This window comes from Brienomyrus brachyistius, unplaced genomic scaffold (genome assembly GCF_023856365.1).
Source record: "Brienomyrus brachyistius isolate T26 unplaced genomic scaffold, BBRACH_0.4 scaffold59, whole genome shotgun sequence".
NCBI lineage: Eukaryota > Metazoa > Chordata > Actinopteri > Osteoglossiformes > Mormyridae > Brienomyrus > Brienomyrus brachyistius.
In genome coordinates this window covers 380173-451379 of record NW_026042334.1, presented here as the reverse complement: position 1 = coordinate 451379, position 71207 = coordinate 380173, and the positions used below count along the sequence as shown (strand labels likewise).

Sequence of the window (71207 nt, the reverse complement as noted above, 5' to 3'; positions counted from 1 at the left end):
TTCAGAAGACAGATGTGTCCCCCGTCCAATGACACTTGCTTTGTCACCTCTGTTTATTTTTTGAAAGCACGTTCATCTCAGCTGAACGGAGAAACTACTTCAGAAACCCTGATCTTCAGATGATTTCATTGTGGAGAGAAGCTGGAGTGAAGACAGTCAATTCATGTAAACAACACGCACACATTTATGCCAGGAAATAAGCAGAAGAATGATTTCCGTTTTTTTTTTCATTTCTGGAAGAATGTCTGCCTTTACATATATATGCATTTGAAAATTGGCTTCCAAAGCCACTTCTCTGGTATAGGGTCATGGTGAGTCTGGAACCAGCAGTCCAGTATATGAGCAGTGTAGAAATAAATATCATAAATTCATCTTATTAATATGTAAATTATGTATCTGAAATTGCATCCGCGTTTGGAAGAATCAGCAAGCCTGCATAGGGACCTCTGAGTGATGTTGAAGGGGTTCATTAGTGCATGTCTGGCAGGTCCTTGGGCTGGGAAGCTCATTGGATCGTGTCTTGTGGGGCAAGTCTGTGCATGATGTTAGCTGAGCTCGATGGAGAAAGGTACCCACAGTGGGGTGACGTGACGTGAGGAGAGGGATGAAGCTTGGGAGAAGTGAGAAGAGGGATTGTGCTCCTTCAGACTGAAGCCTGCAGAGTCTCATAGCTCATCTTCAACCATGCTGCCCTTCTCTACCCCATCATCTACTGTTCCTTTTAGAGGCATCTGCAGAGTTTGAGCCCAGCAACATTCATTTTCGGAAAAAAAAATCAGTTCTCCTGAGCAAGTCGTGCCCTACAAACATTTAATAACAACATGGATGGGATTTTTGCTACTAGCCAATTGAACTAGTTCAGTAAAAAATGTAGTCCAGCCAGTGTACTAGCCAGTGGGCTTATGCTGAGTTTTCTGTACTTGCCCTTTGTCTAAATTGTTCAGCCCAGGAAAGCAGTAGCATGTGGTAGCATCATTTTCAGCCTTCTCTATAATTCTTTGTGTGTCTGTGCCTATTGGTACAGAATTCGGGGAGGATGACACCCTTTTGGACCATTAGTGTGACTGTGCCGCTTCGCCGCACGATTCATCCAAAGGACGTAGCCACTTGTGCGGCGCTGCACGATGCTTCCTGCCAGAAATGTCATTTCTATACACTGTGATGTCGTCATGTAATCGGTGGCACGCTGGCCCTTTAACATTTTGTTCTCCGCCTGCAGATAAATCGATCAGTTTGAACATATTTCGTGCTACATTATCACAGAGCACTAGCTCTGGCTCCCCACTGTAATACAACTTGCCTTTGTTTCTGCGTGCTAAATTTAAATTTATGATTTATTAATAGTCTGCTGTGGTACAGTTCGGCTTGTGTTTGAATTCCATAGTTAACGCTGAATGGGGCAACAAAGTATCTAGAAATAAGAGCTTTTAAATAGTGTAATGCTGTCCTGGGAGTTTAGGTATGGTCATAAATGATGGATGTAGCCTGTTTATCTAATGAAGTACATTTTATTATTATAAATGCAGTTTTGGTTCACATGTAGTGTGTGCGTTTTTTTCTCTCTCGTTTTCGCCAACTCAATGGGATTCCGTCTGATTTATTTTTAATCTCCTCTCCTCAATCTGTTGTGGATGCTCGCAGCCCTCACCGAAGTCTGCAAGGCAGCTGAGCCTTCCGCTCTGATATCGGGAGGCATTAATAAAAATAGATTAACCGAAATTGGCAGCAAAAGTGTCAAAATTTAGTTGCAGTGATGGGAGAAAAGAGGGCGACAAAGCAAGGCCCAGATGCAGATGCAAAACGGTGCTTGTGAATTGCTGTCTGACCCAGTCCTTCCAGAACCTTCCCCTCGGGACCCCTTCTGGTTTTCTGAAGCCCAGGGTCTGGTCCGTTCGATCATAATCATCGCTTACCCTGTAGCCCCGCCCCCATTGCCTTATTGCCAGTACAAATGCTGTTGATAAGAAAATGGGAATACAGTCTTTAACAGTTTATGAATTAACAGATTAGGCATACATCAGGATGTAAGCCGAAAGATTCTGGCTGCGGTTTTGTGATTTTAGTTGGGGCCACAGGGTGGGGATCAGCACTGGAGGAGAGCCGGCCTGTTCCAGGTGTCTTTCACCTTTCCGGAACTTTCCTGGGGGAAGGACTGTTACCCGTGTGCCGGATGGTCAGTGGAGTGTGGCGCACAGCTGCAGGAGTCCTGCCGTTCTGGAGTACAGTCAGGAAATTTACCTACCAGCATATGCTGACCTTCTTTTTCTCATCTGTAGGTGTGAAACATGCTTATCAATGTTTACTTATTGCTTTTGTGAGCCAGAATTGTCTGGCTAAGAGGGGCAGGCAAGAGGTGCCTTTGTCTCCACTGGTCTCATAAAATCGCCCATCTCCGTATTCCGAGTTCAGTTCTTTTTTGGCTACCAAAGAGAGTTAGGGTTAGTGATGACCTGGGGTGAAATACATGCTTACATAATGAAAAAGGCGTACTGAGTCTTTTCCTACATAACACTGAAAGTCAATCATAATAGTCTATTTTTTTAAATAGCTAGTTAGGTGAGCTCAGGCATTGCAGAAAGTCTTTTCATAGGTCAACAATGACCTGCGACAATGTCCAGATGAGTGGCAGATGTGCCGTTACCCTAGTAAACACTTAACCAGTAAGAATAGGGGAGACGTGCTCTGTGCTTTTCGCTGTCTGCAGACAGCAGCATTGGTGGCCTTGAGGCACTTTAGAAACATTGTTAAAAAAAGAGAAGTGTGGCGGGGGGGAGGGGGGGGGGAGACGGCTGGGACGGTGTTTTAATTATGGCGTCCTAAACCAGCACCATTCACAGAAAACATCGGCGTGCATGAGCATGATGACAAAAGGAGCATCAGTGACGAAATGGCAACGAAAGTAATGGGGACAGGCTGTCGTGTTTGGGAAATGCTGTAGGACTGTGTTAGTGAAATTCTTAGCATATAATTGCACCCATATCTGAGGGACAAAAATATTTTTAAGAAGCAGAAGCTATTAACTATAGAGAATTCCAGGCCTGGGGCTTCGGACCAATCCAGAACCAAGGGAACATTCCAGAAAGAAAAAACGAAACGGTCCAAAGCGTGTCTTTTACAGAGTCCGGCCAAGCGAGGTAATTTCTTTGACAAGCCCAGCAGAGGAAGATTGACTACATAAAAAATTCAACAGGAAGTAACGAGATCTTTGACCCCAGAAAGCACAACAGCACATGTACCGAGGGCAAGCAGAGATGCATCCCGGGGCACGCGACCACGTCCATTTGGTGCTCTTCTCCACAGCCCCTCAGCTCCAAGATCCTTGTTGCTTCCTCTGTTTCCTTTTGAAAGCCAAGATTCCGGTATCTGGTTCATGGACAGGGCACAAAACCCTCTGAACGGTCACCGGGAATTCATCCTAGTGTGAGTTGTTAATGATCATAAAATTTGGCAGTCTGCAAAAGGACAGATATATAAAGGGTGAACATCAAAAGGCATAAACGGCTTGGCTGTTTGCTGTTATTCAACCTCAGACACCCGTCCAGCCTTTTAACAAGGCTCAAGGAGTCAGGGAAAAAGAAATCAATCACTTTATAATTCGTAAACGAGCTGACTTCTGCGGTGGCTTCCCAGTACATCGGCAGCAGTAGGCGGGAAGTTTCAGGAAGGCTGAGCTCTGAAATCGATGGCAGGAGTAGGCTTAGCTGTTTCACAGTTATTGGTTAAGTTTGGCAGAGGCCTTAGCTGCCAGGGCTGTGGGTTTGATTCCTGAGACCAGATTGTGTGTGTGGATTGGATTTATATTACATTGTGGGGACCAAGTGTCCCCCACAATATGATAAACACCTGTTATTTTGACATTGTGGGGACCATTTTTCAGGTAACCACAAAAAGATCTATGAATGCAATCAAAAAACTAAAAATGCCTAAAGTCTCAGTTTAGTTTGGTTACTTTTGGTTACGGTTAGGACTGGGTAGGGGTTAAGGTCGTCATGTTGGGATTAGAATTTTTCCCATAGAAATGAATGGAGAGTCCCCACGAAGAAGTGGGTCCAAATACATGTAGTTTGGTGAATTTCCCATTCTGTGTCTGTGGGGGGCAGTGTGAGGCTCAGCAGGTTAGGATGCTGTTCTAACCCCAGTGTCAGCCCAACACTTTCACCATCAGGCCCCTGTGCAAGTCTCTGCCATTGTCAGACCCTACCTTCTCCAACCAACACATAAGTGGCATTCCACCCTGGCTGTCTACTGCCTTCTGCTCTCTTTCCAGATATAGGCTCCAAACTCAATGCAACCCTCACTGCCGGTGCCAGGAATTTGTTATTAATGTTACATGCATATCAATACACTGGATTTTTCCTCTGACTGTTTACCTGTCAGTAAGAGTCCTAGATAACTCCTAGAGGCTTATAGTCTGCAGTAAAGGACACAAATCACTTTGTATCTGTGCACCGGCCATTTCAGTTGGGCTTGGGGTTCATTTATCATCCGCCTATAAATAGAAACCTCTATGGATTTTTGTGATGGAACAGCAAACGTTTAGCACATTGCATTAATTGAGTCCAGAATGGAGTGTAAATCACATAGGTGCAATCTATGGGAAAACATCACTTTAAATTCAGTCTATTTTTTCCTTTTCTCATGTGAGGCAATTTTATCCAACGGGGTCTTTGCTTGTGCAGTCTTTGTTTTTATGAAGCTATACTGCTGGCGTCCTGTCGCCTGTACTACAAAGTGGGGTTACTGATTTATCCGGGTAACTTGTCGGATTTAAGGTAGTCTGGGCAAAATGCAAGTGAACGAATATATAGTCCATTTAAACTGTGGTACCTTAAATCTGACAAGTTACCCCGATATGGCAGTAACCCCGTTTCATAGTACTGGGATGCTAATGAAAGCCAGGCTGTTCCTTAGCAGATGGTCATATCGGCTTGAGGCACGCGCCTTCCGTTTGTATGTGTAATGCAGTGTGTGGCTCTCTAGTGTGGGATGTTGTGCTTTTGAACAGAAGGTCGCCGGTTCAAATCCCCGGGCTGGCAGAGAGATGTTACCATTGGGCCCTTGAGCGAGACCCTTAACCCCTAAGCGCTCCAGGGACTGTGTGACCCTGCCTTCCCCAAAAAAAAAAGTAAGTCACTTTGTATAAAAGCATCTGCTAAGAAAATGTAAAGCACCGTTAACAAGAGAAAGCAGAGAGGCCTCTTGAGGGGCGCTGTGTGGGTGAGGTTACTGTGCCTGTGACCACACAGTTGCCAGTTCAAATCCCAGGCTCAGTAGAGTGATTTCAGCATTGGGCCCGTGAATGAGGCCCTTCACCTCCTGTTGCTTTCCGCAAAAAGTTTGGATAAAAGTGTCTAAAGAAATGTAATGGATCTGGCAATAATGATTCGGACCTTCCACAGTGCAGGGGAACCAGACCTGAAGTTCCGTAGGGTGTCTGACATCCAGGCTATGTCCTCCAGGGCACAGATGGTCGAATTACAACGTCAGACGTGTTTCACACATGGTGTTCTGTTGGTTTCCATTGTAAAGAAGCTTCTATACTCTACTGGTATAAGGAGACACACCAGGAGTGAAGCAGACCTGGTTAGTGGCAGTAAAACTGAAAATAAGTCCTACTGATATCGAGAAAAACACATTTTATATTGTATATTTTTTGGTATATCATAAACCCTGGCTATAATGAATGCAAAGTTTATATTTATGTTGTAATATAATACACATAATATATTCATCTGGGTTTAAATAAATCCATTGCTGATAAACAACTAGACTCCCCAGTAGGAATTATAAAAAAAAAATCCATTAGCATTTCTGTGTAATATTCAGCTTCTTCAAAATGGGTTGCAAATAGTGAAATAGCAGCCATCTATTGGTTACCTACTAATAAGTAACACAGACCAGTTTACATTGGGTTAGGACCAGCTGCTAAGATTGATGGATGTCATGAGAAGTTTTGCTGTAAATCCTGTTAAGTTGCCTTCGTTGCGGATGCTTTCACTTACATAACATTCTGGACGCCTGCTAAACCCCAAACGTTTCATCTGTCAATCCAGACTAAGATTTAAACTTAAGGGTGTCCCATTGGAAAACTGCATGGTTTCATTTTAAGCTTTTGAGAGTTGAAACTTCGCGCACTGCGTTATATAATCTTGTTTGTTTTTGTTACTGCGGTGGGGGGGGGGCGCCATCTGTCCCAGGAGGTCAGTCGGGTGACTGTGCAGGGTCGTGTCCCAGAGTCGGCGGTGTGCCGGTTCGCGTCCCTGTGTTTCCTAAGTACCTTCTTAGCCTCAGCCCATATGGAATCAGTCCTATCTGCCTTCACGGTTTTCCTGTTTGTTTTGATATACCTTTAATTTGCCCAGTTTTATTTTTTTATCAGGGGCAATTATAACATTTATTAATATGAGGGGGGGCATACTGTAATTCATACAAAGGTGCCAGCCTTCATTAGCCAATGATATCCGATGAATGAATGAGTGACAGCAGAGGGGGGCATTTCAGGGACCAATCAGCATTCTAAGACCAGTGCCCATGTAGCCCCACCCCTGCACATGACCCTGTTTGCTACAAAATTAGGACTCCTCATTGGCCATCAAATAGAACAGGGTCTGTAATGAAGACCATACTGACGTACCCTTTGTCTGTCCTTGCATAAAGCCAGATTTCCCAGACATGCCCATTTCTTTGCCAGTTTATTATTAGTGGTAATCATATTTATGAGCAAACAATACTCTTTGAATCCTGAATATCAGCAACCCAGTCGCAACTGTAAGGTTCTCTGGAACCGGCCTTTCATTTCTATATTTTTTTGGAAGATCATAAACTTCATTTGATCTCGCAGGTTTTACCCTGCTGACTTCATCCCCTCCAAGATCTCACCCCCTTCTCCAGCTTGTACTCATGGCAGCATGCGGCTGATAGTTCCCACTTACCTTCATCTTCACTTCATCCCAAAGGAGAAGCCACAGATGTGATCCCCACTTGCAGACCTCACCACAGACACGTTTCTCCTTGGTGAAAGTGAAAGACGTGTCGCGAAAGCACTTTGCTAAAAGGTACAAAGACACACAATATAGCTGAAACCAGCAAGGACCTTGAGAAACATGCTGGATGCTACCCTTCGCTATGCTAACCTTGTATACTCATTGAAACGGTTTGACATCTAGTGTAGGGTTTCCTTAGATACTAGCATTGTGACTGCGAGCCTCATTTTCTGCCTTTGATTAATGTCACTATTCAAAAAAAAAACAACAACTTCATTTCTGTTCTTTTTCACACAGGCTTTAGGTCCCTCTGTAACATTCTTCGGAGACAGAAACCCAAATAAATCTCCTTACCAAACTGCATTTTATAAAGACCCCTATTCGACACCCACTTCATCAGCCGGAATAAGAACCATAACATTTCCCAACTTTCTTCCCCATCTTTCCACATCTCCAACAACCGCAACCGAAGCATCTTACATACCGACATTCAGCCCTGATGCATGGGGTTCCTGTGTATATTAATATGCTTCTTAAGTTACCCACAATGCTATTAAAGCGATTCCTCATTACCACCAGCATCAATAAGCCCATTGTTTTCCAGACAACCCCACCAGAAGCCAACTCCAACCACCGCCCTCATATCCAGACATGGTTTCCTCTCCTAACCCACCCCCATCCGAACAAACATTGCTTAACTCTTTCCACCAACGGCTCACCCAGGCCAGACATGCTCTCCGCTCCAGAACTCCCTTCCCCTAGACATCGTGGTCATAGCCTGATGCACTCCAGTGAAGCTGCAGAGTCAGTGTGGCCCTTCCTTCATAAAACGCCAGAAAACCTTCAGAGAAGAACTCTCTTCAACCTCCATTTGTCACTTAAATCCACTGTCTTTCTGAAGGTTTGTGACATATTAGGTAATGTCGACATCATGGGTGATGCCAGTCGTACTGAAGCATCAATCACTTCAATGCGTATGAAAATTACTAGAAAATACACCCAATCTATACAAATTTTTTTGTTATTTTTTAAAATTAAAACGGGGGATGTAATCGCAGTTTTCTCACTCGATAGTTATCATTCAATAGTTAAACCATGAGCAGGAATACTGAAAAAAGACTTTTTCAAACGGTTATTTTCTCATTAACAGTTAAAGAATGTATTTCAGACGTGGTTTATAAATCTGTCTGACATCATGTGTTTGTGTCCTGTTGTGTTTTGATGTGTACAACATGATAGGATATTAAGTCTAAATATGGTTAAAATGTCAGCATATAATCAAAACGTCACTGTAACCTTATATTTCATATCACACGAGGAAAATAATTAGATCAGCAAGTAAAGTGTTTAACCTGTGAGATTTTTAATCATTCAAGTTAGATCATTTCTAATAAGTCGGTGCAAAAGACATGTGGATGTTGTGTCGTTGTGGTCGGGAATAACATACAGTATCGTGTCAAAAGTCTGGACACGCCATGTCGCCTACAGAGGAGAGTGATGGTGTCGCATCACATGACCTGACCACCTGAACTAGATACAGCAGAGATGTTTTTTGGTGGAGTTTCACCAGACGGTGAAGGAAAAGCAGCCAATGAGAGCTCAGCATATGTGGGACCTCCTGCAGGACAGCTGGAAAAGCCCCCCAGGAGGCCCCCTCATGACTTTAGCATAGAGGTGACAGTAGGGTCTGCCAGACCCTGGAGTGATAAGCGATAAGCGAAAATGTAGAAAACAACACAAAATGAACCTTTCTACGGGCAGGTGTGTCCAAACTTTTGAATAGCACCTTTCGTGATTTTCTATGTGTGTTGTCTCCTTACGCGAGCTGTGGAGTGCATTAGACAATCTGTACTTACCGTGGGATTTATCATGCCGCAGGTATTCGATTCATGACTCATCTGCCACCGAGTGATTTGCGGGCCTACGGCAGGATCCACAGGGCACGGTGCCAGTGTTGCAGTGCTTTCCCCCCCCCCATCACTGAAAGACACAAAGGATTCTAGGCTAGGGACAGCCACTCCACTGACTCTGGGGGGCAGCAGTGATGCCACCGAAGCCGCTGCCACGGGAGATTGTCGGCTGCTTATTTTGATCACTTGGAGATGCTGATGCCGGGGGTGGGGGGGGGGGGGTCAACCGATGTGCTGCCGATACGGTTTGCCGCCCGCACTGTGCCTGGCATACCCACGTGCCGCTCTGATTCATCTTCGGTGTCTTAATTGGGGACCTGAGGACATCGCCGGAAACAAGCTCTCCACAAAACTGGGATGAAGATAAAGCAAATCGAGGTGCTGGAAAAAATAGGGGGGGGGGGGGGGGGGGGGGACCTTACAGCTGTTGTCTTCAGCAGGCTCACATTCCTGCACGTGGTAACCTTGACAACACAGCTACCTTCAGTTCGGGCGGCATCCAGAGAAATAACCTTCCTGACCTCAGAGAGCAGAAAAAAAACGATGATGGGGGCCATATGGCGCCGTTACCGAAATACTGATGGCAGAAAATGACGTGCCGGGCGGCCAGGCGCCTACCGGAGATCGGCTGACGGCCGGGACCCCGCGTGACGTCGCCGTGCGGCATCTCGAGACCTTGTTGCCCCCCTGGGCCGTAGGCTGTGCTTCTGTCCCCCCGGCTGGAAACACGGTGGCCATGCGGACCCCCCACCCACAGCCGAGATCTACCCCACCCTGGGCACTCTTATCCCCCCCCCCCCAGCCACCCCCCCTGCCACCTCATTGTTCTCTGTGTGAGGGAAAGGTAGAGTGAAAGAGAGAGTCTATGGTCTGGGGAGCGGGAAGGTGCGAGGGGGGGGGGCGGGAGGAGCAGGTGGGGAGGGGCTGAGAACTGGCTGACACCTCCACGTTGACTACTGCAGGGAGGGAAGGGATTCTGCACTTAACTGACCAGTGAGATACGGAGGGAGATGGAGCGTCCTCACACCCCCCCCCCTCGCCTCTTTGAATGTGAGAATGTGAAATTTATCTATATGCACGGCAGTGCCAGCCAGAGAAAGCCCCCTTAAGTAAGCAAAATGACACTGCGGGGGGGGATGTGGCTCCATTTGGGAATAAACGGAGTGGACTTAGGCGGCAAACCTGCCCTCCCAGGTGTCGCTGGGAGAGGGACGGGCACCCCCCCCCTCCCATTCATGCTGCAATGTTGGTGAAGGAGGATATATCAGTGGCTGGTACGGTGCAGGAAGATTACTGCAGGTCCCCCACAAGGACCTGTTTAAAAGGCAGCGCGAAGGCTTCTTTTTACAGCTTACCGCTCAGCGGAATTAAAACCAATAAAATAAATCACAGGGAGGGCAGAAGAAAATGCCTTAAAATAGCCCGCCCCCCCACATGAAGCAGATCCACATGCCCCATGGTTTCTTCCTATCCTACCTTTATGCGGTTATTCCGTCTCCGGGTTTTTACACATGTGGGGAACTGACGCTGTGTCGCCCCGGCAACCGGGGCCAGATGCGGTTCCGAGACAGGGGCTGTGTTTCAGAATACCATGGAGATGTCACATCCTTGGACAGCGGGTGACAGGACGGGGGCATGGGGAGGTGCACCTCAAGGAAGAGAGTGCACAAAGTCCAGTAGGTAAAAATAGCTCCTCCCCCCACGCCTACTCCAAAGTCCCCCCACACCTGATTTTTTTTCTTTACATCGCAGCTCTTTTTTCCTTTGCTAAAAATAGCACACATGTGCCACGGGGGAGGTGGAAAAACAGAAATGGCAGTTGTGTTCGCGAGGCTCCTCGTGGATGTGGATGATGTCACGGGGCTACAGGTTCAGTAACACTGGTGAGGAGATGCTGGGGCTTGAGGTAACGCTGTTTACAGGATCTGTTAGGACAGGCATGGGACTGCCACACTGTGGAAAGCGAGCCGGTAGCCAATATTCAGCTTGATACCAAATATCATGGAGTCAATCCTCTTGAGCTCATTAATTTTTCTCCTGGACAAGGTTCACTGGTGCTGTAACCTGGTATTTGAAGAGAAAATTCATGCAAAGTCAGGAAAAAGGCCAAGTGAAAAATTCTGTGCTTTTCTGAGGAAATGTTCCAAGCTCCTGGCTGTGAGTACAGTACCAAAGTGAAGCCGCAACTGCAGCCATCGCGCAGGAGCACGCCGCTGACGAATAGAGGCTACCTTGCCCACCCCTTTCCGTTTACTAACCAAGGCACAAAATGTCCTGTGCTGCCAATCTGAAATTCAAATAAACTAACGACAACAAATAAACACAGAACGGAAAGCTCAGAGCAAATCTCTCCCCGTTATCCAGTGTGATTTTTTTCTTTTGATATAGACAGGAAATGTCAAACATGAATACCAATGCAAAGTGTCTCCTTCCTCAGACATATCTCCCATTGGCTAAATAATTAAGCTAAATCTGAGTGTCCAGACTACTGTACACCGAATATAATACGAATATATTTCTCCATTTGACACATTTCTGCAGAAAACAAAAGCGTGGGAATGCAAAGTCTGTGTGATCAAACTGTCCTTGCACTGTATTCCGCACAGCAGAGGCGTTGCCCTTAGTCGTGAGACACAGCAGCTTGAGTAATGAGATGCAGTCATGGAGCATATGTAGCAAATTCAAACAATGACTGTTGGCGAGCTTCAAGGCTAACTGCATGCAGCATGATGCCAGTGTCTGCAGTGGGGCGTAGTGGCAGACATGGAAGGTGGGAGGGATGGTGGCGACAGTCCCTGTTAAGAGGACTGTGCCGCTGTGGTCGTCTTAAGCTAAGGCCACCGAATCCGCCAAAACACAGAGGTGCCACAGTTAGGCTAATGTGGTAACGCAGTGCTAACTGTATCACCAAGATGTGAACTGCTACGTGTTTTTTTTGCCCGATTCTGATTGATTACCGCTTTTAAAGACTTGCATTGGCAAGTCCAACAAAGTCATGTGACATGGGGACGGGAGCAAGGAACGGGAGGGGGAGACCGGTTTAATGTAACACTGGAGAGGAAGCACATAAATGCTAATGTCTGTTAATAAGGCGCTGTGCTACACTGTAAATACTAATATTAATTACCTTCACAGTTTTTTTTTTTTTTGTTATTTTTCTGCATAAAAATGCGAGAAAAAGATTTAAACAAAACAACATAAAATGCTCAGTTGCCTTCAGCATTATCAAATTTGATTGGCTTTGCCTGGTTTCCAAATAACCGCGATGCTTCTTTAACAGTGTAAATGGTACAATATTAAAATCCCAGAAGTCATCATGTAATACAACAGATTTGATAATTGGATTTGCGGAAAGAGATTGCTGGCGATGGCTGACTTCTTATGAGCGCTCTGTCGAATGTGGTAATGAAAAGGACTCGCAAAAGACATAATTTGGCAGAAAAATGAACTTGGAGATGGTTGTAGTGCGAGCGTCTGCGGCAGGGTACATTTCAGCCAAGCCGCCCGTGCAGTCATGTGACAGCCGGACGTGAAAGAGAGGCATTTCAAGGAACCTGGCAATCAACGACGCCTCGGGCGGTAATGGGGGCTCGCTGAAATCACCCCCCATTATTCCGGGGACAATGGGAGATTCCCAGCAAGGAGAATGAAGGACGATTTCAGCTGTACCATGACTGCGCTGCTGAGGACGAGGCCAGGCGAGCTGCATGCATCGCGTGCGTGTTCGCATTTTTCAGCTTGTAAATGCAGATGTCATGTATTATTATCGGGGTGGGGGGGCAAATCAAGATGGGGCGGGGGTTACGTCAAATTTCCTTGCATTTCCAGGCATTGCGGATGAACAGAAGCTTGGTTTAAACCAGTGTGGCTCGCAGACACTGGCTAAAGAGGCCAGTACTTAAAAATAACACATAACAAGTCTTGACCCAAATTTGTGGTAATAAATAACCGCATGCAAACAACCAATTTTAACTGCTTGGGAATCCGACAAGATTTTGGCAGAGGAAGGTAGAATCTCACCATGGATGTGACCAGTACCTTGAATTCTGTAAAACAAAAGCGAATTATAGCTAGAATGTTGTTTATTATATCTATTACTCCTCCTATTACCCACCCCCCACCATTATCAAAATTTAATATGGGTCCTTTGAAATCTATGAATATTCCGGATAAAATAGCTACTAGGTTCTAAAGCTACTAGGTTCTAAAAAGGTATCGTATAAACAGACATCAGTATAAACAGCTGGAGGAAATGGAAAACATTCAGAGAGAAAGAAGTCGAATGAAGATCTCTGCCACCTTCGTGAGTTTCAGATCTTCACACCACCCTTTCTTGCTGTTCAAATACACGGTATCATCAAAGTATTTATAAATTGGTTGCCATGACAGCTGATATGCTGGGGGGCACTTCGCTTTAATTAGAGAGCGAACCGCAGCCCGAATACCAGCTTCCTCCCTGCATATTTTAAACACATCAATGGGACGTGGGACGCAAGTGGCGCAGTCATCATTTTGCCGCTGTTGCCGACAGCCGGTAACGTGACAAACCGAAAGGCGCTGGGAGCTAAGCCTCCACGCACGGTCAGTGGGCAGCGTTTTCCAAAAGACCGACTTCTGATGGAAGCAGATAGGGGGTGGGCAAATCACGTCTGCTATCGAACCCGGGGCACGATTCCCACCCAATCTGTTTGTGAGATGGGGGGTGGAAATTCATGTCTTCTCACAATCCTCTCATAAACCTCTCACAGAAAATGCATCCCCCCACCCAACCAAAAACTGGGGAATTATAATAATAATAATTTTTAAAAAATCAGTCCAGTTGCCAAAATTCTCATAAAAGCATCCAAAATGCACCAGAAGTCTCTGTGACAACTTCTATTGAGAAAGATAGACTCTTGCTGCATGTCCTGCTAACTTCTGCCTCAGAACAGAAAATAAACAATGCAAAGGGAACCACACACACATGTTGGTGTGCCTATCTAAATTCATGTCTAAGAATGACAACCTTAACCCCACCCAGTCTCATGCCCTGCATCCCTTCCCCCTCGTTCCCTCTTTCGTTGCTTGTTTAATCTTATATCTCGTTACAGTCCTCATGTGGATCACCCCAGGTGCCTCTCGTCTGCTCCCTCGTCAGTGATAAATAATAAAATAAGGTGCCTCCCTGTCTCAAGTTCCCCAGTCCATCGTCGATGTTGCTGCCTGCATGTGCTCCCCAGTGTACCCTGTGTCCAGTCTTCTTGCCTGATCCTTCCTACTCCGTTTTGACCCCTCGTGGTCTGTTTCCTTTGCCCTGTCTGTAGTATAGTTTCCTATAATAAAGCCCCTTTTGGTTTGCCTTCGCTTCCGTCCTTGCTCTCGACATGACACCCAGCCCTAACTTTAACCACCAGTAACCAAACAAAATACAAGACTTTTGGCAGTTTTACTTTTTTGATTGCATTCACAGAATTCTTTATAAAATTGAGGTTATGGCAACCTGAAAAATGTCCCCAAAAGGAAGAACGTTTCAGGTTTTACTGCACTTCTGGTCCCCAAATGCCCCCCCCCCCCCCACCACACACACACACACACACACACACACACAAGATTCGCCTGAGAATTCTACAGTTGGGATCTCAGGTCTGAAGTTCTGGCTCCCATCTGAATTCCCTTCAGTACTGGGATCGGTCACTGGATCGGAATCTGTGTCCCCTTCCAGTTTTTGGTGTTAATACGCCACAAGATACTTGAATCAAAATCTGAATGACAGCTCAGCCATTGTGCCCGTTCTAATCTTGATTGTTTCACATGCTCTTGGCTCTTTCTTGTAATGACCGGGAGAACATTACATAAACACCGCTGGAATCACAGATAGATCTCCTTTATGGGGGGGGGGGGGGGCTCTGATTTTCTGTAGCTCTGAGCACAGCGTTATCCCCCGTCATCCCACTTTTAATAGAGGGAGGAGGTGACCTAGATAATAAATCTCACAGAATCCCTGTTCCCCTCGCCTCGACCGGCAGGAACGGATTGGACTCCCCGCATCTGACCCCACGAGGGGACGGACGGCCTGTTCCCGGTCCCCCCCCCCCGTTGAGGACTTGCTTGCTCCCCCCACCCCCCCCCGCACCCCCAAGCCTTGTTTACACTCGGCTGTGTCCGTGTCACCTCCCTACAGCCCCTCGCCAGGTAGGGCTGGCCTTCTCTGCTACCCGTCGTTAGAAATGCTAAAAATAAAGCCGCCGTCACAGAAACGCCGCGACTCGCGAACTGCGCGGAGAAAAAGCCGAACTCCTCACCGCCGTCGGAGGAGGAGGCACCCTCGGGCCTGCGTCTCCCTCGCAGGAGGCCATTTTACAAATGCTCCTCCAAGCTCCCTTACTGAGGCAATGGGATCCGAATGAGCAAATAGTTAAAATGTCAAATAAAAAAAAGAAAGAAAATGTAGGCACTTTCCCGTGTCAAATGAAAGTATCTTTTATCGTCAACTAAGGATACATGCTGTTTGGGGGTCACACAAATATCATTCTCACTGGTCACAGTGGAAATGAGAAGATATTAAATAGAACATAAATACAGAGGCATATAACAATGTTAACATGACTTTTTAGAATGTATGAAAATATGCAGTACAAACAGTCAGAGACAAGCGGTCTGCTCTGTTGAACGTGTCACAAGCTACGAGACTAAGGACTCGAAAGCAGGTATTTGGCGAACAAAAAGGGGTTTATTTAACTGAATGGGAGCAGGGAAACAAATATAACCACCAGGGGTCAAAGCAAGAAGGCGAGTTCAGGGCAGACAGGAGGAGTGACGTCAATGACCAGACTGGGGCTGAGGAGACAATCGGATTCTTAAATACAAGTAACAGGCTCATCTGGGCCACATCGGGGAGGAGGCAGGAGGCTCAGGCGGACGTGGCGGGCAGGACTTTACAGAATTGCGATGTCATGAGCTAAATGCAGCCACGGGATGACAAAGAATCGAAGCAGCACAACTTAATGTTATAAATGTAATAAATGTACAATTTAGTTAAAAAACTGTATTTTGTAGCGAACAGAAGCTTTATTTTAATAGTTATGGAACTCAGTTAGCCCTGCAACTTGCAACTGTACACAAGATACTTATAACCGTCTTCGCTAATATCAAGCTACATCTGTAAGGGTTAGCAATTACTTCTTGGGAAATAATGTCTGCTTAGCAGAAAAGCTTAGCACATGAACGGCAGCTAAGCTAGCGAACGTTTTCCATACACCCCACACATGTTCACCTATGCAGGTTAAAGGTCCAATTTCTTAAAGCGCATTAACTGTTTCACTTCTAGTAATACTAGATCAGAAAATAATTCTTTCAGACCAGGCATCCATGACAAATCGGGAGAAATAACAGAGCTAGAATTTGCTGCTGATTGGTATATTTCGCTGCCTACTTGATCACGATCAACCGTCCATCTCTTGAGATGGAAACACATCTAGATTGACCACCCCGATATAGACCTACAGACCGTATAATGTCAGGGCTGGAGAAGAAAGACCAGCTCACTGGGGAAACCCCTGAACTTCTCCATGGCCAATCCGATGAAAGGAATGGAAATAAAAAAGAAAACTCTCTTGTTCTACTTCAGAAATCCATGTCTATCCATTGTGACGTGACAAAAATGCTATTTCACGAGACGTATTTTGAAAGGAGGGTGAAATAATAGATTCTTTTAAATTTTTCAACTTGGTACACATATAAACAGGTGACTGTCCCTTGTTTTTCAGTGGGATAACTAGCATGACTATGAAAAGGGTTAGTTACAAGCTTTCTGCTTACTAGGGCACCCACGGAAAGGACTATGTGTGTTACAACGCCTCTCCTGGTGACACACATTCGTGAAACGATGCCTTATTTCCCATTTGCTGAAGTGCACTGGAATTCTTTTGCTGTTGCGTATCCCATCATGCTGTACTTCATAGATACACACAGGTGAGAGCGAAACTTAATGCACGTTCAGCCATCTGTCTGGTGCCCTGGGAGCGTATTGGGGGTTTGAGGGCCTTGCTCAAGGGCCCAATGGACATGTGACTATTTTGCCAAGGATGCGATTTGAACCAGCAGTCACAGACAGAGAATTCTAAACCATTAAGCTACACACCAGGAGTAATTAATTGTAATTAAGTTAAATGCAAATCCCTTGCAGCGCATAACATCATCTTCTAATACTTTCATGCTTGTAAATTGATAATATTTATGAATATGCCCATGTCCTTCCAGCATTATTGGGTTACCTTGGTTACACTTTACCAGCGTAATACTGAGTTTGGCACATGCATAATTAAATAATTGACGTCTGTATTTTTGTTTTCTCTATACAAAGATGGAAACATAAACAGGATATTAAATTGTATGAAATTCTTTTTGACTGAACTGACAAATGTGTTTCTACAGTGCTTTCTGTTTTTTACTACTTATTTGTGATATTTTAATGGATTCGTCATGGCTTTTTACGGCACGATAAATCGCGTGACCATGTAAATCAGCAATCTTTCTCTTCATGGAGTAGAAAACTAAATACGCTGCTGAAATACTTCAAAATATTAATTTCCCGTTTTGACATCAGGATGCTGCATAGTAAATAAATGGAAGTACATTTCAGCTGGTGTTCTACCTAGGCTGTGCCTTGTGCCCTATTCTGCCTGGGATGGGCTCCAGCAACCACACACCACCACCCCCCCTCACCCCCCCCTCCCCCGACCCTCCATGACCGCAGATTTGACCCTGTCCAGGATAAGCTGTGGGAATATGGATAGAAGGAAGTCAATTTTTCCAAACATTCGGCTATGCATAAATCATCTACAGTAAGCTTTGTTCCTGACTAAACCTGCATAATGAACACCCCCCCATAGCAATAAACCATAATCAGCACATGGCTGAAATGTTGCCTTTTACCAAGCAGGGAAACCTTTTAACTACCACAAAAATGCAAATTCTAAGTCACCTAAAAGCACAGGGTCTGCGCCTTGCCTCTGAATGTCCCTGTAGCCACAGAACCATCAGCCTGAGTCGGCCCAAGTGCTTTTCTGCTCTGTGTGGCCTTCTGTCATTAGCAGGAACACAGACCAAGGTTTAAACATTTTCTGACAACTATAACCATCCATCATCACATTTAATGATTAAAAACAAAATCGCCTGCTAGAAGATTTAAGTCAGCTGGATATAGCAAGCTGTATAGCGAAGGAGTTATGTACAGAGAGCCGTAATAATTAGCTGGAATGACTTGTGCTGGCTAAATTCGTTGCGCTCTAGTAATAAATACTGTTTTCAGAGCCTTTGGGTAGCCAGCTGCACACAGGCTGTGGTGAAGAGGGTCCAGCACAGCCTGACGAGGATTTTTTGCAAGACCTGTAGACTGAAACGTGAAAAAAAGCTGGTGACAGGCTGAAGCCGCAACGCTGGGCTTCAATGTGGAATCCAAACCAGCGAATGGCTATCAGAGAAGATTCAGAGCGTAAACGACAGGCGTGGGGGGGGGGGGGGGGGCGCTGTTTAGTCTGCTTCGATAATATCCACCTGTTAGTGCTCTCCGAGCGCACATGCACGTGCGTGGACATCAGAGTCCGCTACATAAACAGCGTAGGGCGAAATCCGTGTTTCGAGACGAAGGTTTGAAATACTTCGCAGGTTTAGTAAACATAGCTTGATAGATCATCTGTTTATTTTGTTGGGAGTCGCTGTGAGTGAATCTCAGCTATCGTCTCTCTCTCGATCATACCACCCCTGAAACCTAAAACTTGCTTCCATCCCTTAAAAAGATGAAACAAATTTGTCGAGGGACAAAACAAGCAAAAACTAAAAGGACTTGATCTACATTTCTCCCGTCAGCAAAGTGTGAAAAGAGATGGACAATAAGAGAAAGGTGGATTCCACAAAGCAGACCGCATGTCTGCTTATTCAGTCCCTAAGCGTTCATCACAAGAGCCAGAGGTTTTTGCTATGAGCTGGCGGCAGCTAAAATGAATTTCTAATTAATATCTAACAAGGTGTGGGAAACCAAATTTGTTTAGGGAGGGTAATCCAGCCGTGAGAGCCATGTTTGCCACGCATGCACGGTTCATAAACACACCGAGGAGGCCTCATGCTCGCTTGTTTAGTGTAGCTATCAACAAGTTTCCTAAACAGGAAAGGTTCCTAACAGAATTGTTCGCTGTGTAATTGCAGGGACAGTGGCGTGTGAAATCCATAGCGACGTCCCCCTGCAAAACGACAGGGGAAGAGCAGACGTAGACATTGTGCTTGAACGAGAAGTAGAAGAGTAGGCTGTGATTTAGGATAAACAGTGGCTCTTTCCTCAATGAGATGGATGGTGCCTACAGAATCCAGATTTAAACTAAAACTAGTAGACTGAACATCTTAGCCTCTTCTCCTAATGCATATACCTGAAGTGCACCAGAACTGTGGAGTCGGTGATATTAAGAGGGATGTGAAAGAGTCACAGGGTTTTATATGAGTTGTGAAGGAGTCACTGGTTGCAAACGGGATGTGAAGGAGTCAGTTATTTTAAGAGGGATGTGAAGGAGTCACTGATTTTAAGAGGGATGTGATAGAGTCACTGGTTTATGTGGGATGTGCAGAGAGATTTCAGTATTTATGTTGATCTTTATTGTACGATGAAAGACTTTGCTCTCCTTTGGGAAGGAAGGATGTTTCTCCCCATCATGTCATGTCTGGCCCGAGTCGGTCTGACCGCCCATATCCGCAAAAACAGTGATGCTAATTTACCCATTTGCCCTGATTCAATTTCACACATGCGCGCCTCCTATTGCTGTCAGCAGGACGCGCCGATCAGCCGGGGAGGGTGTTTATTGCTCGATGCTGCGAGCTTTTTGTTTAACCAATGAAACATGCACATCCAGTGAAACGTGGCTGGAACACAACACAATGCATATACAAATTAACACTAAAATAATAACGTTAGTAGTAATTTGGTGCCCAGGTTTGTGTCTTGAACAGGATGCCAAATCAAACTAAGGAATGTGTTTAAGGGCACCACTAAATGTTAAATTGTTTCAGAAGACTGAATGGATCCCTCACGTTCACTTTATATAAGCGGTCTCCGTAGTTTTCTAGTGATAAATGGGATTATTCTCAGCAGAGATGAGCTGAGAATGTTGTCATGTACATATCTACATGTAACACACAAGCGACGGACACATGTCATAGGCAAATCGATGCCGGTGGCATCACATGACTCCATGTTCTTAATTCCTCGGGGAGTCCTAACATCGACAGCGGGGGTGCTTATTATCCCGGCACGGAGCGGGAAATCGGTGTCTGGGACTCAGACTCTGCTCATGTTAGAGTGACAGCATGTCCTGTGCGGAGGGAGGCTTTCAATTAGCGGCACATCTGCGAGAGCCAGATGTTGGTCGTGTTTACAAATCTGAATCACGGACGAGGTGCAGGGAGAGGCAGTCGATTCATGTTGCTTCACACTGTGTGGGGTGGGGGTGGGGGGGGCACTGCGGGGGAGAGGGGGGCAGGGGGTGAAGCATCAGGCTCCCGCGGGGCCCCTCGCCACTGCGGCTGGAGGTGCGCCTTCTCCGCGGCGTTCAGAATTGCTCCCGCGTCAAAGAAGAGGGAGGATTAAAGAAGGTCACCTTGGCCCTGCCTCTGGCTGGCTCGCCTTCTGAGGGGACCATCGCCCTCAAAGACTCCTGGGTAGCGGCCAGTGTCCCGTGTTGCCAAGCCGTGATGAAAAATGACACATGCGCTTTCATTTCAGTTAGGACCAAAGAGCAAAGCGACATAAAGACACGCGCACCGCAGCCCTCGCCGCTGAGACTCCCTGCTCCAGCGGCGTCGGCCTCATATCGATACACAATTACTGAGAGCGGGGGGCACACATAAATAGTCTGTTGTCAAATCCGAGACAGACAGATAACCAGGGGGAGGTTTCCAGTGTGTTTTCGTTTCCTGGTTTTATGTCTCATGTAAGGATCAAGCACTGGGATTGGAACTGGGGAATGCAGTGCCACTCTTTGGGGGTAAGATGGGCTGGGAAACATTAGCCCAGGAGTTCAGGAAATGCTTCGGCGTTGGGTAGAGAGGTGCACGAGATGCCCAGTTCAAGAGTTACCGACTCACACCGCTGGTGAATAATCAGCGAAGCATGAATCAGTCATGCACTCTGCACATTCCCGGATTTCTGTTGATTCATTTATGGAAATGGAAATGTTTATCAAAGACGCAATGGAGGGAAATGATAAACAGCCTTTGATTTCCATCCTATTTTGGACCAGAAGTGTGAACTTGAAAGAAAAAAATACTAGATTAAAATGGTGGGGGGAATTGAGGGGATTGAGATGGATAAAAACAGCAATTTCAGGTCGTGTTTTGGCTCACAGGTATCAGACCCCCCCCCCCCACATCTGCTGGGAAGTACTGGGCTGACACTTCTAAAAAGTGCTAAAAATTTAACAAAAAAAAATATATAATAAAATAAGCACATAATTTAGTGGAGAGAGTCCTCGCTTTGTGAGTTGGGGCTCCGACTCTCCTTCTACTCAGCCCTCCAGCTGGCCCCTTGCGACTCCCCCTGGACTGGTGGGAGCCGGGGGAGGAAACTCGCTTTCAGGGTTGGAAGTACAGCGTGCTTCGTGTCGCGGCCCATCCTGTGTGCGTGTAGAGGAGGCCTGCGCTGAGAACACAGGTGCCTCCCGGGCACGGGGGCTGTTATCACACTGGTTGGTGATGGCGAGGGGACAGCGAGCGCGGCTCGGCTCGCGTCGCTGGAAAAAAAGTTTCAAAGAAAAATGAAGGACAGGATGGTGCATGGCTGGGAGGTGGGAGATTCTCTTCATGAAAGCGTATGAAACAGGAGCTCCCGGAAAACAGAACGCCGTCCCGTGAAGCAGATTCCACCTTCTGCTAAATATGCCGCTGCTTGGTTGCTATCCATCCAGCTAGCTACCACCTTGAGTGCAAGTCAGTGGCGTTTAATAGCAATTAAAATAGTGAAAAATGTTGAGTCTCTGTCATTATAGGACGTTTTTCAGCAAAGACAAAAAAAGTGTTGGTGGTTCAAGGTATAATTGGGTCGTGGCTCTTGGGCCCTTTTCAAAGTTTACAACTCTAACTACTCTTAAAGCGTTTGGTAAAATCTGTGAAAATTTGCTATGGATAACAGCCAGTATTAAGCAAATAAATGAAAATGGTAAACCTTGGGCTAATTTGCTCGTGCATTCTTCCACTAGAAAAAATCCGCATATGGGGAAAATTTGGGAAGAGATGCCCTTTCCAGTTGGGAGATGGAACAGTCATTAGTGCTGCTCTCCCACACCTCGGGAACCAGGGTCCCAGTTGCTGCCATGGCTCCTTGTGTGCGGAGTTTGCATGTTCCCCCCCTTTCATTATGGGGTTTCCTCCGGGTACTCCGGTTTCCCCCCACAGTCCAAGAACATGCTGAGGTTGATTGGAGCTACCAAACTGCCCATAGGTGTGAATGGTGGGTGAGTGAATGGTGGGTGAGTGAATGGCTTGACCCTGAATAGGACAAAAAAAGTGGTTACACAAAATAGATGGATGGACTCTTTCCCAGATGTATGGTGACCTAGATATAAAACACATTGTGGTCGGTTCTGGAGGTCTGCCTAGCTGAAGAAGGATGGTCTAAGTATTTCTCCTGATAACGTCGCTGTTAAAATATGTACATAATGTAGCTGTTAAAAAATATATCCCAGTTATAGTCTCTCCTGGGGCAGAATTAAGGTGGTTAATCTACTTTCAATGTGACTCAATTTGGGTGCTTGTAGTGAAGGGGTTAAGGACATAGAACTGTTGCCAGTTCCAGAGCTAGAAGGGGCTGTTGGATCCATGAACACAGCTATTAACCTAAATGGCTGTGTTAAAAAAAAATAACAGTGGCATAAATGAAGACTCTCAGCCACATCTACCGCATCGCATAAAGCGAGAAAAAGGGCAGACATTAATGTAATTTCCTGCACTACAGACACATTCATGGAAATCGTGTGGTGGCACAATGGGCGCCCAGATGCCCTGGGCTGTGAAAATATCGCTCATCGAGGTAAAAGAAGCAGCTGCAGTGTAAATGGATGAAGAGGGTAAAAAAAGCAGGACTTCCTGCCAGGAGGAGGCCGCCCGTGGCCTGCGTTACCCACCCAGCGACCCCACGCTGCGGCGTCACGAGCTCAGATGAGTCAGAGTGCGTCGCATACGTGCCGACGTGTCTTCTCCTTCACGTTTGTCCTACAGGCCGAGGTAAGGTGGAGGAGGGGCCTTCCGTGAAGCCCCACCCCTTTCTAGCTCGAGGTTCCATCAGTATGGATCAAATATTGCTCAGTTATGTTTTCGTTTAACCGGTGCATCTAAATAAGCTAATTAAAATGGCACAGCGAACACTGACGTGAATCGCAAATTAAAGAGAGACGCGACCAGCACTCAGGATGGAGAGCGTCGGTGATGATGCATGCGGACGGCTTGAAGGCTTTCCTGTTGGGTGATCTCGGTGAAATTCCAGCAAGCTGGATCAAATTCCCACAGCTGTCTGCGAACAGTGATTCTTTTTCCCACCTGACCTCCAGACTAGCTTCATTATTTTGCTGTGTGGCTATTTTACACCTCTGGGTATTTATTCTGGAGCAACCCAGGTTAAAGACCTCGCTCAAGGGTGCAAGAGCAGTGTACCTTTGGGACTGAGGCCATTTTTCTACCTGCTGCTCTGATAATGATGGGCACTAGTTTTTTTTTTTTTAAAAAAAGTAAGAAAAAAACTCCTTGGATGTTTTTGTTCATGTCGGGTGCCTTTCGTCATGCGATTCGTCCTTGGGAATGATGTCATCCCACCAACAGAAGTCCTCGTGTTTCAATTTGCGCGAAACTGTCCGTAGCCCGGTTCACGATTACAGCACCCGTGTCGAAGATACGATTCAAATGAAGCTCTGCATTGTTCGACAGCAAATAAATGAAAGATGAAGTGTAAACAGAACGGTTAGCTGTAATGCTGTCCGGAGACACGGGTGCGATGCTGTAACAATAATGTAATGCCAGGCTAAGGAATAGGAATTAAAACCGATGTCAGCGACGTCCTTGAGACGCTAATCCTTTTAGCTAGTCTCTCTTAAACCAGTCTGGCTAATCCTTAGCCTCCCATTATGTGTCTGATTGACTGGTTTAATAAAGGACAAACATTAGCTTCCTTTTTTAATGTATTTTTGGCTCAGGCTCCCTGGAAAATGGAAGGATTTTGCTGTTAGGTTCCAAGAGCACCTGGCAGGTGTTTTTCTCGTGCGCCGTTCTTTCCATCCAGAGCACGGCATGAGAGATGACAGGGGTCGGGGGGGGGGGACGCAGTGCCACTGGTGGAGTCCCTCAGACAAGGCCCTGCGTTTGACAATGCGGGGACCCACGGGACCAAATGACAAGGTGTTTCGGAGTTGGGATGCTGTGAAGCTGTGTGTCAGGGTGGCTTGTCCGGGATCGGGGGGGTGGGGGGGGGCAGACTCCCAACAGAAGGCATTATGTCAGCTACCACGACGACATCTGATCCGAAAGGTGCCCACACTCACATTAGGCTCTATCCTGGCGGTTGTCCGTGTCTGAACGGGAGGGGGTTGTTGTGCGTGGGGGCGGGGGGGCGGGGGGGGGGGAGTTCACCCAGGCTGGGAAACACACAGGCGGTCAGTGACTTGCAGAAAAGCCTGTCTGCCTGCACCGAGGGACAAAGTGATAAGCTGACCCTCTCTGTTTGTGCGGCCCTGAATAATTTATATGCGCCATTCGCAGTTGTTTTAATGGTCGGTTCTGTCCGGATCTGTCGCGAGGTGGGCCGGAGTTTCTCAAATCTCTTACCAAGGTCCTCCACTTTGCCGTTCACGACTTCCTCCCGCTGTTCGTGCGTCTCAGAAACCCCCCAAATACACTGCTTACAAAAAAAGGATATGCCTCACTTTACTGAAAATAACTCTTTCTTTTTCCCGAAAATAGGAAGCGACGGGTTTGATGCCCTTTTCAGCCTGTTATTTGGGCTGATCCGTCGTCCACCGGCGCTCGCCTGTGAAATCAATGAAGCTTGTGTTTTTTTTTCCTCCCTTCGCTCGGATTTCTGGGGGAGGCATGTGATTATGAGCCATTATGAGTATGTTTGGCTAACAGATTACTCCCTCCATGCGAGCTTCCATTTATGGACCTATAGACTGGAGAAAAAGCCCATATGGTCCCTCTGACGATCAGTGGAATGAAGACCCCGGATAGTGTGGTTCAGAGCAGCGTGATCACATGACTCATTCGACGGTGAAGCAGGTCCAAAGACTGCTTCGGGTTGGACTGCATCCCTAGAGCTGTCCGCCACATCTCCAGTTCACCCGCAGTGCCGTCTGCAAGCTCTCCAGGCTCTGCAAGCTCCAAAAAATGGCCGATGTGTACCAGGGTTTTTAATTCGGAACTCATTTTGTTTTGCAGATACATCATTCCAGGCCAACAAAAATTCCCCCAGTTATTTGTTTAGCATCTACGTGAAAAGCAAACAAAAAAAAAACACTAGTTGTCACGATTTGTTTACTTAATGTTTTTTAACGCCGGCTTTTATGCAAATGGCCTAATTAGAAGGCCGGCTTCCCAGCGTGTCCCCCTTGCAGTCTGCATCTGATTGGTTCAAAAGCCACACTGATGTGCTTATAAAGCAAAAATCCCAAAAGTTGTCAAACATAAAAACAAAAAAATCTAAATAAATTGAAATATTCTCTCTAAAATCTTCCTTGAGAGGGAATGACACACACTAAATGAGGAATTATGAGAACTGAAGCTCATTGAGCAAACATTCTATAAGCCTGACCTATCTATCTATCTATCTATCTATCTATCTATCTATCTATCTATCTATCTATCTATCTATCTATCAAGAAAAGGTTGCAGGTTCAAATCCTTTTTTGTCTGTGGGAGTTTCTTCTGAATACTCAGCTTTGATCCCATAATCCCAAAGGCTTGCATGTCTGGCGATCTGACATTAGTCCCTGTAATTCGCCAAGTGTTTTTGTGTATGACAGGACTCTGCCATGACGTCATGTGTAGTCTGACTTCAGAATCCAGACATCCGCCGCCCCTGATTGGACAGGTGAGTTACTGAAGAGCTGCACGCCCAGATAAAGCTCACTGGAGAAGAAAGGCTCTCACAGGGTTCTGCAAGGCTCGGTGCTGAAGTCTGGGGAGTCACCACAGACCTGTTTGCTTGGGCCTTAGCATCACATACTTTGCTGTCTCGCTTAAGTCTGAAGCTGAATGGAAAGAAACCCAATGAAATGCGGGGGGGGGCGGGGGTCCAGGAGAGGCTGTGGGTTAGTAGAGTGGAGTCATCTGAACTTTGTAAGATATTGGACGCTGTACTCAGCACAGGATGCAAGTAATACTTTTATTTTTACAATTTATTGATGTTTTTCTAGCACATTTCTAGCGAATCTGGATGCTGGTTGTGCTTTGGCCCTGATTTGTGATGCAGCTGGTCTCTAGGGAAAGGCGGAGCGAGGGGATTTTACACCCAGTTGTCAAGCAGTGCCTGGATACACACAGCAACCCCGAAAGTACGAGGGTCAGGCTAATGCTTACTATGGAGAGCGGAAGTGTGCATGCAACACAGATATCCATCCATCCATCCTCCAATTTTCTGTTTATTTCTGTCAGGCAACATAGGGAACAAGATTATATATATATATATATATATATATATATATATATATATATATATATATAATATATTATATATATATATATATAATATATATATGGAGTATAAACTATTCAGTGCGGCTTCTGTTCAGCTGATAAAAAGAGATGCCACATTATTTGTGTTTTAAAAATGCTGACAACAAAGCTCTTATTTGTTATGACAAAATTGTTTTTGCTCCTTGCATTGTACTGAATTTAATACCCCAAGATACTTGGAGTCTGAAAGGTGCACTCACGACAGACTTCATTTATATGCCTGGGCAGTTCTGTGGTCTATATAAATTACAAAAGGGTGTTATCACATCTGATATCTCAGAGTGCTGTCCAATTCCACCATCGCAAGCGCAGTGAACTCACGCTGGCCTGAACACGTGAGAGCACCTGGTCCACTAGCCTGTCATTTTCACTTAGATCCTGCAGAATTCCTTTTTGAATTACAGTATGGTTTGCAGTGGGTTTTAATTAAATATGTAAAGGAAAAAAAAAGATAATGCAATCTTAATGTTAATCTTTAACCAGTCCTCAAGGGTACTCAGAGTCCCAGTCCCACTCCTGTGTTATTCAGAAGTTCATCATCATCATCATCATCATCATTATCATCATCATCATCATCATCATCATCATCATCATCTTCATCATCATCATATTATTATTATTATTATTATTTTAGTTAAAAGGGTGCTTTAAGAATGTATAGTACCTGTTGTTTAATCACAGAATGAGTAAAATTTAGGTTCCCCTAAGAGTCTGAAAACCCCCAGATTCGACATAACAATGGTTTCTTCCAGGTGGATGCACTCTCACCTGTTTCAGAACTGAGGAACCCCATTGTTCGAAACACGGAGAGCTCACTCCCCCATGTTAACCAATTGCTGACTGCTTCACTGATTATGCATTACACTGAAAGTTTTGGGGGCGTATCCATGTTAGGGAGAGAACATCCGTCTCAGGTGGGAAGGGGGCTACAAGGCAAGGACTACAAGCTGAAAATGGACAGAAAAGAGTCACTGGGAGCCATTAACAACCAACCTGGGGAAAACCTGCCAACGCTGCCACATGGTATCTGGTCGCACTGCTGGAAAACAATGGATATTTCCCTTGATTGTTATTCGTCCCCATGCTTAGAGGTATCAGCTGATGTCATCCTCCTTATGGGATATATCTCCACAGCTTCCAGAAGACAACCTCTTCAGAAGAAACCAGCTTTCCTGGTTTTTGATATCTTATCATTCAGTGGCTGACTGACCCTGACTGGAGAGGACATGAACAGAGCTGCAAAATGAAACTCCCCTCTGTGCTCAGGGAAGTCATACTATGGCTTGCTTTGTATACTTCCAGGAGACCAGAAACCATCCAGCGTCCTAGGGGTCATCTGGGGGGCTTATTGTCCAAACCCAATGTTTTCCAACCCGGTCCTTAGGGACTCCCAGACAGTCCACATTTTTGCCCGGAGCTGGGAGGGAGCAAAAATGTAGATTGCTTGCTGGTGTCTGAGGACCGGGTTGGGAAACACAGGGTTAGGACGCTGGGCCTATGATCGGAAGGTCACTTGTCTGATTCTCAGGTCAGCAGAGTGATGTCACCATTGGGCCCTTGAGCGAGACCCTTAACCCCCAGTTGTTCCAGGCCCTGGCTGACGTTGCTTTCTCAATAGTGCATCGCGTTAGGTAGAAACCGCAGCCCGGTCGACCAAAGCAAAAGAAACATCCCCCCGTTTGCAGACGGTGGATTTATTCCGCAACCACGCTGGTGTTTGGCTGCGTCTCCATTTTCACCATTACATCAGAGGGGCTTCCAGCAAGTAATGCGATCAAAAAGTTAATGACATGCACAGGCCGGCAAAATGCTTACATCGATATATTTTTTTTAAATTTTTATTCATTTTGGCATAGGCCTACAACTAAATGTGTGGATGCAATCATGGGGGAATGAAAAGCAGTGGGGATTTTAGGAATTCATAAGCTCTATTACATTTATTGATCACCTCGGTGGGGGGTGGGGGGTGGGTTGTCGATAGTAACGAGAAAGTCAGGTGTCCTTGGTCGTCACGCTGATTTTCTTTTTAGCCCCTCCCCCAGAGAGTAGATGATACACTAGAAGCCCCCAAGTTGGATTGATGTTAGCTGTCATGCACTCGATCTGTCCAGAAGAGACACAGTGATGACCCTCACTCCTCTGATGACCCCCACCCCCCCCCCCCCCCCCCCCCACCTGATGACAGGACGACATTCGAGGAGGACATCGTGGGCTGGCTGAAGTCATCACATGGTGGCAATAATTGCAATGCTGCTTTATTAAGGTGATACATTGCAATGATGCAAGTCATCCTTCCGTGAAATTGAAGAATAGACATCTGTGATTTTTTTTTTATTTATTTCTTTTTAGCGTTGAGGCAAGGAGTATTCAGTTGAGTTTGAAGTCACCTACTGACATGCCGTAAAATATTTTAGGGAAAGCGATATCTTTTTTTAGGCTGCCGTTATTCGCTCATGTAGGGTTTATTTTGATCTGATGGCTTCTGTCATTTCATAGTCAAAACTTCCTCTGTCATGAAATGTATTCTGGGGGAAAAAAATACAACGTGGGTTATGTGTGTCAGGAGGCATAAACAGGAGACAAGGGTGAGCTCCCTTCCTGCAAGTCACTCCGCTGTCTCTCGACAGACAGCTCTGGCATTCCCCCCCGATGGCACATTTACTGTTCAGAAGCTGTTTGCTCACAAATCGGGCTGTCGGGGGAGAAAGTGAGACTTGAAACTTTTGACTGAATTCTGAAGGCAAATCTCGTCACTTCCTCTCAGTTTATTACCAGCCCACGGTAGCGTCTGATAGGCTCGTTCGACATGAGGAGTCCATACCAGGGGCAATTCTGGGATACTTTAAGATGGGGGGGGGGGGGGAGGGTATAAGAGGGGCCAAGCTTATAATTAGCCAATGAGGGGTCTAGAATCAGTGAGTGACAGGAAGGCGGCACTCCGGGGGCCAATCGGTAGATGGCCCTGGTGCATAGAGAGGCGGGGGCTGTTAATGAAACAGGGGGCGAACACATTGGATGGTTCCTGAGCTGAATGCAAGCTTTTGGCCTCTGCTATCCAGGTTGTGAATGCCTTTGCTTGAGGCAGAAGTTCCTTTTTTTAAAACTTCTAATGCTCTTTGTCACGGTCGGCGCCTTCCTGCCCACAGCTCTCGGCGGCTTTTAAGGATCCTTGCCCCTCTATCTTCCCCCGAATCCCATCAGTTCCCCCGTATGTGGGACGCTCTCGGAAACAACACGTCTGACCAGAATCCAAAAAGTCCTTCTGTTCCCCGGCTACTCCGCTCCTTTTTAGTATCTTGTCCTATTTCTGCTCGCATTAAAGCAGATTCCTCCCTGGACTGTCAAATATCACTCTTTTTTTTGTTTTTTTTACTCTCACCTTATTCCTCCACTTTGCTCTTTAACGGCTTTCCAAAATGACGGATCTGTGAAATTTTCAGTGAACTCAGAGAACAGGATACGCCGGTCACCCCTGCATAAATATGTGTGTCCTTTACACTGCAGTTAGTACAACCGTGTCCCGCGGAAGAGGAGAATGAGCACACATAGGTTTCTGAAAGAGAATGGCGATTTGTTCATTTCATTTGGCAGTTTCTTCTGATCGACGGCCTTATCCCAGAGTATGAGAAAGACAACAGATATATATCAGAGAAAAAAATGATAGGATTTCACTGACAGGTAAAGAATTATAAGGAAATTAAAATTATGTGCACTTACTTACCCCAAGGAATCATGTCGCAGTGACATGCTAGATATAAAGAGTTTTATTCAGGAGCAAATTCACCGTAATATTCGACAAAAAGGTTACATTTTCTGCTGATTCTTTAGCTATTGTTCTGTGTCTGTATTCATACCACCGTTCTGAGGTTTTATTAGTCATTGCTGCCTTTCTGCAAAGGTGACTGCATTTTAGATACTCAAATGTATTTTTTGTCATATCAAATTTGTATCTGCGGATTTTTTTTTTCAGCCGCATCTATCATCATTCCTGACGCCCATTCTGAAGCCTTTCCCAAGCTGCACTATGACTCTCTCATGCAGAGCTTCCACAACACCGTGGGAAATTACCTGATGGAGAAAAAGATACAAAACAGGCATGATTAAGGGCCCTTTTCTCCCACAAATTGCAGGGAGGGGAGACGGAGGTTTTCCGGGCGGCTGGGTGGCGTATGAAAAACGGAAAGCTCTCACATTGTTAGCACCGACCGTCCATGTGAGCCTGATGCGATGTGACAGTCGCAGCGAGCCGTGAGGTCACAGCCGACCCCGCAAATGGTGGCCCTGGGGTGACCGGGACCGAGTGGGTGAAGCAGCGGACCGACAGCCCCTGCTGGCCGCCCGCTACCCGTCATCTTGTCTCTGCACCAATCCGTGGCTCTGGCCTGTGGCAACAACCAATGAACGACGGGGCATGGACAAGTGGGGGAGGAGCTAAACCGCTGTTGCTCACCCAAGGTTTGAGGTTTCCAGTCACCCTATAATCCGTAGAATTTGGACAGCAGACATAGACCAGGCAGAGAAGGCGGTGAGAGAGTGCATAACCTTCCAGAACCCTCTCCAGTCACCACCACCTGGCTTTTATCAAGGCTAAAGTACCCCGCATACAGAAAACTAAAATGCAGGCTTCCATGCTGAACCTTAAAGTCTGAAGTAATATTCAGAATGATACAATGTCTTAATAGTCTGCGATTCCAAGTTAACTTAAATGACATCCATGTACTCTGTGTTCATCTTACCTGCCTTGAGAACACAGAGATTAACAAATATCCTCAAAAATCAGTAATAACACGAGTAATATTACTTTTCTATTTGCCAGGAATAAATTTTAATCCACCCAACAAGTTATGAACGGCGGTTGATACTCTGGTGCGAGCACCAGGATTTCCCAGCTCAGCTATAGATATCTTCTTGACGAAATCCTGCGATGGCTCTTTATTTGGTGCCGCCCGTATTGCAATGTGAAATCTGCAGCATGCACTCTATGGTAAACACGTCTCTGGGCCCGGCTTTCACGCTAACACATAGGGAGGAAGCAATCTTTAGCAATCTCTCCGCCAGTCCCTCCAGATCTGCGGCAACCCACATTCGCACAGTTAAAAATACCCCCATCTCACATACCGCAGGGACGAACAAAACAGCTGCTTGTTGTGCCTGTCTGGTGCGGTTAGTGGTGCCTTCGCTCCGCTTTCTTGCGGAGGGACCCTTTGACCTGTTTTCGGTCATCGCTTTGACACCGGCTCACGTCTGACACGAGACATCAATCTGCAGACTCATTGACGTGACGGCCAGCTCTCCGGCCAACGGGGCTGGGCCCGTATCCAGGGCCAGTCAGTCCGAACGGCGACATAGGCAGCCGCTAAAGGCGCCACATTCTGAAGGGCGCCAGCTTGCCTCGAGCGGCACATGGGCTTCGAACCGGCCCTGGATCTCAGGCTCAGTCAATCAGACACGACTGGGAATATCGGGCTAAACTACAGATCATCAGAACCCTTGGATATTAATGTACAAAATCTGTGACTGAGCCATAAACTCATCAGAATCACCCTTGATTTTTTTCGCAGCAATCTGGAACGCAGATGTTATCGCAATCGGATCGGGAGGCTGTGTGAAACACCTGACAGAGAAGCATCACAGGATCTACCCACAGCCCACACGGTAGGTGCTCTGAGTGGAATTTGTGAACTGCTATGCGTTGTCATGGCGAAGGCAAATTCGTCCTTTAATCCAATGGCTTATCTGCATAAGAGTGAGTCCCGGTGTAGATACTGCCTGTGGCCAGATGCTCGAGAAGGGAGCAGGCCATGGGCTTGGTGAGAAGCAACAGGTTGGTATGGTTAAGGAGCATCACATTGAGGCCTTAAAAATGGAGATTGCACAGCTTCATGCGGAATACCAAGCAACATGTTTTGTGTAGTGACGCACAGCACATGCACTTCACCCCTCCCCCCATCCGTCTTTGCAGTCCACCATTTCATTGCTGCTCAAAACCAGGCCTTCTCTGCAAATCAAACGACAGAAGGAGGAGGGGCTAACACTCTCATTGGCTCACATATTAGATACCTATGTGGGGGTGGGGGGTCTGGTACATTTATTTAGCAGGTGCTTTTAACTAAAGCGACATACATTTGAAAAAGCAGACAGTCCTTGCCATAATTGAGGTTCATGATCTTGCTCAAGGGCTCAGTGGTGATGTCATTCAGCAGATTCAGGGATTTGAGCCGATGACCTTCCGGTAGCATGCACAACACCATTACCTGCTGAGCCACACACCACTCAGCGAATGCACTGTGTTGGCGCCCACGTGTTGTGCTCCTATTCTGACTGCGCGAAACCTGTTTAGTTCCCAGGACAGATGGACATCGATGTGCTACCTCCAGCCGTTCCAATTGCTCAGGATAATGTGGGTTCTGTGTGCTGGAACCATAATTACATACCTCATTACCTCCTCTACATGCGCAACGTTCCTGGCTAGAAAAATTACACAGTACGGCGACAGAAGGTCATTCTCGTTCCCCTAGTGGCTATTCCAGATTTCAGCAAGTCGACAGGCAAATGCTGCAGTAACAAATATTAAGCACTGTTTCGTTTAGATTTGAGACTCCTTCTTATTCCATATATGAAGGAAATGAATGACTGCCTCGTTGCTGCCTAGTAATAGGGGGATAATGGATGACACAGAGGGCAACGTAATGCCAAGGAATGGATCATTACCCTACATACATCCACCCCAGTCATGTGCTCACAGTAGGAAGCACAACGCTAATGTCAGACTGGTCTATGACACCAAGAGCTGTGGATATAAATCCCAATTAAAGTGGCTAAAGTTGCTAAAGTAAAGCAGATAAAGTCAATAAAGAAGTTGGCGTCTTAAGCTCTCAGATTAGCATCTGCGCTTCCACGGGCAGGACAATGGGTGAGATGCTAAATGTTTGTAATCAGCCCAGCCGTCCTGGGTCCTGTGTGTTTAACCAGGCAGGAGTGCTGTACTATGGAGGGGGGGGGGGGGGGGCTTGCTGAGAGTTTGAGGCTTATTTAACCTGCAGAGACTCAGACAAACTGCAAGCCAGTGATTTGAATTCACCTCTACATTCAAGGTAGGCTAAAACGGGCGGTCACTGGGGAGTCAATAGAGAAGAGGTCACATGACTGACCAGGGAGGGAACAGAGTCACCATTTACATTTCATGTATTAAGCGAGCATTTATTGTTGGTTTTGAGGAAGCGGGGTGTGAGAAAGACAGTCCCTGGAGCAATCGCCGGTTACGGGTCGTGCTCAAAGGCAAAACCACCCAGCTGACCCTAGGATTTAAACCAGAGAACTCGTAACCACCAGCGCAGCGAGCTAATCTACTACGCTGTATGATACCTCCTCAAAACGGTGTGGCCAACTTGCTTGAACTCGGGTGCTCAGGCACAGTGATCAGAATCATTCTGAGCAGTGATCACTATCCAGTTCAGCTATCGCCCACCTTTTACTTTGAAATAAAGAGACAGAGATGGAACTGGCAGCATCAATGATGCGTTGAGTTGCGAACCTCATGACTGGACCATTGGCGTGATTTTGACTTTGGGATCTGGAATGAAATTTCAGCAGTGTCTTCCTGTTGCTAGTTAAATACTAATTAAAGCCAGAATCATGAATCCAATATCCAATCTTCTGCAAATGCTTCAATGGAAAATTAAAAGCAGCCAGTGATTTGCCTTTTGGCTTTAATCCTTCATAGTATAGCGTGGTAATGCTGGCTAATCCAGACCCTGAACACGGCCTCCACACACTGACACCTTGGAGCACAGTAAAACAGATTCGAATGGAGTAGCCCATCCATCTTTGAAAGCGGGTTACCTAGTTTGGGTAGTGGTGAGCCAGAGCCTATTCTGGGAATACTGGGGCATAAGGCAGGGTACACCCTGGAGGAGACATATCTATCACAGCACCCCCCCTCCACCATAGCCCTAAGCTAAGGGCAACTTGGCTGAACGTCATGTCTTTGGACTGTGGGGGAAAACCAGATTGGACTGACATAGTCCCCCCGGGGAATATAACACAGGAGGAACAGAAACCTGCGGCCAGTTTGAAACCATCAACCTATAAGGTGATGATACCACCTGCTAAGCTACCTTACTGAGAGACAGGCGGAAGTCTGAAACGAAAAATGTTGGCCATTAATACAATTTAAGCCAACTTGAAAACTTTAAATGTGAGGGACAAAAATTAAACCGGACGCCCAATGACAAGGTGGACAAAGTGTTTTCTGAAAAGCCACAAGCTGACGTCATTAATTCTTCTCCTGCACACTCATTTCCTCAAGGTCTCTGCATCGTCCTTATCCCAACTAACTTGCATTAAATAGGATTCTGTTTTTACGCCCTGTGAATATTTTGGGTTTATTGGCATCGACTCTGCAGATGTTTTTTTTTATTTCTCTTACTTTCCTGAACAAATGAAGATCGACATGCATTTATACTTTGTAATGGATACTTTACACAAAAGTATATCATATATTCTGGGTTTGTTTTCAGTACTGGGCTGTTACGCTTCTGCAGGACGCTCTCAAAGATCAAACCTCTCAGTTTTGTGTGCTTTACCTCGCCAACTTGGGGTTGTTACATTTTTGCATCTGTTTTCAGTCAACCTGCACGCCAGTCTGTCATGCCTCGAGTTGACTTGCTTGGAATGTAGGATCATGTCTCGTTGGAGTGAAGGGGAACATCAGGTTTTGGAAAGGCCTGGAAGTTCTCCACATCCATTCCTAGCTGTCCCAACATGGATCAAAGCGGTCAGAACGTACTGCAGCAGGTGAGTGACAACAAGCCGTCACCCTCTCCACCCTCTCTTACTCCCAGGCACTGTTTGGTTCATGAAAGGTGAAGCACTGGCTGCTAGGTTCACAGGGAATGAACGGGTAGAGTGGGCGACCCGTCACCTGCATTGTGCTCCAGTCAGAACCGAAACCATCCTCTAACTGGGCCTATAGGCAGCCAAAGGGTGTAACGGCTCCTGACAGCATCGCCGTGAGCCGCTCTTTGCTCTACTTTTCTGCATCCTTCCAGCATTCTCAGCCATGTCCATATGGCTTCACGCAAGGCGCCGATTGGATGCAGTGCTTAGATGACTAGCAATATGAAATAAAAACAAAATTGTAAAGGCTTTTGCAGGCTTTCCCTGCCGTAGCATGCTGGAGTTAGCCGCAGATAGACCACGTAAACCATTGCGTCAACAACTTACGGGGCATGACGTACATATGTGATTTATTGAATGTTCCCACCACCCTGCCCATATAAATTGATATAATTATACCTAGTGGTATTTCACACGCCCTTGCTGCGTGGTATGATGCTGATAATTTATTTACTCTACGATGATTTTTTAAATAAGAGACTGAGCCTTGGAGTAACCTTGGCACATTTTCGGAATGCGGAAGCTGCTGTCCCGGAAGAGAGAAGGGCTGAAAATATTCAGGTCCAGGCTCGTCCCATAAACCTGGACTGAGACGGGAACATCTCTTCCTCACCAGTGCTGTGGTCCCGGCTGCGTGAGCAGGTCAGCTGACATCTGCCCTCCGATGTGACGCCTTCACCTTTAACAAGATTGAAGGTCGATTAAGAGTCAGCCAGATGCATTATTGACCCAGTTAAAGGTCAGATTCATCATGTCTAGTAGCTGAACGAATGGGGGGAGGACTTCCTTGTCACATGATGCATACACTATCGTCACCTGACCCCACTCCAATTCTAAGGGAGCATGGTGTTCCAACCAGGCCTGCATCAATACCCGCTTCAGAGTTACACTTGCCCGCTGTTTTAGTCCATTTGGCTAATGACTGTTCATTGCCCCAGGTGCCATATTTGCAGCAAATATCGTACGGCAAATATGAAATTAATATTTCACAACACAGCACGAGCCGCTGAGGCAAATTCGGGAAGACATCTCATCAATAGGCAGCTGGAAGACTGATAAAATCCTGTGTCCTCGGGCCACACATGAACTTATGTGAGTTATTTTCGGAGACGTTCTGGTCTTCACTCTGAATAAAATCAGCTTCGCCACAACCCAACAGCTCCTCCTGGAATTTGCCGTCCTCTGTTACCCGTCAACTATTCTCCCCCGGAAACCAGGAAAAAGCTCTTTAACAAGGGCCTGTTCTGTTCGCGTTGCCTGAAAGAAATTCTCAAAGAGCTTTTTAAATGAATTTGGGTTATGGCTGAGCAATGACCCCCCCCCCCTGCTTTATGCTCTATGCTGCTCGGAGTAAGAGACAAGCTCATGGTGACCACAGTGGGATCACTGGATGGGGAAGATGGATGGATAGGTAGTAATCTCACCATTATCTAACAAGAACTCCTGAGAGAAGTAATTCATCAAAAGCATGACTAGTACACAACAATGTTACTTATATATATTTACTCAGTCACTAGTGTTCTCTGTATGGGCAAATTACCCTGCTTTGCTGCATTAGCAACAACAGAGTACCTATGCAGTTTATATAATTAGCCTGCATATTTAATTGGGGTAATCACTCTTATACATAGTTACACTCATTAAGTCACTTTTATGGTTTGCTGCGCAGCGTTTTCTTGCGCCATTTTCTGGCACTTTAGGAAGGTAAACAACTCAAGGAGAGCCTGAGAATTTGACTCTGCGTTTACTTCAGGGGACTCTCTCGCTTGACGTCTATTGTACTTTTCACTTATGTACATGGCCAGGGTCAATAGCAGGAAAGACAAACCGAGATGCTAAAAATTCATTAGCGCCACTACCTGCCCTGCCGGTGGCATTCCCCAGAAAGGGGGGGGGGGTGACACAGGCTTCTGACAGTCAGTGCATTTACATGTTATAGCTACAGTTATAGCTCGACTACGCCATTACTGTCCTTGTCCCGGTATATGTGCATGGGAGGGGAATTGATTAATCCACTGAAGTACGTCTGACTCCGCTATAGTATGTGGTGATATAGCTCCTTTCAGCCGGTTAGTATTTGGCTTTTTCAAGTTAACCACAAACGTTAAAAAAATTATAATAAAATTAATAATAATGGGTATGTGGACAAGTGAAGTGACACGAGCTTTAACTGCGATCTGGTCAGAAGAACAGATGCAACAAGATCAGGAGAACATAACAAGAAATAAAGTGTTTTATATAATATACGATGACAGCACAGTGCTGGAAAGTCTGCAAATACGGCATTGTGATTTTGTTGCAATAAATAATGAGGTATTTATAAAACAAGAAAGTTTCTCGTGAATCGCCTAGGAGTGATTCTGAATGGAAATTTGGGTCCTGAGGGACCTCCTGAAGGACCTCCATCCAGGTGGAGATTAAAAAAACAGCCAGGGCAGGAGAAATTAGGGAAGCCTCATGGAGACATGCAGACCCTCTCCAGGTTGGTTCCGGGTAATTTAACGCTGATGCGCGTCTGCTAGGCGATTCAGTTATCACTCGTCCGACAGAAATTAATTCACCCGGCATGCATTTGTCAGCCTGATCGAGAAAGACCTTATTTTAACCCCGTTTCACACTCTATAAATGTTTTAGTACGAGTTTATCCTGCAGTTTCTCTGCAAAGCTGAAACTCTGACTGATTTTACAGGTGGACCGAGTCAATCAATCCATGCTTCAGCCTTGGGCAAGAGACAGGACTGAACCTAGCATGGGATGAGATAATGCAGTAGATAAATAAAAAGTCATAAACAAGCACTGCCAAGTACTTTTATCCTAATGGAATAAGTAGTTGTACTTGTTTCTTTAATGCAGCGAAGTAATCGATAAGATACATAACATCCATTAATCCATCCATTTCCTATAAGAGCGTCTGCATTTAGTGTAGGAGCACACATTCCGCATGGACTGCCAGACGGAACATTATTAGTCCACATATTTAGACCCGAGAGATGATAGAGAGCTGAAAACACACGAGAAGATCCGAGTATAGTACAAGACTGGTGCAATTCAGAGAGAAGAGCCTAAGCATTGTGGTTTTACAGTAGATTTCATTTGTTCGTTTTATCCTGAGGTACCTTAAACACAAAGACAGTTGGTTGGATTTCATGTCATGAAGGTAAGCCGTATCGCTGGCCAAGTAAGCAGACCTTCATGGTGTGAGCAGCTTTAAATCATGTTAGGCAGTCACCTGCAGGACAGCAGGACCATTCCCTGTGTGTGAGTTTTGTCCTCTTTCATTTAGCCAATATAGCTTTGGAAGCACAGCTCCATCAGCCTTGTTACTAATACAAACACTTCCCCTGGCAGTACTCAGCCACACCCAGCCACCGCACCTCCACGATTTTTACTCCCCTAGTGAAGTAAAAGCTCCACAATGGCACTGGGAAGCCATCAGTCCCATACACAGCCCTCGAAAAACGATGCACCGTATTTAAAAATTCTTTGCTACTCCGGTACAGTGAAGCTTGACTGGATTAACTGGAATCTTAATAGCATTCACACACGGGCCAGTGGAGAAGGTGCCCTATAGAATGTAAAGGAAACACGATGTGTGTGTTGTGGTCTGTTGTAAGGCAGGGGGCGTGACCATAATAGGAGCAGAGTCAAGTGATCAGAAACTCAGAAACTCAGCTCAACAGTCAGAAAAATCGAGTACCAATTTAAACCTTTACTTGTCACTTGGGCTTACCCTGAAGAGTATATGTACCTTTTAAGATGTACTATTGGCAACATTTTTGTACCATTGGTGGTACATTAATGTTGTTTGTACCTTGGGGACATTCCTCATATTTCATTTCTGTACCTGAAAAGGTACAATTACCTACAGCTATGGGGTACAGCTGGCAGACCTTTGAAGGTACAGGCCCATTGATAAGCAAAGGTACAAACTGGAATGTGCAGATCTGGGCGTCTTTCTCTTTTAAAGGTAATGTCCTAGGACCCTGATGCCCAGTTCCTGCCTGCCTTATTTTAGGTTGTTTTGTCTCCATTTATCTGATGATCTAAAGCCTCCTCAGGACCATACCAGATAAAGTCTCCCTTCCTTCATCCCATCCTCACCTTATGTGTTTGTGCTCCCCGTCCTGAATGGAGCGATCGTCGCATTCATCATTCTGCACCGGGGAATGCAACTCCGCATTAAAGCCATTGTCCGTGATACAAGCAGCTCAGAGATGCCAATTCCAGGGAATTAAATGAAAAGTAGTAACTGCTTTATATCGGGGACAGAGGGTTAGGAAATGAAATGACGCATATTAACAAGCAGCTCCCATATTAACATGAAATACATCTACTCTGTGGGCAGCAGTGCCCTGTAAGACTGCAGTGCTTGGTCCCCAAAAATTATGGGTTTTTATTAATGGGTGGGGGTGGGGGGGGGGGGCTAACTGGTCAGAAGGCTAAATGACTGTCACAGAACGAATAACGGCCAGTTAATGTGTCAGACTGCTTGTTAAAACATTCTGTAGACGGCCGTCCAGGACGTTCTTAGGAATATTTAAGTCAGGTTCAACCATTAATAAATCCCCTTATAGACATTTCCTACACCCTCAGAAATTAAGAGTAAAGAACCATTGCATAACGTACTGTATATCACTATTTACGTTGTTTATTTTGGTTATCTTGGTATAGTAATTTTACTTCTGTTTTTCTATTATTCATTAGGTTTATTTTACTTTCTATCTACTCAGCTTTTAATAACTGAAAGTTGTAAATTCCATATTTGTAGATGATGAATGTAATTTTAATCCAAGGGATGACATTTCGGATAGAAGACGGACAGGAAGCATCACAATCGGTGCACAGTCAGAACATCGTGGGCTGTTTCCAGGCGGAAATTCCTGCTCGCTTTAATTGGGCCTCGCGAAGGCTGTCTGAAGGCTGGAGTCGCCCCCGGGATCATCCCAGAGGGTTGTGGGTCGGCTCCCTCTCTGCCAGTCCCCCAGATCGCGGCGCTGTTTCCTGGCTAAGCCGTTTCGGCACTTTAGCCCCTCATCAGGACTTCGAGGGTCTCTGGCTTTGGTGACGAGGGGCAACTCGAATGGAGCGCTTTTGCAAAAACAGCCCAAACCTTCCCCTTCTTCTGTCGACAAAATCCTCATTATCACTACAAAGGCGTTCTGGATATTAAAAACCCGCCAGTACAGTTTGGAATCTCCACAGGCCCCGGGATCTACTGTAGATAGATAGGATATCTATTCATTAATTAATCATGTAAGCATGTCTATATCCCCGCTTTCCTCCCTCCATTAAACACCCTCCATATGGACCCGTTGGCATGGGATATTTTTTATTCTCAACAGGCGGCCGTGGAGAGGAGGTGAGGATTCGCTGAGTGCGAGAAACTCGCCAAGGCCTCGCTACTGGAAACGGGGGTTCAATCATCCAGCCGCCCTGATTTATTCCCATTACAGACTGCCGTCCTGTACTACGTTCTTAATAATTTAATCAATGCAACTCAAGCAATTAAACACCTCTTGGGAAAGGTTCTGCGGCAAAAAGGAGCAGTGGGGGTGGGGTGGGTTGGGAGGTGGTACCATCGGTGCTGTCGACGGCCAGACCCCCTACACACACACACACACACACACACAAGCTCGGTGTTGAGAAGGGCATGGACACAATCACATCAACGATGCTTGAGTTGACCAAAACAAGCAAGACACTAGCATCCTGTCGATGGGTGAGGCACTTCATCCATGGGGGGTAGTAGTGGTGGGTTGACGTGGGACAGCTAAAGCCAGTGGTTCCTCTCCACCTGTGGGTGTGGTTATGTGGTGCAGTGGACAGATGGTGTGGGAAGCGATGAAGAATGTTCATGGTCACCTCTACAAGGTGAGGACAGAGGTGAACTTTAGAAAAAGCAATGATCACCATGAATAATCTCTACCTCCTAATTACCAGAGACGTAGCAGCTACACCAGCACTACATCCTCGTTTAGTTGTCACATTTTTTTTAAATCCCCTCAAGGGATTAAAACGTGCGCTGAGTCTCACCGGGGTACCGTCGGCTCGAGCCGGGGCGCCTCCTTCCCAGCGGCGTTCGGTCGCCCGTGACGTCAGCCCGTTCAGGATAAAGTCCACGGACACCGCGGATCCGGGGCTGGGGGGCTGCCGCGGACGCGTCGGAGGTCGAAGCTCAGCGAACCTCATCTTGTCCACTTCCTCGCTGCCTTCGCTCCTTTTGATATCGCATTACACAAGGTGTCTGTTTTCGTGCAGCTTGCACGACTGCTGCAGAACTCGAGAAGCTGCACTGCAACGTCCGCTGCTGATTGTGAATAAAATTTAAATATGACAGCAAAGCCTGTTACCACATTACCCATTCATAGAAATAATCGTTAAAAATTGTGTGTCAGAAAATTCATTTTTTAAAAACATATGTGTTTCGATAATCTTACCAATCTCTGAATACGTGGATATGAAATATCACTAATATTTAACTTAGTATAGTATTTTTAAGATAATTAAAACGTCATTTTTTGATGGTCAACAATTTGTATTAATGTATTCTGTGATTTTGACTAATTTATATATACTGTATGTATGATTTAATTGGTGCAAAATTTTGTAAATACATATAAAAAATGTATACAATATTTATGAGTCATTTTTGGCACACAATTCCATACTGACACAGAAGTGATGTCACACTCTTAATCTGATCCCTTTTGATAACTGGGAGCCAGACTGTAGTCTGCCCAAGATGAATTCCAGCGGACACTGTGTCTGGAACTGCCTGGCCCCCAGATGAGTGCGGGGTCACAGAAGGGGGCTGGGTCATCCGTCCGTCAATTGGCAGGTCACTGAGAGAGTATCAGGGGCACCCGGGGGCACCGATGATAGAGGGGAGGTTGACCTAAAGGACCTAACTGGGATCCGGTCCATGTTTGATGGGACCTGTGATTCTGTAACCATTTGCAAGAATGCTGGAGATGCTGAAAGGTCAAGCCTAGCTTTTAAATTATATAATTGTTCAGTATGGGCTCTTCTTTTTCCTATCTAGTCCTCAGAATGTTCTCAGATGACCTTCTTCCTGACATGCTGAGTCCAGGGTCCTTCCTGAGTCAGGCAATTTTTATGGGGGCACAGTCGGGCGAGCACAGGCATGTATGCACAAACACAGGCTGATTTACATAAAACGCTTCATGCTAAATCGACATGCCCAGTGTCATCTGTTATTATCAAATGCTCCTGTTTTAATCCCACAAAAGCACAGAAATGGGGGGGGGGGGGGGGGGTCTTGCGGGAAGAAAGCTACACAGGCCATTACATGAGTACGAGAGTCACGGGCTGTGAAAGGATGCCGTCTTCTTACAGCAAAGAGAGGGTTTATTCAGCAAACATCTGTCTGAGTTTTATCATCCTAAATCCCTACGTTCAACATAAATTATGAAATTATGAATATTAAAGAGCGGATGGATGAAAAATTCAGGAAGAGGGTGAAAATGGCAGTGACCCCTCCCAAGCTGAAAGAGGGGGTTTCCCCTGAAGAAGACCGATGCCAACGCCTGTGACATCACCTGCCCGGTCTATCATTTTCAGGTTGATATACAGTCATGCAAACACAGGACGCGGAACGGATGTGATGGCTGGGGCCAGACTTTTAATCACACAGGGTGCAAGTTTCCTCATCTCTGACATGCAGTGAATGAAACCTGCCTGACTGGTAGACAGCAATGTGGGATAACCAGGGCAACGGAACTTGCTGGAAAGCAAACTCTGCATCCTCCCCCCCCCCCCCCCCCAAAAAAAAAAACAATCGAAAAATTAATTGATATTTTTTTACAAGTTTGCCATCCCATAAAGTGTGTCTCCTGTCTTGCTCTCTGGGGGAGGCTGGAGGGGCTGCCATGACCAGTGTGTTTATAAGATAGATAGATAGATAGATAGATAGATAGATAGATAGATAGATAGATAGATAGATAGATAGATAGATAGATAGATAGATAGATGGATGGATGGATGGATGGATGGATGGATGGATGGATGGATGGACTTTTCACCAATATCCCAAGGAACCATTTTTCATAAAAAAGATTAAAAAGTAAATCTTTGAGACTCTATATATCTTTTCAATATAAAAACCTCTGTTGTAAAAAAAAACAAATAATAATAATAATAAAAGAACGACTGTTCACATCTGTTTCATGGCCGTGGGATTAATTGATGTAACAACTAAAAAGCATCCAGAAATATTGTCACTGTCAGTGTCTGTTACACTAGCCCCCTAACATGACAATGAATGGGGAAAATGAGCCCTTTTAGAGTGTGCCACTTTTATATTCAATTCCCCAAACTGTGTCCCATTGCATTACCTTCAACTCACGTCCATTTGCTCTCAAGTCAATCCCTAGATTATCATTTCAATTAGTGATGAGAAGTGAAATCACTTGGGGTAAAGTGACATGTTATAGTCTTTCTTTAGTACCATTACAAGGAAAGTCAATCAAATCCTCGCCCTTGCTCTCAACGGAACTGCACTGACAGCTTCCATTCATACCTGATATTTTAATATTTTACGAATGACCCAACCTATTGCATAAAGAACACAAAATCGCAGAAAGGATAACTCAGAAGTGATGTCGTTATTTTCAGCTGCTTCCCTCCGAGCTCAGCGGGTGGCAGCAGGTCTAAGTCTGACACGAAATCTTTTTTAAAGCTTGTACTTTTGTTCTAAGATGCAGCCCTTCATGATCCTAATGGTGCGTAGATGTAGCATCCTCGCCACCCAATAAATTAGAGAGGGGAAGCAGTGCCATCTAGCGGTATTACTTGTTCAATACAGTACAACGAAATTCACCGAATAGACGGTACATAGCGCCTGGAGGATACAATTTATACCGATAGCCGATATAGCCCGTACGGATATTAGACTGGGTGACGTGAAGGAAGCCGGATCGAGTCCCAGTGGGCCATGCTATTGTATTTTTTATGTGCTTTATGTTACCAAGGACTCCCATTTGATACTGGCATTTGGCCCAGGGTTTACCCCAACCTTGTGCCCTGTGCTGCTTGGGATCTAGGTTTCGGCCAGCGCAACCCCACACAGCCCAGCTCAGGGTAGGTGGTTCTTCTGATGATGACTGCCATGCCATTTCAATATCCTTAGAGTATTATGAATGAAGCAGCGCTAGCAGTTCCGGAAAATATAAAAGCAACTTGCGCTATTCAGAAATTATATTTTCCATAAAGAAAACCAAGTAAGTTTTATTAGGAAACACATTGAGTTACATTCGGTCTTTATTCCGTTTTATATAACCACTTGCTATAAACAAGTGAGGTATACGTCTGCATCCCCCCTACATACCATTGCGCTTTTCCTGCTGACTCGGCTTTTGCGCCCAAAAAAATCTCTGCTTCCTTTCCTGTCTCCGCATGAGTTTGGTAAACCTGCACCCACGCATCAAAATATTTTTAGCAAAACCTATTTTGAAACATGTGTATAGTTGGCGTATAGTTATAGCAATGACCTATTCTTAATAAAGCGTTTTTCTACATTTTCTACATTTGAACTAAACATTTATGTCAAAGCTAAGAAATGTAGTATATGTTGGAAATAAAAAGTCACTTTATTTGGGATATTAAAAGCACAATAAAAATCGAACAACATCCTACATGCGTGAAGCAATGTAAATATGGGTGCCCTTCCATTTAATCCATCTGAAAAAGAGAAAAAAAACAACGGGATATGTCTATACATGTTTAGTTTTCAATGTTTGAAAATATCAAAATTCACAATATAGACTGGATACAAAAAAGCCAATCTTAGTAAATATAATGTATGTATATATTAGGGATAGACATAGGCCTAATTACAGACCATTGTAAGATAGTGTTTACAGACAGATTAGAGAGCAGAGGTCAGGTAAGAATTAGTCAGTGTGGCGCAGGGGAACGGTTTCCATTGCATTTGCTATTTTAGTGCTGTCTGTTTTACTAACGACACGTATAATTTAAGGAAATAACACTACGCAGGTCGCCGACAGCAGAAATCGGTTTTGCGACATCGTGCGACATAACAGCCCGTGATACGGCAGACACTGGCGGCATTTAAAACAGACAGTAGCTTGTCGATGTTGAACGGCCGCGGCCTGAGGGATCTAATTTCTACGTTTTGGTTCTCATCCATCATTAAAGGGTTTAAAACAGAAGCTATACAGGGTATCACACTAGCATGGGTATAGCGGATGAAGCCGACCGGACGCTCTTTGTTGGTAATTTGGATCCTCAAGTGACGGAAGAGCTCCTCTTTGAGCTGTTTTTACAGGTAATAAATGTAAACAAGACGGTGTACTTCCGTTGCACTTAACGCGTTTGCGAAACAGTATGGGTATGTAATTTATTTAGACATGTTTGTGTATCCGCAAACGGTGATATCCGATACAAAACGGCATGTTATCCTGATTAATATGCCAGGCTATGTGCGCCCTCGGCTCCGATGGCTGTTAAAATTAATACGCATTTCTCACTCCGTAAACGTAGGTGAGGAAGTTGTCTGTGAATATTTTGTGTTGGTATAACAGCGTTGGAGCCGAAATATTTTCTGGAGTTAGTTCTAGTAGCTGAGCCTTGAGCTGGGACTGACTATGATCTTTTTAAAACGGCGTGTGCTGCCCGCGTTACGCAGGCGGCGTAGACTCCCGTTCGCCGTACGTAACTCGCGTAGCGGGATTGGCGCTACATACGTGCAGAATAATGGTGCATCTTCTGTGTCCATCTCGGAAACGTATAGTGATAAAGCGTTAATTTATCCATAAAATACACAATATTAATCGTGGTGCCCATTATCAAGTGCACTGCCCCTTTTTTTGAAAGGTCTATTTGCATAAAAATTGTGACCACACTATGAACTGACTGGAGAAAGTCAGCATTTTATTTAATTGAATACAGTACAATTCTGGTAATTCTAGTGATCATCATCTCTGTGCAGTAGTTTGCTAGCACGCCTATTCTGGTTTCAATTGTCATTATTGAGTGGCGATACAATTATTATCATTTTATTTTTTAGGCTGGGCCCTTGATAAAGGTAAAAATACCTAAGGACAATGATGGAAGGTCTAAACAGTTTGGATTTATTAACTTCAAGCATGAGGTGTCCGTCCCTTACGGGATGAACCTATTGAATGGAACTCGGCTCTTTGGAAGACCTCTGAAAATACAATTTCGTGCAGGTGAGGGGGGTTGTTTCGGAATAATTTTCGGTTAAAGCTGTGTTTTTCAACCCGTAAATCTCCAACCCAGGTTCTTTGTGGGAAGTTCTGGCTGCTCCACAAAGGCGGCGAAGGATGCACTGGCTTAGCATTAGCTGAAGTCGCTGTTGCAGCATGCAGTCAGGCGTCCCATGTGTAAAATACTGGCACCTTAAAGGGGGAGTGGTTCTGTCTTCAAACCACACACCAGTGCCAGACTGATCGGAAATACAGAACGGGTTAAATGACTGCTGCAGCAGGCTGGTAATTGTTTCCTCTTATTACGCAGGAAGCAGCCACATAAGCCAGGATGGGAGCAGCCCTGGAAGTTCCCAGAACCCCAGTCCCTGTAACACACCTACTCACCGTGGGGGCAGGTACTGTAGCACAATGACAGGTGCTATTCATGCGCATGTTGCTTTGCGAGGGGCTGCGACGTTTCCATGCAGACTCTTTAAGTGGAAATGAATGATATTTCCATTTTTTGGAATGAACTTAAGTGCTTAATCTGTTTCAACTGCACTGTCGTATCCAGACATGACAGATTGATGGATGAGCTGGGCTCCCCCTCCTACTCGCCACCACAGCTTGTGCAGCGTTCCTTTTCATCCCCGGACAATCTGCAGAGGCAGGCAGTGGTGAGTGGTCTCAGTCCATGCGGAGCAATTCCATGTAGGGTCAATTAAAGAAGAAGGAAGAGAAACTGTAAACCAAGAACTGAACTGCAGAGACTGGATTCTTCTGTTTATCGAGGGAAAGATAATCGCCTGACTTATCTGGCTAGTGTTTTCCGGGTGGACAGAGGGCAGACGCCTCTTTTAATTGAGGCATCTTCGTTCAGAAATAAAGCAGAAGGTTGTTCTTTGTGTTGTGATTTTTATTTAAGAAAAGCACAGCCTTTTTAGCATTAACTGTAATTCTCACCCCCCCCCCTTTCTGTATGACTTTTTGCCCCCCCCAGATGAACGCGCGGCAAATGCAGATGAATGGCGGTGTCCAGCAGCACCAGGGACACGGCTGCAGCCCAGGCTACGGGGGCTCGTGGCAGCAGGACAGCCCCATGTCCAGGGGCCACCGGCACTCCCACCAGCACGAAAATGCCGGCTATTACAGCAGGGACCAGCGGCAGCAGGAGTTTTGCTCAGAAAGGCATCACCGGGGCCAGAGGAGCGACTTCTATCACCATGACGATAGAGACGGTGGGCGGAGCCGGGACTATCCTGAGAGACGAAGAGACGCACCCAGAGATGGCCGGTGGAGACGCTACTGATGCACCTGGAGTTGTTTTCTTTTAACTTTTTTTTTTTTTTTTTAACTTTTTAATCAAAAATACTTTTTATAGACTGATTATAATAAGGGAAATATGGCGTAATGTCTGGAGGTGAGGGGTCACAAATAGGTGCTGAATTTGGTATAAAGCAGGCTGTATGTATTTTATTGTTTTGTATTTTCCAAAAGATTAACACTGCATAAGAAGTGATTCCTCACAAGTGCCTGCAGGGTGCCGTAGGCAGACCCCCAAAACATCACTATGGTGGCCTGAGCTGCAGAGATAACGGTACATATCAGTTATGGTTAGCTTTTTTTTTTTTTAAAGAAGAAACTTAAAAAAAACTCTGTAAATATGTACTTTGTACAAGAAATGTAAGACATGTACACCATGGCCACCTCCTTTGTTTTAATGATATTTTACATGCATTCTCTTCTGCCCCCCACCCCACATATTTTCATTGTTTTATAAGTGGAGTGAATTGAGATGTTAGTAATAGCTTGGACTAGGTGAATAATTGGGAGTATTTGGGGAAAAAAAAGTATTTGAACACAAGACATTTCTGTCATTTCTGTCAGAAAGCTTTGACCACTCATATATGACCAAGACCAAATCTTGTTTTATACTTTGTGCTTTTTACAAAACCTATGGAAATTTGTCAGCCTGTATCAAAAATACCATGTTCATGAACATGCTTTGTGTTAGAAAGCTCAGGTATTTTAAATAAATTCTTATGTTTATGTAAGTTGTCTTTTTTGTCTGCTGATGGGGAAATTCAATATTTCGGAAATATTTCCTGGCTACACCACGGACAGAGGTTGCCCCTTGTTTCTGAAATTCTGTTTCGGATAAGCCTGGCGTTCTAGGCTGATATGAATTATTTCTGCCGGTTTTTAGTTGACGAGAAGGTTATGCTAACCTAAGTTTGAATGTTACCTACCTTTCGGAAAACAACCTTAAATACGCAGTAGCGCTTAGATTTGCGACTTTTTAAAGCTAGCGCTCTTTCAAATGGCAGTGGAGAAGGTCGGTCTGCCGTGTTGTGAATGGCTTATCTGCGTCATCGGTTAAAACGCTCCCTTGAGTTTGTGTTAAAAAAAAAGTAATAGAAGACATTGAAACAGACTTAATCGCACTTTGCCGGCTTAGTAGGACCTGTAATTAACGTGCCGGCTTTCAGAACCTTGGCCAGCGGCTCTGAGCCGAGCCGGAGCTGCGTGGAAATGGACTTCTGACTGTAGTTGCAAACGATTGAACAAACCAACCATTTCAAACGTAAGCAAAAATCAAGGTGGCATTGTTATAGATGTAAGTACCGAAGCGTAAGGCATGCTGACATTGCAGTAACTAAGGGAACAGTTTGCAATATTTTAGAAAATAAACAATATTTCAATCATCACTTTACAGCGATGGAAAAAAAATCTAAGGACGCTAATTTAATGCCATAACTTTTAAAAGCTTAAATGTAGTGATGTTTAAGCATATCCAGTTTAATCAATGGATAACTTTACAAATAGCGTACTCTGCTTCTGAGTATATAATATGCTGGCCTGCAGATGGCGCCCTTTATTCCAGTCGGGATCAAGAAGGAGAATAATTCGGAAATAAGCAACAGGACGCTTAGTCATTCCGTTCTGCTTGAGGGGTGTTAATACTTTTTCTTTTAGCTTATTTGCTCTAATAACCTAATAACATGATTTGAAGAGAAATTTACATTTAAAAGAATCACTCCAGGAACCGTTATTGCCTAGTGGCGAATATACAATAAATTTCATTGTTTTATGACATACATACATATGTTTATACACACACACACACACACACACACACATATATATATATATATATATATATATATATATATATATATATATACAGTCGAACCTCGTTACTACGTACCCTGGATACAACATTTTCACCTCTTCAACGTACAGGTTTCTAATTCCCGTTTTTAGCCTATGTATTATTCCAATAGCAGCCATTGTTTACAGCCAGGGACAGATTATGGGTTGTGTGGGCCCCTGGGCAAAACGTTTGCAAGCCCCCCCCCTCCCACCACCAGCACCACCACCACAATTCAAGGGCCCTTGGCAGCCAAACGCCCTCCCTATAGGGTCAGGGGCCCTTGTAGGCAGAGGATCAAAGAATGTAGGCCCTCTAAAATAGACAAACGAAAATACATTGTTGATAAGCGGCCGGCACTAAGTAATCGTGAGTAATTTAAGGAAAATTTCAAGGATCCAAATGAGCTTTGTTGAATTATTTAACAAGTAATAATGTGTTCGTTTGTTTTGTAGCCAATTTAAGGGTCTGTTAAAGTTTTATCATTTACAGGGATATTTCGTGAGTTCTTTTATCCATCTTGCACTAAGTGGTTACAATGTTCTATGCTTATAACGTACATGTTTTTGATATCCCGTCTTGTATGTAGTAACGAGGTTCGACTATATATATATATATATATATATATATATATATATATATATATATATATATGTAGTTGGGCATTTCAAAGAAATTGGGACAGGAGCAAATGCTAAAACAAAACATCTGGTTGAATATCTCACAGCTAATTAGGTTAACTGGCAACAGGTCAGTAAGATGATTGGGTATAAAAAGAGTCTCTGTGCAGTGGAGATGGGTAGACGTTCACCACTCTGTGAAAGACTGTGGATAAAAAAAAATGCAACAATTGTATTATCGCAAAGAATTTGGGAATTTCATGTGCAGTACATAACATCTCTGAAATTCTCTCTGAGAATCCGAAGTAATCTCTGTGCACAAGGGACAAGACTGAAAGCCAATATTGTATAGACGTGACGTTCAGGTCCTCTAGTGACACTGCAATAAATCACACGCGATTCTATAGTGTAAGTCACTGTACGGGCTCAGGAACACTTCCGAAATCCACTGTCAGTGTCAGTGGATGGTTCACCAGCCAGAATCTGTGACGGTATGGGGGTGTATTAGTGCCCAGGGCTTGGGTAGCTTGCTCATCTGAAAAGGCACCATGAATGCTGATGGATATATACAGGCTTTGGAGCAACTTAAGCTGCCATCCAGACAGTGCCTTTTTCACAGAAGGCCTTGTATATTTCAACAAGACAAAAGCAAACTGCATTCTGAGTGTATTACAGCAATGTGGCTCCATAGTAGAAGCAACTGACTTTTCTGCAGTCCAGACCTGTCACCCATTCAAAAAATTTGGTGCGTCATGAAACAAAAAATATGAGACCCCCCCCCCCCCCCCGAAACGGTCGAACAGTTGAAATCCTGTATCAAGCAAGAATGGGAAAGCATTTAACTTTCAAAACATTTACGGAGTGTTGTTAAAGGAAGAGGTGATGCAACACGGTGGCAAACATGCTACCTTTTCTGAAATGTGTCACTGGCATCGAGTTCACATTCAACATATATTTGTCGTGAAACAATAACTTTTCTCAGTTTCAACATTTTATATGCTGTCTTTGTTCTGCTTTCAATTATATATGGGTTTGTGTGATTTGTAAATCCTGTAAAACTTTTTTTGCAAATGGGATTGAATTACATACCTATAAACTAATGCCGAATTGGCGTTAGTAGACTGATTAAACAATTAACCAGAAGTTCTGTTACTCCTTCTTTCATTTGCATTTATACTGATATCAATATTAACAATTCATGTTTAGGGAAATAAAAACAGATCAAAGCTTGTGCTGGAGTGCATGAGGCTTAACACAGAAAGATCAGATTTATATGCTAGAAGCGGCCATGCAGCAGAGCGAAAGTGGCATGTGTCATCTTTCTTATTGACCTGGTCTTCGTGACGTCGAGGCCGAAATCCCTTAATATGTGACCGGGCCGTAATCTGCACTTGTGCGGCACACATTCGCAGCGATTCAGCTTTCGACGGGTTCGACATCCACACTGTGAGCTCTTTGTCATCTCATAATCTGACGGGTGTCAAATTCCACGCTTACAGTGGGAGGAATCGCCGACAGTACTGGGAAGGCTGTTATTAGCCACGGTGACAGCGGCATAACTGTTTTAATTGATTGATCTGGCTGGCGTCTCTGGGCCTGTGGGGGGGGGGGGGGGGTGGGGGTTATATAGCCTTTTATAGAAGAGTATCTTCAGAGTGTTTGCCAGCAGAGGTGACCCATCCCAACAGAAGCTGGTTTTTTTTGTGGACTGGTAGTACCAGAGTGGCTAACCCCCCCCCCCCCCCCCCAACCTGGACCCCTTCCCCACTACTCTACTCTGTTGTCCACAACAGCAAAGAAATCAGCAGTTCAATCTCACAGTCGTGAGTCAGTTTGTTCATAGGTCACACATTACCTCAGCACGACCATCATTCTGACTCAATCTACAGAGTAAGAGTATAATGTCTACGTTACATGCGTAAGATTTTTCCTTTTCTGTCTTTAAAAAGCCTTTTTAAAAGTGACGTGATTGTGTAGCTGTTACTATAACACTGGAAGAGAACGCATTGAACAAGGCAACCATTGTGAGCTTCCAGCATAATAAGGAAGAAACTATAATTTATATACAAATTCGGTACAGTCTCCACGAGGGCAGCACCGCCCCCGGTGTACACATGTGACAAAGATAGTCTCCAGTAACGTATTTACATGCACGACATCAAGTCATCATGGCGTATCGACATACCTCAAAAGCGAAACTGCGACGCCTTTGAGCTCACGCCCGTGTTCGCCTACCTTTAATCTACAGGTAGCAGTGCAGCTCCCTCGTTCGCTCTGTGAGAACCGAACCTGCAGACATCTCTGCCAACACTCTGGGGGACTCAGTACACTATAATAGTAATAATGATAATACATGTCTCGATCTGTGCCGTTTTAATCGATCGTAACGCGGTATTAATATTTAATAATTAAATACACCCATGTTACCGACAAATTAAAAAAAACACTTTACTAGAAATAAACAAAACTGACAAACGAACAAACTAATAAAATTCCATATCATCTAAAGCCTAAAATGGCATGTAGACCCAAAATTAGGCATTCCTCGATATTTATTTCATTTTTAAATATTATTAGCCATTAGTTAAGAATCTGGGTATGTTACGTTTTATATTGGAATAATCATGTGGGAAATTTTGAATAAATGTTAAATAAAACATATATCTATTTCTTGAAGTGTATTTTACGCAGTCAAATTTCGTACATAATGAGGGAAATTCAAATTATTCCGATCTCAGCGAAATTCTGCGGGGAAAAGTTCTGCCATGTGACGTGCAAAACAATTAAAGCATTGTAGGCGGACAGGACAATTATGAAGACGGACTTATTTTTAAAATGTCATATAAAGAGGTTACTACCTTTCTGAAACTGTAAATTACATTTACCTACCCCAACAAAACGTCGCCTTTTAGAGACTGCTATTATAAAAACCTAATTGCGACGTGTGTCTGCGTGCGCGTGTTTGATTTAAGGAAAGGGCCGGATTACGGGGTATTTTCTCACCTTAATGTGACTTTACAACTATTATAACGACTACACAAATGAATAATTTCGAGTTGAAATAGATTTATATGTGAGTTATTAGTTAAGATTACTGCTAAAAATTATTATTTCACAGAAGGTAGACACATCATTTGGAAAGCCAATCAACCTACAGTTAACTCATTAATTTACCATCTTATCAGAATTACTTAAATGAATGTAACCAAAATTTCACAGATACATTTAAAACGGTGAAACTGCTTATCATTTTTGTTTTTTGTACTGACTATTATTATTATTATTATTATTATTATTATTATTATTATTATTATATGATATTAAAAACAGAAATCGTAATTTTAATTATATAGAATTAAGTCAATAATAAAAATACTACAACTTTACCAGGCCAATCACAACACTTACTAAAATCACATTGTTGCAAAATATAAATTAAGGTAATAAATAGTTACAGAAGATCACGATATGCTGATTTTTATCATCTCTGCTTCTCCTAGCATACATCCCAAAATCAATATAATGTAGAACGTACGAAATGTGCAATATTAGTCATATACATTAAAATAGTATTTGAAATCTAAACTATAATGAAGATCACAAAATAAAAAAGTATAAATACGTAGAGAATTAAAATAGAAAAATGTTACAAACGGCAGGGCGTTTGATGTTTACAACTTGTTTCACATTGCATTTCTGGTCTGTTTGGTAATATCGTCTCTCGTTTGTGATGTATATAAGTCAGGGTGTTTGTACTGCATTGCTCCCTGGAATAAAGTCTATCTTAATCTTAACTTCAGTCTTAATTTTAATCTTTTTTTCCGCCAGTGAAATTATCGCCTAACAAAATAATGCCAACAAGTTTAACATTTTCCCACGTTATTAAAATAACTTCTCCCTTTTTGTATGGTTTGCACGACGTTTTCTTTTATAATTATAATGTTAATGGTTTGCGCCACTAGGGAAGCCCCAAATGACAAATGAAGACGCTTTAAAAAGTATTTTAAAACCAAAATGAATAGGCGTGCTTTCCTGTGACTCTTGGCCATACCCACATGCATACAGTGAAATATAACACCAGTATTGCAGGGAAGAAACAAAATTATTATACAAAATTACGTTTTGTACCCTAATTTATTTAATATATATATTAACGAGCATCGGATCTGTTTTGGAACCGAAGCAAAACCTCAACAGGAAATATTATGATCGCGATTTTTAAAATTTAATCATCCATAATAAGGTATTGCGGAGGCACGTGCATAACATAATTAGTGCGCATAGTCCAAGTATAGAAACAATTGCGAAAGCGCTGTTAAAACACACCTGCTCATGGAGTGAATCAGATTAAATAAGCAATAAAACACAGGATACATTCCGGATGTATGACAAACTATGCGGCTAAGAAATGTTTAGCTCAGTAAATTTTGTTGCTAAACCTGAGTAGGCTATCAGGTGAAAAAGTATACGATAAAAGTATAATATTTGATAAATTTCCATGTTTAGTTTTATGTACAAAGTATGTGTTTAAAAGTATGATGTTTATAGCGGACTGTTATAAAAATGAAGGGAGAGTTTTCCTGTTTCACTTGTCCATTTTTTAAAAAGTTTATACTCCCATTTAAATCTCCAACTGTGCGCGACTTAGAGAGACAAGTTGACGGCCCTCCCTTCATCATCAGCTGCAGAAGAGAGAGAGAGAGAGAGAGGGAGAGAGAGAGAGAGAGAGAAAGAGAGAGAGAGAGAGGCAAGTTTATTTCAACTAAAGGCTGACAAACAGGTAGATGGGGAGAGAGTGAGAGAAAGAGAGAGGAGTGAGGGAGAGAGAAAGAGGGGATTTGATTGACAGCCAGAGTGTCCGGAGACTGAGAAGTGGAGAATGTACATGCAGACCGTTTATATAGTGAGCGCCCGGGGCGCTTGCTGCTCAGTTCATTAATAAGCCGTGAGACGCAGGAGCGGTGCGGCGGAGCTGAAGAGGTACCGTAGCCGGGACGAACTCCCAGACTGAAGACAGTCACTCCTCCTGGAAACACCAGCTTCAGCCGTTTTAACCTTCCGAATCGGCATTTTCACGCACGCCACGCGTATCTGCTACACTTTCACTCTTGGCTTTTGTTTAAGTCTTGCGGTAACTTTGCCCACGCAGCGGGCGACGATGCATTGCCAAGCCGAGTTAAGGCTCTCTTCTCCCGGGCAGCTGAAAGCAGCCAGGCGGCGCTACAAGACTTTTATGATTGACGAAATACTATCTAAGGAGACCTGCGATTACTTTGAGAAACTTTCCTTGTATTCAGTGTGTCCTTCTCTCATCGTCCGACCCAAACCCCTTCATTCATGTTCCGGTAAGTGAAGAAACTTTACGGCGTGTATGTCACGTATCTAAGCTTTACGTTTATCTTGGCAGTGTTAACGTACCACGATTATAGGGTGAACTTCATTAAATTACCGATAGTACGAATTGGTTGTGGATGTAGCCGAAAAAATTTCCAGTGTCTATGACGGCTGTTTGACAGGATTTAGGATTTTCACTATTACTGGTTTTAGGTTTTAATTGCCTGATATTTAAGCCGGATTTATTTGTATTACTTACCGCAGATACAGGCAGATGCATTACTTAGGAATTGATTTAATAGTTCTTACTCTAATTTTTAATGCTTTATGTAGAAATATGGTATGTAAATTGTGTTGAGTTGGATCCATACTGTTTTAAGTTGCGCTTTTTCCTTAATGTTTTGCCCCCATTTTGTACATAGACGTACAGCAGTGATCAGCCCTATAACCTGCGTTACATAGCCGTAGTTCAGACCAGTCTCTATAAAGCACCGCTGAGCCTTGATATTGACATATCATTTGTTTTTCCCCTCTTTCTACGTCTTTATTTTCTATATTGATTGAATTTCCCGAAGAAAGTCCTTAATCTTCTTAACTGGTATAAACCAATAAGTGAAAAATAGCATCACATTAAAAAGTTAAAGTCGTCGTAAAATATGAGGACCTTATGTATGTTATATAATGAATATGTTATATAATATGCATTTTATAGCTATATTTCGTCAGTGTGGTTTTGAAAGCAGGCCTCCTGCACATCTAGTCTACGCACAGTTGTCTCGGCTTTATGCTTGAAAAGTTTCACAAATAGGAACTTTATTATTATTATTATTATTATTATTATTGTTGTTGTTGTTGTTCTTGTTGTTTTTGTTATTGTTCTTAATAATAATAATAATAATAATAATAATAATAATAATAATAATAACGTTGTTGCTGCAGTTGTTATTACTAACTGTGCAATTACACGAGTTTCACGACTAGAAGTCCGAATTGCAGCATGTGACTCAAGCAAAACACCTTCTGCGTTGTGGTCCCCGCAGTCTAAGGGTCTAACGACACGCTATTTAACGCAACAAAACTTCGCACCGTCGACCCACGGATGTCAAGTCAATCCGCCAATAAAGAGCACAAAAATAATGGCGATGTTCCGGCAGTAGTTAGACTGACAGCCCTATCATTCGGCAGTGTTTTCGGCTGACGTCTCTGACCCATCGACCCCATGTTAGAGCGCTCAGCAGCCAAGGAAGCATCAGTTAAAGTCCAATTATTCCAGCTTTTAAATTGAATGAATTATATTGCGCAAAAAAGATCTTGATTATCTCACTTGATGGTATTTGCAGGCCACAATTCGGTTCTATAAATAGTGTGCAAATACTTCCCCATAACATTCTTACAACTAACAGAAAAACAATGTTAAGGAAATAAAATCCTTACTTCACTATATGAAGCTTGGAGGTGTAACATCTTTATCTGGAAAGCTTCCGGAAGCACTGGGTGGGTACAGAATAATTTCAGTGTGAGGCAATTTTTTGCGATTCAGGAGATGAAATGGAGTCAGCAGTAGGACATACTATGTGAGACTTAGGTGCTGTTTCCTGTTCGGTATGGGAGACTCTGTACTTGTCTTTGTGCAAAGTCAGATCCTTCAGAACATTTCCCTGTAAGAATACTTAGTGCCTGAGTTTTTGGGGGGGGTGGGAAGGTCCGAATAAGCTGTACACCCCCACTTTGGTGTGAGGCCGTTTCATACTCAGACCCTCATTGTCAGACACATTGTGGGTGTTGCAGTGAGGGCAGCTGTCTGTACTTGAAGCCCCGTTCCGTCACTGTACACGCACCCAAACACAGGCGGCCTGAGGTGTTGTGGGAGCGCGGTGCGTTCGTAGCACAAAAAAAAAAAGAGTACGATTGTGACTCCGGAAGGTGTGTGTGTCTAGACATTTAATGGAGAGGGGCATGGTGCCACGAACAGCATGTTCGAAACTAAAGACCAAAACCACGATTCCTGCTTCGCTGGCAAATCTCCTTAAGCTTCGCCGTTTACAGCTTAACCGTGACACGTGAGACCCAGTAAACCGAAGATGATATTCATTTCCTGCATTACAAGTGACAGTAGCTGCAAAACAAGACATTTTTTTTTCATCATTTTGCGACTTCATATAGATATCGCAGACATTCGGAAATTACTCGTGATGCGTACAACATTTCCCTAGAGGGTAAAAAAACATATTAAATGATGCTTGAACTGGGCCTGTTCTGGCTCGTTTTTGTTTTATCTGCTGAACAATCCAGCCGAATTCGCTCCATACGAGCAATGCTGTTTTATTCAACATGCCGTTTGATTCGGCCCACATCGGAGTCGGAGCCACTTGGGCGTTAATTGACCCAAAAAACAAACTCTTACAGCTGAACAGTGTTAACAGAAGATGAATATTACACTCCTGGTGTGGTCCAGCGATCGTCATATATCATATGTCATATATCATATGTCATATATCACCCACTATCACTTAGTCTATCCTGTTCAAAGCCCGTGATGGCGAAACAAACTCTTACATACAGACGTACGCACTTGTCATTGCAGTTAGCATTATGCTGAAGACCCTTTGCACATGTTGCCAATGATATTTCATATCTCCATTTCGGTAGAGGAAAAAAATGAAAATTCAATAGGCAATGTATGTATCTAAAATGAATGTGTGTTTTAATTTGCACATTGCATAGTTCTCAAACAAGCAATCAATCACACTCAGGTTAAAGAATCTCACTGTGGGAGGGGATTCAACTAATTAGCTGGGCTGTGTATATGTAAATAACTTGTTTGAAAGTTTAGTAAGTGAATGGGGTTATGAGTTAGATAATGATCATTGGCTTTTTACTCATTGCTGGAAGCGTGTCAGAACTCACAGTTCAAAGGGATGTGGTTGAATGGAACTGGGATATAAGTACATTTAACTATTCCCGTTGCGTTCATTGTGCAGGACGTGACACTGTACGATTTCTGGGTGGCACGTTGTGGATAGATGGGGTGGCATAATCCCCAGCTCCCGATCCAGGATGTACCATTTATTTCAAATTGTAAGGGTGTGAGACACCGTATATTCAAGAACTTCAATGGCTTGCAATCCCAATATAGAAGCTGGCAGATCTGGAGTCTCGGAGCTGGTAAAGGCCATGGGCCTGTTTTCCCGCAGCTAACGCTAGAAGAGATCGACTCTCGTGACTCACACACGCTGAGCTGCCAGTCCAGCACCGTCCAGCAGGGGTCAGTGTAGGACAGTGATGTTTGTGTTAAAAACTAGTGAAGGGAAAGAAAACAAATTGATTATCTCCCTTTCATAATCATTTCTGAATTAAATAACATCAGCAACAATGACAGTAATACTCTTATTGTCATAATAATAGAAAGATGAATTCATTTAAAAAAATCTTGATAGCAGCAATGCCGGGATCCTTAAAGTTACTGTAATGGATGGATTTGAAGCGTGGCAGAATATTAGTGTTTTCTCCTTCCCCCCTTTTTAAAAGATATATAAAGTTGTCATTATCCAGCCAGAGCGAGGTGGCTGGTTTAATGCGGCGTTATAATATTTCATCTAGAAGTTCGTCTCTCATCGAAACCCGGGTCAAACCTTTGAGAGGCATTTCTAGAAAGACCGACGGAGATAAGATCGACGCTGGGGTAATCTCATCTGACAGTGCGATGAAAAGTGGACATGTGGCGGTCTCATGCGCCGCCAGTCACCTCGGCCGTGCTCCTCCTGCACTCCTGTGTGGTGGGACTGGCTTGGGATGAGTGACTTGGGGGTGTTGTCAGCCTGGTAGCGGCGGACGAGGAGCCAGCATGGATGCGGTCGAGCCCCTCTGATGGACGGGGCTACGGTTAGCTCGGGGCTTTCAGTAGGGGTGGGGGGGGGGGCACTCCTGCCCGGTACCTGTTCCCTTCCATCATTCGTCAAATATCCCAACGAGGCAAAAGCGACCCGAGTGAAATTTTATGAGCGTCGGATGACCTGGCACAGCGCTGTTAGTCTACAATACTGATGTTAAATGGACACTTTGCGCATGAGCCCCCCCCCCCCCCCCCAACAAAATACAAACAATTTTTAGAAATCTTAGTAACCATTAAGTGTTGCTAATGGTTTCTACTGGAATTTAATATTCTCTTTGTCATTTATTACGGTTTCTTAATGGTACATCGCTTGTTATGGGCTCTTCCGGTTTACATAATTCAAGCCGAATGGAAATCTGCCTATGAAATGGAATCATACTGGTTTCTGAGTCTCTTTATTGATTTCCTTCTGTGGTTTTGCTTTGTGATGGTTTTTAATGGTTGCTCCTAATCGTTTTGTATTATTTTAGCAATCCTTGATGCTTCTTCTTCTTCTTATATTAATTATTATATTTATAATTATTATTATTAATAATAATAATAATAATAATAATAATGCATTTTATTTAAAGGCACCTTTGAAGGATACCTTCCAAAAACAATCCACAAGATATGCAAACATACTTCTGTGCGCATTAATGTGTTCAAAATTGCCATAATCAAATAAATGAAAAGGTGCATAAATAAATAAAAAATCGACTAAGCAAGTATACAAAGTGTAGTTTGGAGCCGAGATTTGAATGTAGAGAGACAGTCAATACTATTGATATCAGGACGGAGTGAGTTTCGAAGGCAGCGTGACTAAAAGCCCTGAACCCCAAATTCTTTTATACTTTAAATCCATCTCTAGATTATTTATAATACCTGGTTCAATGCAAATGCTATGTAAATGGTTCTTTAATTGTTCTTAATGACCCCTGTTGTTTAATTAACCTTGATGGAAACCACCAACCAATCCTGGGTTTCTATGGCTTTACTCTTCAGATATTTACGGAAAGATGATTCCATTGTATAATTTGTTATTGCTAATTCCTAATACTCTTCTTAATAGCTTCCTTTATTGGTTAAATGTTTTGTATTTGTGTTTTATTTTGTTTACAAACTATTTTATGTATTGTAAACACGAATACCACATTATTTTAATAATACTGTTCTACTAGACACATAAATATATGCCACCATATTTAGCAATATTACTATATTATAAGAGCCTAAATAAAAATTGGTAATGGTCTGAAATCAATAGATTAATAAAAAAAAATACACAAAGTCACATTTAATACCAGTCTAATGAAATAAAATGTAAATGTGAAAACCTCAAAATAAACCAGTAAGAACCTTATTTTATACCAGTAAATGTAGAACCCATTGTAACCCAGTAGAAGCCATTAAATTTTGAAGGAAATTTTAAATCAGTCTTATGGCTGGTACCTAATGGAAGACAGAGGCCAGTTCCCATTAGAAATGAGTGATTTTCCCAAAGGTTTCTCATGATATTTTTAGCATGGTTATTTTCATTGTCTAATTTGTTATTGTTTTGCCCACACACTGTGTTTTTACTGTCATAACCCCCCACCACCCGGTCGACAGCTTTTACAGTTGCCTCCCTGTTAGTATGTCAAACGAATCGTTTTCTTTGTCGAAGTAGCTCTCATTGTAAACAAGCTCTGAGACGCCTAATTCACCGAGTGGCGATCAGGTAAGTATGACTGAACTGGCGCAGTTTGCCTGGTCGTCAAGGACACAGGCCAGGGCCCGTGGACAGGTCATTCGACTGATACGCACGTTTAACAGGCTGCATAATTCTGGAAAAAAACATGCCGAGCTTGGCATGTCTCCCAGGGACAATGATTTGGTACATTTAAAAGAAATTTTTAAAAATAATAATAAATGTATCACAACAACATGGGCTGCTTGTACTGACATGTTGCCACTGGGAGCCAACATTTCAACCATTTGGGGCTGGGCTAAGCTTCTAGCACAAACGAACATAGCCTGAGAAATGCCCTCTGGTTCTCTGCGAAAAGCCCAGCCTGTTCGTCTGATACGGGCCTAAACCACACAGCGCACACTGCGGAATCGGTGCACTCCGTTTGCTCGGAGCAGGAAGCAGGACTGGAGGTCAGTCCAAGACCCGTACTAACACACTTAGGAGGCTGGTGACTCAGTGAACGCTATGAAGCATGATTTATTGTGTTTCAATATGTTTTCTTCAATGAAACGGCAGAAGCATGATGTTTAAAAGCACTTAATTTCATGCTTAGAATGATGTTTTATCCAATACGACTTGCAGGCTTTACTTATTTTATAAAGCTATTTTTTGGAACAGTTGTGGTTAAATTCTCAATACTTTTTATGGTGAAATCATGTAGCGAGATGTAATAATGACAGTGGCAGTAGGACAGCTGAATCAACAGGTTTCGTAAGAAGTAACCTTCGTAAGCTGCTGCTTACTTAGTTCCAGTGACTTTTGAGTTTTATCGGCACGCATAAGTCCAGTAAGATCACCTGGACTCGGTTCATGAGCAGGAAATCGGACAACCGCCGGATGTTTGGCACATCTGAAGGCCTGGGGATTTTGAGAGAGCACACACGAAAAGCAGAAACAGGTGATGATTCGGTCTGGCTTTCTAAACACAATTCTAACAGATAAATGATGTCCCACAAAGATTTTGACAGCTAGGCAACTGACACAGCTGTGATTAGGACCGCTCGCTGTTAAGGCTCACTGACATGAGGTAAAGCAGATTAGCGAGCCATTTCATGCAAGTAGTTTCTGTGCAATGAAGAGTGATGTAGTACTGGAGTAGCTTAGCTTGAAATTACGGGATAGCGTGGAATTAGTGCAACCCTATAAAAAAAATTGATACTGACTGTAAATATTATGTGCTATGAAAATTACAAACCCAAAGTTGGGCTTTTTGAGGTTCTGTACAAGGTCAAACAACTTAATTTTTTTTTTAAAGAATCTAGCATAATTTTAACTGTGTATGTTATTAATATACTAACCATAAATGACTGAGCTGCAAGTGTGGTGGGACAAGTTAGTGAGGAGTTTCTGTACAGGGTGTCTGATAAAAAGATGGAAAGAAGAGGGAAGAGTTGGGTGTGGGGGGGGGGGGTGACTGGGCGGGGGTATGGCCTCGTGTGTTCAGACTTGCAGTGGTGCCCATCGATTCGCTGAGGTGGGAGACTGCCAATGAGGTCATCAGTCAGTAATGATGTCATGGAGCCTTTGAGTGCAGCCCTGTCACTTGGAGTGAGAGGGAGGGGAGGATGTGTGTGTGTGTGTGTGTGTGGGGGGGGGGGGGGTGCGGGGTGGTGGGATGTGGTAAGAGGAGGCCTCGCAGCACGGGCCAGATAGACAGCCACGCATCACCTGCGAGCCGGTCCCGTCTCAGGTCACCCAAACTTGGGGGATTGTGCAGGAAAGGCTGTGTTCCAACAGTGGCCACATTTGCAATCATTATGACCATTAGCATCGTTTCTCTTGGCCAAGGGGGAGGACTGTCAACTTATTTTCCAAGTCTGTCATTAAAAGATAAGATATGGGAGACATCTACAGATATACTGCGGTAGGGAAAACTAATGAGAAAAAATACACCCAAGAGTGCATGTAATTCTACAGCACTGGGCTTCTCCTCTCATATCCCCTCTCCATAAAACCCACGTCACTCGTAATTTACTTCTAAATTACAGGGGAGAGAAAATTTATATCTAAAGCCCTGCATTTTCCTTTTTTTACTTTTCCTTTTTTTTATGCGAAGCTCACATATAAGTAATATCTGTTCCGGCGTGACTCCTGCTCCAGACAAGCGCAAGAGTTTTATCTCGTTCAGTGTCTCCGCACTGTCTGAGAAATGTCTGGATTAAAGGGGCCGGTCCTCACCCGGGGTAGATTTACAGCCCCCATCGCTGGAGATCACGGTGGAGTTGTGTCTGTGTCTCTCGTGTTCCCCCCCCCCCCCCCATCTCGTAAAATAATTATTAAATGCAAGAGCTGGATGGAGCAGGGCAGGACTCAAGGCGTAAATCGAGCCCCGTCACTGTTAAATCTTCTGGCCATTAAGTTTCTCTCCCACTGCCTTATTCCCCTCCGGACAGCAGCCAAGGTGGGGGGAGAGAGGTTTGCGTGCCCAACCACCTGTTGCAGTCAAAATGCGACGGTGCGTGCAGCGTTGCACGATGATCTGTGAAATGCTGATCCTCTCTCCCTCGTATTTTTTTTGTTGTTGCAATTTTTTTTACGATTTTCTGTTGGATCCCAACTTGCAGTCGTTTGCCTGACAGGCATTTGAGGCTCCTGGAACCATGACGGCTAAGTGAAGAGCTGCTGCAGGTTTCAGTTCTTCACTTGCGAATGTCCCGTTGCGTTCATTCAACCGAGGCACGAATGTTGCTTGTTTTTAGTGTATACTGATTGCCCCCCCTTTCCTCAGGCTCCTCCGTCCGGGGTTACCCGCTCCTGTCTGTCATCACACGGCAGCCCCCCAGCATACCTCACCTGTCCCAGCCCTCGCCCCCGTACTCCCTGGCCTCCCCTCATTCGCACCCTGGCGAGCCGCTCTGCAGCGAGACCCCCGTCAGCGTTAGCAGTGAGTCGGAGGCAGAGCACGGCGCCCCCCGGCTGAAGAAACCACGCAGGAGCCGCACCATCTTCACCGAGCTGCAGCTCATGGGCCTGGAGAAGAAGTTCCAGAAGCAGAAGTACCTCTCCACCCCTGACAGGTAAGCTGCCTCCAGAGCCGAGACCTAGACTTAGACCTAGACTAGACCTAGATCTAGACTTGGACCTGGACCGGGCTTGGAAGCTTGTGCAGGGGCGTTAAACACATCTTTCCCAACATGATTAAAAAGCATCAAAGCTGAGCTACACCCCGCAACGGCACTATGACTAATGACTAAATACAGCGGGCAGTTCCTGTCTCCTCCGTGGGGAATCGGTTCCAGGCCCCCCACGGATATTTGAATCCACAGATGCTCAAGTCCCTTATATTCAGTAAATTTGCACATCCTCCCATATAATTTAAATCTATCCCTAGATTACATAGAATATCTAATTCAATGTAAATACTATGTAAATAGTTGTTGTACCATATTGTTTAGAAAATAATGACAGTCTATATATGTTCAGTATAGATGCAACCATTACAGTACATGTAGAAAATATAAATATTATTAAAGAAAGTAAATATTCATCTCACTTTTCTTTTCTCTCTCTCTCTCTCTCTCTGTCTCATACACACACACACACACACACACACACACACATTTTGTCAACACTCACCAGTAACACCCAAAACTATACATAATTTCATTCGAGTGGATTCAGTGTAGTGCTCGGCTCACAGCAAATTCAAATTTTGCTTTCCGGAACTATCTAGAATTTTTTTGTCGAATATTTTCTATCACCAACTGTTGAATCCATGGATACGGAGGGCTCACTATCCTAAAAGAGTTCGGCCACCTTAACACAAAAGATCTAGAAAATTCTGTGAGATGATGGTGACAGACTCATAATTTCACTTGGTTTAAACTACACCTGTTTCTGCACATTACGAAGTCTGATGATTAGAAATACAAATCAAAAATACTGAATCAAATTTAATAATGACATTCTATACTGGCCCCTACTGGAAAGTGGTGGGATCAATATTATTAGCAACATTTGGCTTCAATATGTATAAATCATATAAAGTAACATTAAGTGGATTCAACCTGTAAAGAGTGGAAGGAAATTTGGCAGGAAAAAGTAAAAATGGATATGAATTATTGTGTCAAACTCCAAGTCCTGTATGCTCCGGTCGTGGTTTGAAGGCTTGTCACTTTTTCCATGTGTTGCTCATGGGATTAGCCTTAAAGACATGTTCCATTATTTCGTGATGGGCATTTCACATGAAATGTTCTCAAACGTCCTGGGAGCCGGATTCCAGCTGGATAGTTGGGTCAAACGAAAACGTCGCGTTCAAAGCTGTCAGTCGGCATATGTCAGAAGGTCGGCGCTCCGGGTGGTTGGAGTGCTAGATTAGATGGGGGGGGCAGACCGCAGAACCGGTCTGGGCCATGTTCTCTGCCTGTCTGCTGACCGAGGGGGGTCCTGGGGGACTTTGTGCTAATCCCATCATTTCCAGCAGCGTTTCGCGGTTCACTTGAAATTATTGCTGGGCTTGGCGGAGGTGCAGGCGAGGGGGGAAATCCCCCCAGGGGGTGGGAGGGACTTTACAGGGAGAACGTGGAGGAAATCTGGGTTGAGACCATTTTAGGGGCTTGCGATGTGGCCGTTGGTGGACAGCCCTCTTTTTCTACCTCCGCACACTTGTCTGCGATCAGCCAACGGGCACCTCAACCTTCGGGCCGAAAGCAGCTGTTCTGGAGCTGACGGCCCGACCTTGAAAATCAACCCAGCGACTGGTTTGTGTTTAACCGTGAACGCGAGCTGTGTCTATGCGAGCGTTAGCCTCGCGGTTACGCTCTGGGTCAGCGTCGAGAACAAACACAGCGCTGCTTCCTCTCTCAGACGACTCAAACATTACGGTATCTGATTTATGGCCAAGTGCTGGATGATTCGTACATGGATTTATATTGTATATATGTGGATTTAAAGGATAAATCCTGTTTTTCCTTAAGTAAAATTATCACAATGTAAAGATGATAAATTACTTTTTGTCCCGCTACTAAATTTAGGTCAATAAATCCTAACTAATAAGTTTTAATGATTTCCAAGCCCCCCAAAAACGTTACATGTTTTGGTTGTTTGCCAAGATGTGATATATTAAAGCTTATTGACAAATAATAGAGTATATAAAGTAATATGTGAAACTATTAATAGTACTTCATATTATGTATGCTGGATTTCATTTGGCAGTTTAGTGGAAAAGGCTGCTTCTTCTGTATAAAACATTCTGCTTGATGGCAGTTGCTGTATGTTGACATTTTGATGGTTAATGTTTCTGTCCAGCTTTGCCTTGGCAGGATGTCGTGTCCATGTCCTTTCATGTGCACTTGGTCTGCGTCTGCGTTCAGCAGACAGCTTCTCCTTAAGCTACTTCCAGAGTCTCAGACACTTTGCATCTACACACCTTCCAAAAAATGATTTTTCATTTCCTTCTCCCCCCTCCGCCATTGCAGGCTGGACCTCGCCCAGTCGCTGGGCCTCACGCAGCTACAGGTCAAGACTTGGTATCAGAACCGACGCATGAAGTGGAAGAAAATAGTAAGAGCCTTAGGGGGGGGGGGCGGGCGGCGGGGGGGGTAACCGTGGGGCAGGAGAGGGTCCGGGTGATGAGGAAATGTGAGTGATGGAGAGCAGTATGTCAGGCAGCTCAGCCAATTGCCGCCAAAGGCAGAGGCTCACTGATCTGGGAGATTGATGATTGGAGGACTGATCTCAAAAGTCCAAACCTCGTCCATCTTCCTGTAATCACTGTAATAACTGTTGCTGCCAGTGACCCTATCCCCTCCCCTAAAGAGCCAATATCTCCAGATTTTTATGGGACATTTTTATGCTCCGCTAGGTCCTCAAAGGGGGACAGGAAGCCCCCACCAAGCCCAAAGGTAGGCCGAAGAAGAACTCCATCCCCACCACGGAGGAGATTGAGGCAGAGGAGCGTCTGGCCCGGCTGGCGGTGGAGGAGAGGGCCCACAAAAGCGCAGCGTGCAGGGGGGACAGCCCGCACTCGGAACCCCAGGATCTGAGCATGGTGGGGGGCACAGAGCCGCGTGGCACAGCACCAGCGGGGGAGCACGTGTCAGAGCCAGTACCGTCGCAGCAGACAGACACGTGTGCGGCGAGTTAAGGGCGCGGACTGGGGCAGATCCGGTACCCATGAGCACTTGCTGCCGAGAGCACTACCAAAGTGACCTGCTGCGCTTCAGACGGCCGGCCAGGTTTGAACTGGGGCGAGGGGGCAAGATTTTTACACCTTACAGTACAGTAATTCTTGCAAAAAACAGAAACCAAAATATCGCACTGCATCCACAAAGGGATCAGCTATACCTCCCATGCCAGTGCCCTGAATGCCATACAGCCAGTGTCCCTTCTGTTGTGAGAAACAGTCGCAAGTCCCCCCCCCCCCGTTATGTCAGCTTGTAAATATTGCATGTCTTTGTCCGTCCGTGTGTGTTTTTACACACTGTGCATTTGTAAAATCTTTACACTGGTAAAGGTGCCTTTAGGTAGAGCGGTTTTAAAAATTTTCCGATACCAAAGCGAGTCTAAAAAAAAAAAAACATAATTAAAATATTTCAGAAATTATACCTTTTATATAACATTTTGACTTTTTTGTGTGAAGCTCAGTTTTCAGTGATCTCTTTAAAAACTGAACGGGCAAAGGCACATGAGAAATGAAATGGAATGTGTAACATGATGAATTATTAATGCAGTTTCCCCAAGTGCAACTTCACACAGCTTTTTCGGTATTGTGTCTTTGACAGTTCTCGTGCCAGTGTTTTAATGAGACCCTAACATTAACCAGGAAGTATCCAGTAATTCTGATTTACTGCGTTTCCATATTAATATCAGTTCAGTAGTATCTGGCAAAGTACCGATATCGGCGTGAGCAGACAGCCGCTCCGGCACAGTACCTGTAATAAAGGTGTTTTCTATGGAACAAACTACGTAATTTAAAAAATATGCATTTGGAAAGTATTTCATTTTGATCCGGCTGAAAGAAAAAGTGTTGCGTTGCCTTTGTGTTGGTTGTTTTGACACTGCGCTGATTGTATTGCCAAGAGGAAAGATTCTTAAGCTGTCAGAGACCCAGAAAAGAATAAATCTCCTCCCCCCCCCCCCCCCCCCCCCCCCCTGCCAGTGGAGCAGAGAAACTGCCAAACATTTGAAAACATTTTAAAGATGTTTTCAGCCTTCGGGCCCCGACATGAGCACCCTACTTTAAACCCCCTTGTCTATGAATGACAGACGGACTCTTGCCTGAATAAAAATGTTTCACCTGCTTGCCAGCACTTCTATTTTCCGGTTTGGAAACCATTTATTTTCTTTTTTTAAATATTCCTATTTGTAAAAATAAAACATTTCGGAAAGAAGGTCTATTTTTGTTTCATATAAAGCCGTGTAATATTTTTCTGATGTAAATACTGTGCTTGTCGGGAAAATTTAATGACTTGTTTTGGAATGAACAATTACAACTGTTTGCTGAAAATGTACTATTTTGTTCCAGAATGCTATGATGTAATTTCTATTGTACATGAGTGACTGTTTGCATATTTAAATACATTTAATAAAATTGCATATCAAAAGCCTTTGAAAATGTTTACATTTATTAATATCTATTTCTTTTTAAAAAAATATTTTTTCCACATATTATTTCATAGAGATTACTTTTGTGCAGCAACGAAAATGTAGGAAAAATGTCCCTTATTTAATTTTCTATTGAAAATTCTATTGAAAGAATATATTCTCTGTTGCAAATGGGGCTCTAAGGCAAATGTGGCTGCTGTTTTTCACACTGAAAATTATAGGAGCAAATCACATGAGCCACTGAGTTTTAATTATGTTATATGGTCTTATAAGAGATTATAGATGCAGATTTAATTATTCATACATCATTTATTAGATCAGAACTTATTGACTTTTACTGGCCAGCTAGGCACCATTAGCTAGAATGAGTTAGATGATAATTAAAAATTAAAAATACCTGTATTCAGTGCTAGTGGAAGCCCTTGTGACGTCAGCCCCGGGGCCCTCCTGACCCCAACAAACTTGGCTTGGGCTGTTTGCTAAGTTGGCATCCCCTCTGAAGATGACACTCCAGGCGGCCACCTGTGTCACGAAATGGGTGGACACAGAAGGTAGCGAGGCCATTTCTCCTAGGTGTTCCCCCAAAACATTTCCGATTTTCTCAGACTTGACGAGGACTCTTCAAAACCAACAGGTTTCCTGAGGTAGCAAAAGGAAGCTCAATGGAGAGGGAGTGGATATGTTTGCCTGGTGGGTATGTTTACCTTGGAGCATGACGAGAGGGGTAGGGGAGTTCCAAGGAAGCTGCTTAGCATGGCAATCATCACTGGCCCATTGAAGTACTGGAGGCCGTCGAGCCAGAAAACCACATTTTTAATTTGTGGTCGTGAGGTTAAGGCCGCCAACTATAACTGAAGTCGTCAAAAACACTAGATCGCCGTTGATACATCAGACTGTGTTGGTTTTGGCCAGTTTCAAAGGTACAATAGAATAAACCTTGGAATTATGACCCAGAGGGAAAAACACGGCAAGTTAAAAGTACATATTTTGGGTCTTAACGTTGAGAAGTATGTTAGAACACTCAATGCCCACAGGAAGGAACAGCCAGTGAAGTGGATCACATGGTCACCTGGGTCCCATGGGTCAAGATACCTTGAAGACTAAAAGCATGGGTCTGTTTCAGAATGCTGCATTTTAAAACATCCCGCACTTGAAGCAGCTACCCTGGATATGAAGATTACAACTGCATTATTATAAAGCAGAATTTCATCTCTTCCTTCGTGTCATCTTCGTTAGATCTTCCAAAAAACAAATAAAAGCTATTGTTCGTGGAGAGGCTGCAGGTTATGACATGTGTGTGACCTTGCTGCCATCATGGTGCTATGAGGGGTGGGTGGGGGGGGAGGGGGGGTGGAAACTGTGTGCTGCTCTGAGGAACAGCCATTCTCTTACAAGTAAAGGTTCATCCTCAGGTCAAACACAGGAGAATGGCCTGGAATTTTCCCCTGGAGAAGCCGTTCATCGAGCATGTTCACCTGTCAGCTTGCTGCTGCCTGAGAAATCGTGCAGGGGGGGGCGGCGGGGGGAGGGGGGGGTCTTTCCATTTTGCCCCCTTCATTGTTTTGACAGGGGAAGTGATTTTTAAATACCAAAGGTAAAAACCACAGCCTGTCAGTCACTGAAGTGTCCTGCAGTCACTGGAACAAAAACCTTGCTGTCTAAACCACAAAGCGATCAAGCATGTAATTCCCATGGGGTTGATTGTAAATATAAATATGAATTTCAGTCGGCAGAATTTATATCGCTTTGATCAAGGCTATCATCTGGAGATACAAATGTTTGTTTGTTTTTAAAACAGCACTGTGTGTAATTCTGAAACGCTTCCCAAAAATACTCCAGTGTTTAATGAAGAGGGTGGGTTTTTTCCCGATTGTATAAATGAGAAGTTCATGGTTCCCCTGACTGAGAATGCAATTAAACAAAACAAAAAATTACACTGTACAAATTGCTGGCCGTATTTATAGATTACAGCAAGAATCCCGTTCAGTACATAAATGTATTAGCTAATGAAAAATGCCGTAAAACTTAATCGAAACATTCATTTATTTTACATAGGAAATAGGCCGGCAGTTATAAAGTCTCACAGTTCTATGGATCATGAATGTTTATGAGCTTCAATCAAATTAATGGCCAAATCGATGTCTCTAATTTCTTGCAGCTTGCAACATCCTGCATTTAAATGCCGTGCAGTGAAACCCACTGAGGCGAGATGGGACGTCCCGATTCCAAATGTTGTGC

At 44.3% G+C, this 71207-nt stretch overlaps 2 protein-coding genes across 2 annotated transcripts; both read left to right on the top strand.

Moving 5' to 3' along the window:
- Nucleotides 1-45581: 45581 nt before the first annotated feature.
- Nucleotides 45582-48765, top strand: rbm7 (RNA binding motif protein 7). The gene is made up of 5 exons (XM_049001571.1): nucleotides 45582-45833; nucleotides 46575-46737; nucleotides 47045-47132; nucleotides 47291-47393; nucleotides 47717-48765. Exons 1-5 carry the CDS (start codon nucleotides 45741-45743, stop codon nucleotides 48023-48025), a joined length of 756 nt encoding a protein of 251 aa, XP_048857528.1. The 5' UTR covers nucleotides 45582-45740; the 3' UTR covers nucleotides 48026-48765.
- Nucleotides 48766-55234: 6469 nt separating this feature from the next.
- LOC125725018 (homeobox protein BarH-like 2) lies at nucleotides 55235-68968 on the top strand. The gene is made up of 4 exons (XM_049001555.1): nucleotides 55235-55832; nucleotides 64153-64441; nucleotides 66842-66926; nucleotides 67228-68968. The coding sequence occupies exons 1-4, from the start codon at nucleotides 55646-55648 to the stop codon at nucleotides 67507-67509; spliced, it is 843 nt and encodes a 280-aa protein (XP_048857512.1). The 5' UTR covers nucleotides 55235-55645; the 3' UTR covers nucleotides 67510-68968.
- Nucleotides 68969-71207: the final 2239 nt, after the last annotated feature.

Bases quoted from the DNA above. Each gene is read 5' to 3' on its own strand.
- rbm7 (XM_049001571.1), top strand. From the start codon at position 45,741: ATGGGTATAGCGGATGAAGCCGACCGGACGCTCTTTGTTGGTAATTTG. The intron at 46,738-47,044 runs GTGAGGGGGGTT...CTTATTACGCAG, and splicing joins GAAAATACAATTTCGTGCAG to GAAGCAGCCACATAAGCCAG. The intron at 47,133-47,290 runs GTACTGTAGCAC...TGTCGTATCCAG, and splicing joins CCTACTCACCGTGGGGGCAG to ACATGACAGATTGATGGATG.
- LOC125725018 (XM_049001555.1), top strand. From the start codon at position 55,646: ATGCATTGCCAAGCCGAGTTAAGGCTCTCTTCTCCCGGGCAGCTGAAA. The intron at 64,442-66,841 runs GTAAGCTGCCTC...CCGCCATTGCAG, and splicing joins TACCTCTCCACCCCTGACAG to GCTGGACCTCGCCCAGTCGC. The intron at 66,927-67,227 runs GTAAGAGCCTTA...ATGCTCCGCTAG, and splicing joins GCATGAAGTGGAAGAAAATA to GTCCTCAAAGGGGGACAGGA.